General features: G+C 38.1%; 3 protein-coding genes and 1 long non-coding RNA gene across 5 annotated transcripts; 2 read left to right on the top strand and 2 right to left on the bottom strand.

Annotated features, from left to right (window-relative positions):
• Window positions 1-5,311: 5,311 nt before the first annotated feature.
• Window positions 5,312-22,232, bottom strand: nup85 (nucleoporin 85). Its single transcript, XM_082164624.1, has 19 exons — window positions 22,058-22,232; window positions 21,650-21,743; window positions 21,404-21,560; window positions 21,246-21,316; window positions 21,119-21,162; window positions 19,934-20,003; window positions 17,247-17,368; window positions 17,022-17,156; window positions 16,401-16,523; window positions 16,197-16,328; window positions 11,832-11,938; window positions 11,642-11,725; window positions 11,351-11,416; window positions 10,796-10,947; window positions 10,529-10,646; window positions 7,859-7,959; window positions 7,234-7,385; window positions 5,646-5,735; window positions 5,312-5,545 (listed from the first exon to the last, which is right to left on the bottom strand). Exons 1-19 carry the CDS (start codon window positions 22,091-22,093, stop codon window positions 5,447-5,449), a joined length of 1,953 nt encoding a protein of 650 aa, XP_082020750.1. The 5' UTR covers window positions 22,094-22,232; the 3' UTR covers window positions 5,312-5,446.
• A 1,458-nt stretch (window positions 22,233-23,690) lies between these two features.
• sumo2b (small ubiquitin like modifier 2b) lies at window positions 23,691-34,001 on the top strand. 2 transcript variants are annotated; one of them, XM_082165018.1, is made up of 4 exons: window positions 23,692-23,848; window positions 26,389-26,520; window positions 29,466-29,537; window positions 33,322-34,001. In XM_082165018.1, exons 1-4 carry the CDS (start codon window positions 23,828-23,830, stop codon window positions 33,382-33,384), a joined length of 288 nt encoding a protein of 95 aa, XP_082021144.1. In that variant the 5' UTR covers window positions 23,692-23,827; the 3' UTR covers window positions 33,385-34,001. The 2 variants fall into 2 exon arrangements, with proteins under 2 accessions (XP_082021145.1, XP_082021144.1); XM_082165019.1 differs by lacking the exons at window positions 29,466-29,537; window positions 33,322-34,001 and adding an exon at window positions 26,650-26,666 and having other exon boundaries at window positions 23,691-23,848; window positions 26,389-26,599.
• Window positions 34,002-34,665: 664 nt separating this feature from the next.
• jpt1b (Jupiter microtubule associated homolog 1b) lies at window positions 34,666-52,155 on the top strand. Its single transcript, XM_082164997.1, has 5 exons — window positions 34,666-34,851; window positions 37,358-37,497; window positions 45,004-45,104; window positions 46,892-46,922; window positions 51,684-52,155. Exons 1-5 carry the CDS (start codon window positions 34,796-34,798, stop codon window positions 51,812-51,814), a joined length of 459 nt encoding a protein of 152 aa, XP_082021123.1. The 5' UTR covers window positions 34,666-34,795; the 3' UTR covers window positions 51,815-52,155.
• On the bottom strand, window positions 48,555-51,677 carry LOC309495389. Its single transcript, XR_014204650.1, has 2 exons — window positions 51,244-51,677; window positions 48,555-50,541 (listed from the first exon to the last, which is right to left on the bottom strand). It is a non-coding gene; the product is annotated as an uncharacterized lncRNA (long non-coding RNA).
• Window positions 52,156-72,089: the final 19,934 nt, after the last annotated feature.

Consider the following 72,089-nt stretch of genomic DNA (forward strand, 5'->3'; position numbering starts at 1 on the left):
TATAAGTGTAGAATTGTTTAGACTTTATGTTCTCTTAGCCAATCAGAAGTAGCAAAGATATGTCCTTGGAAATGGTATAATTGGTGTAAGATTTTGTGTAAGGTAGAGTTGGCTTGCGACCTCCTCGTGAGACTCTGACGCTGCCAAATGAACTGCAAACTATTCTTCAGTAAATTTTCAATTATTTGATTGAACTTCACAACTCCTGGTCTTCTTTCATCATATCTGGTCCTGGGTCTTACAGCTGTTACTCCCCTAAAATCTGGTTCTGGGTCTTTAAGCTGTTACCCTCTAACAGTTTCTGTGGAGGATTTGCATGCAATCATTCCTTGGTGACACCTCTGGCAAACCAGCAAACAAGGTAGGAAGATTTTATATTTGCTAGGGCTGTCTGAATGGAAGAGATTGGGAAGGAGAGCAGAAGAGCTTCAGTCTGACGAGGAGAGTGAGGATTAATTATACTGTGAGTATAAGAAGTCGCTGTTAGCGCTGTTAAGGTTAACGCTTGGCATTGTTGGTGTAGCACCACCCTAGCAGAGTACGTCCCTGGATTGTGAGTGGCGCCGCAAACCTGCTCCATCTCTTCCATCTCAGATAGGGGATCCCAAATTTAGTGAAGCAGGCAGATAGGGATCAAGTTACTAGTTAAAAAAATTAAATAAAATAAAGGATAGAAACAGGGTTGTTTGCCAGGGATGCATCAGGACCGATCCCAAAAAGTAAAATATCAATTGTGACCCAAATTGGCATGGACCAGTATATGTGACTCGGACATTTATGAAGAATACTTTGTGGTTTCATTGTGTAGAAATCCAGGATTGCGGCTAAAACCTATTTTTCCACTGAATTAATTTTTATTCGCTGCTAAAATATTCAACTGTGACCAACAAAAATGACGACCGATAAAATAAATATCCTAATTAGACCTGACCAAAGTAATGAGGCAGAAGAGAGCGCACGCTGTAAACAGCTCTGCTCTGACGCGCTCACTTCAAAGAAATACGCAGAGCTAATTAAGAAAATGGTCAACCAGGGTTTTGATTCTGATTGGAAAATCACACAGCAACTTGACTGGCTACAAACAAAAAAAGAGGCTGACAAAGTCAAATTTTTTGCCGTTTTTGCCTGTTCATGGATTTGTAAGATGGGTGGTATACCTTTAACCCCTGAAAAGGCAATCCCTAACATGATTGATGGGTGGTACAGCCTAATTGCCCAACGTGATAGGATGGCGAAAATTATTGGAAGTGAAGTAGGGCATGATCTGTGCAGTTTGAGCAATGGGTTAGAGGCAGTTTGTGAAAAGGCAGAGAATGCTAAGAAATGTGAGATGGTTCTTCCTGCTCCCTCCGCCCCCGCCGTCTCTTCTGCTCCTTCAGGCCCTGCCTGCCGGACTGATAATCAGAGCGATGGGCCATATGGGGAGGAACGCAGACTGTTGAGTGTGGCTGTTGAACCCCCTCCTCCTTACAACACCTCAGAGATTCCTGCTATGCAAGCAAAACAACATGAGCAGAGATCAGGGGTCAGAAATCTTGACCTGACCCCCATGGAAGCATTCAAGCCCACCGGAACAGCCTCCACTGCCCCAATTAGAGGTTTGAATACTGAAATGGGTGCTGGATGTGAGGATGGTGAATGGACCAGACTCACAGCCGCTGAAAAAAATATTTTGCTTGCAGGGTTGGAACTTTTTAAGTTGTATAACCCAAACAAAAAAATATGGGACAAATTAGAGGCCGTTGCTAGACAACAAAATCTGGGTATGGCTGATATACAGTCTTTGGTAGAAGGGTTAGTTCCCACCAGTAAATTTATAGCCGTTCAGGCTGTAAACTTTCATCCCAGAGTCCCCACAGACTGGACCGAGTTCTGTGAAGCTTATTCAGACTATAAGAGAAGGGTGAAAGATCTTCTGGGTCGGGGTTCTTGTCCCTGGACCAGTGTGACACAGGTCAGGCAAAGAACTGATGAAAGCCCCTTAGAATATGTTGAACGTTTCCGCATGGCCTATGCGACTTACTGTGCTGTAAACAGCAGTTTTGAAGATCATGATTCTGCTATAGTGATAGAATCTGCCACAGGCGGGCTGAACACACAATACAAAGAGATGTTGTTGAACAGCGCTGTTGACATTAAAACTTGGCAAGATTTGCTTCGCTGGTGCTCCGTCAGCTGGAGCCGTCTGCAAACACGTGAAGATGTCACTGTGGGTGAAGCACCTGCTGTTTCAGTGGAAGTGGAAACTAATCCTCACAATAACATAACATGCTATAATTGTGGCGAGATGGGTCATACTTCCAGAAATTGTACCCAGTCAATTTCAAGATGTAGAAATTGTAATATGGAGGGCCACTTGGTGAAATTTTGTCGTAGGCTGAAAAATCAAGGAAACTGGAAAAAGGAAGGTCCCAAAAACAGAGCTTCCAAACCTAACACCTTGTCTCAGGCTGAACTTGAAAAGCTGAGACAGCTGATAGGTGAAGAATAGGGGTCAGTGGCCTCTGGTTCCTTTAATTGTGCTGACACGACCCGCCCATTCATAAACGCGTTGTTAGGAGGCCGACAATGCATTGCTTTGATTGATACAGGTACAACAGTATCACTTACCGATCTTGATCTTGAGATCACTTCTGAAACTTTGTATATAGAAGGTCTAAATGGCAAAAAGGTGTATCATAAATCTGTCTCTGTCCCTCTAACCATTTCTAATTCTGAAAAAGTGTATTGGACTGAGTTCTGGGTGGGGGAAAATACTGTAGGGACAATAATTGGTGTTGACATTTTAAAAGAATTTGAAGCTGAGGTTTTGCGTTCTAAAGATAAGCTAGTGCTTGGGTGCAATGAAACAGTTGGCTTATCTCAGACTGGCCCCCACCATGAGCAGAGATGTGCAGTGGCTGATCCTGTTAGTATAACTGAAACTCATCCTGAGTGGAAGTTTAATTTCGAAATTCCCAGAAGTATGGGCAAAGGCTAAATTCGATTGTGGGCTTGCACAGATTCAACCACTGAACATCCCAGGTCCTATGCATGAAGCCAAAGGTCCTATGCATGAAGCCAAAAGACAATACCCTTTGAAAAATGAGGCTCGAGATGGAGCTGACAATGTTGTAGATGAGTTATGTAAACGAGGAATCATAATCCCATGTTCTTCTCCCACCAACTCTCCAAGAAAGCCAGACGGGAGTTGGCGCTTGACGATTGACTCTACAGCTTTGAATGCAGTTTCTGAGAAAATGCACCCTCTGGTGGCCAATCCCGCAACTACCCAACATGAGATAGGATCTGAACATTGTCATTTCTATGTTCATGTCTATCTCTAACCAAAGACGAGCTAAATGGGAGGCCACTCTTTTGAGTAAAAATGGGAGGAGTTTGTGACTGCATCGGAGGATATATAGTGGGGAATGTTAAATGTGTGTTGAATGCTTTTGGAGCCTGTTTGGGAGTGTTTGTTCTTTGCTTGTGTGTTTGTTTTTGTTTCTCCTATATATGCAGGAGTTCTTGCAGAAAACTTAAACTTGTCGAAGAGGAAAGGAGACTAAGAAAGCTGACGAACCATCTGAAGGACAAACTGAGGAAAGAGAACATCAACGCCCTGTTGTGAGTGGAAGGTGGGAGAGCCTCAGAATGAGGACTGGAATTTTTAGTATCCAGCATGTCTGTGATGAGGCGAAGAGACAAGTGTGACCCGTCAGGGGAGCATGCGTTACCACTCCACCTTCCGTAGTGACCTCACTTGATAGACCAGACGTGGCGGTATTGGACCACACATCGGTCTAAAACGGGGGACTGAAGGGTTGGGGTCAGAATCCCTTGTCTCTTCAATATATATATATATATATATATATCCTTCTGAGTGCTTACATTATTCCTATAAAAATTTATAATCAAGAAGCTGTAATGGGAGATTTTTGATTTTCATTACTTACTTTGATTTTCATTAACATACACAGGATTGACTTCTATGTATGCTGTTGACCATGTGATATAATGATTGATGTGAAACGCCTTCGAAGCAGGAGAAGAGGGGAAGAGCTTTGAAGGCTGAAGCCCTGACCCCTAAGGTCAAAGGGCTGTCCAATTTAGGACTTGCAGGCTGCAAGTTAAGCCAAACTAAAGTTCAGTGTATAATAGGATCACTGGTGGTGTCTTATCCATCTATGGAGTTTAAAGAACCTTGGAAGATAACAATAACACAGTATAAAGACTGGCCTGCCTCTCTCTCCTGGTCGCACTTGTTCCACAGACTGTACTTGTGACTTCTGTGTGGCAACTGGGCCTTCTTGCAAGAATAAATTACTTTTTTAATGATCATTTGATTCCAGACTGTCTCTTACGCCAAAGATGATTGTTTAGTGAATTAAACTGCCACAACAAAGAATTTCTAATACAATCATTTTTTGAACCATGAATGATTCATATACTTTTAACCACATGTTGCTGTGAGTGTTTATCCAGCTTCTTTCTAGGTGCACTCTGATGTTCGAGACTAATCTTTGCTGACCTGAAAGACGACCTTGAGAGAACAGGCTCTTTGTAGTGGAAAACAGATACCAGAAGACGTGTGTGGACTATGTATCAGTTCTAGTTGGCTATGTTAACGTTCCAGGGGTCAAACTCTACGTGACTTTCCTGATTTGATTTACTGAATTGTACTTCTTTTATGTGTATTTCTCTAGTGAATAAAGTGAACATTATCTGTACATCTTCCTGAGGAGGGAATGTTTTATCAGTATGTTTTGGTATGAGAGTGAGCTCAGGCCCTCTCCAACCTTGAGGAAACTGTGATTCCCTAGTTCTTTGTGTACGTTGGATGTTTTGTGCAGGTCCTGTATAGGATTTATAAAAAAACACTTCGGTATGCAACAACAGACCCAGAGACGCCTTTCCACGATCTCCAAGGTCACCACAGGACTAAATCTAGGAATCGGACGACAACTATCTTGACTAATGGCGGCATACTCTCATATCTATCCATGTGTGCAGATGTGTTTTGGATTTTATAGACTCTTAGCCAATCAGAAGTAGCTAACCTGTAAGCAATGATGTAATTCATGTCCTTGGAAATGGTATAACTGGTGTGAGACTTTGTGTAAGGTAGAGTCTGGCCTGCGACCTCCTCGTGAGACTCTGACGCTTGGCTCTACCGATGAAACTGCAAACTATTCTTCAGTAAATTTTTCTCTATTTGATTGAACCTCACGACTCCTAGTCTTCTTTCATCATATCTGGTTCTGGGTTCTTAAAGCTGTTACCCCCTAACACCTCACAAAGTCACAAGACCTTTATATGAAGACAAAATAAATCAATATTAAAGACGTTTTTTTGCAAATACTGGAAAAGTTTTTATAAAATACATCACATTTTTTAATCCAAGTTTTCTGAATTATGTACAGGACAAAAAAACAGCTTTAAATGTTATTTCAATGATCAGATGAATTTATGTTTCAATCGTTCCCTCTTTCACGATGGCCATGGCGAGGTTACGGGCCAGAGACAGTCGCAAGAGCTCCGTCTTTGTGGACTCGATATCTTCATCCTAAAGCACAGAGGAAAAACAGCTTAGAACATCTTAATTTACAGCTAAACCTTATAATGGGCAGCTCAAGTGCTTCTGGGACGCTCTGGATGAGCAGTACCTGGTCTGTCTGCTTTGGCTCTTTGGTTCCTGAGTTCAGTTCCTCCAGACAGGACATGAGCTCATACGTTTGATCCACGGAGAAGATCACCTTTACATGCAGGAAAACAGAGCAATTCAAACGATATGCTAAACACACTATGGTCAACTTTTATGGGTAAAGCTAATATGTTTATATTTATATTTAAGCATTTGGCAGTCGCTTTTATCCATGCATTCAAGGCAATCAGTAATCAGTGGCTGGTCCCAGTATAGGTCATAAACCCCACCCTCCCAATGAAGTCTAATGGACACACTTCAAAAACAGTTTTTTCAAAGGTGTTTTCTGTCATTTTAGGTAGTTTTATCACGCTGATGTAAGTTTAAGCGTTCGTTTTTTTTTTTTTATAAGTTTGATCTTAGTTAGTTATTTGATGCTATAAAAACGGAAATGTGATGTCATGATTGACAGCTTCTCTAAACGAAGTCACTGAGGCACCAACATACTTTTTGGGGGGATTTTTGGGAGGATATTGGAGCCTCAACTTTTTATTTCTGCTTATTTCACACAGTAAATTTTGTATTAACCGATTCTGGGGGAGTGAGGGCGGGACCTTGATATCGCGGCTTTACTTCCTGATCACTAAATCTGCACAAGATGTAGCACAGCACCATATTAGGACTTTGGCAGCTTCACTTATCACCAATGGAAGAGAGTGAAGGGGCGACGTCCATTTTTTTTTACAGTCTTTGGTACAGATGGACAGAACTAGATAATGTTATTTTATGTTGGTAATGATAGTAAAAGCTCTAAATGTTTCTGCTTTAACTTAATCCTTCCCTCGCACTTTGTAACAAATCCTTACCTTGCAGATCAAAATGACCCGAAGCCCTAAAATTATACGTAATTGTTTTTTAAGTATTAGTCTTTTTTAAAGAGCTTATTTCCATTTGATATTATTTTTTCCATTTTTAATGCATTTTTTTATGCAATTTTATTTACCTTCAAATTACTACATTTTATCAATAAATACATGATTTTAAGCACATTCCTCACATTCTTTCCACTTAAATTCAAAATAACTCACAATTTCATGCATAACCCTTAATATGACTCGTCTGGATACTAGATGGCCTTATTGCTCTATATGGAGCAAATGAGCTGTTCCTCTGGGTCCTAAACTCAGTTTCTCTTCAGTATGCTTTCAGATACACATGTAGACATTAGAAAATATTTTTTTTGTAAAGTTTTAGGATTTTTAGTTAGAATTTTGAGCATTATTACGTTTTTCTGTTTACTGAAGCATTCCTCACATTCCCTTCATTCCTAAGGGGGTCAAATTGACCCGCGAGGCAAGGATCTGTTACTTTTTTTTTTTTATTCAACCACAAAACTCCTCGAATCCAATCAAATTTTTTTTTTGTGTATTCGTTGTTCAAGTGTGACAAAAGTCCTAGAGTCTTGGAACCCTTTGATGAACACTCAATTAAAAAAAAGTTTTGGATCAAAATGACCCGAGGGAATGAAGTTCTGTAGCCAAACTTTCATTGTTCCTAGCACCTTCTCTCCTAAGGTTACGGGTTAGTGTAAAGCATGAGGTGTGAGTGACCTCCTTCTGCTCCAGCAGTGGCAGTGCGTCGGTCAGCAGGGTCATCCACAGGCTGCGCGGGGCGATCTTAGCCGTCATGAGGGACAGCAGGAGTCTGGCCGCCTCTGAGAAGCGGTTCTCACCGTAAAGCCGGTGAAACTCACGGTACTTTCCTAAAAACACACACACACACACACATATGGTCATACATCTCATGGACTACAGACCTTCTTAAAGACAACATGAAATGGCCTTAGTTATCGTTTTTAAGTCTGTGATGTGACATCGTTCAGAGTGAAACAAGATATCTGACAAGAAAAACATGGACTTATAACAGAATGAGTCAGAACTGAATGTGCATTTGCTGAAAACAATAACTTATAAATTGCTTTAATTATTGGTCAGTATTAATACATGAAGAGAAAGTTATTAGATGAAAGACAAGCTATGTGCAAATATAATGTGCACTGATGAATCCTTCACAGTTAGTGAAGGACAGCCGCAGTGAAAGCTGTGATAAATAGTCATAAAAAAACAAAAAAAACAGTGGACTGAAATATGAATTGTTCATGAAAAATTCATGAAACTGAATTATAGCAGCTTTTCAGATAAATCACGTAAATGTCGTCGGTTTGTCATGTTGTACCTAGAAACGTCAGTCTGTCACTGAGCAGCATGGCAGGACCCAGATTATCCAACAAATCCAGATCTGTGAAAGAGCCTTTATTACTGTAATCCTGAAGAAACCTGCGCAAAACACACGGAAAGAAGCGTTAGGGGAAAAAAGAGCTATTTAATAATTATATATGTGATATACACTCACCTAAAGGATTATTAGGAACACCATACTAATACTGTGTTTGACCCCCTTTCGCCTTCAGAACTGCCTTAATTCTACGTGGCATTGATTCAACAAGGTGCTAAAAGCATTCTTTAGAAATGTTGGCCCATATTGATAGGATAGCATCTTGCAGTTGATGGAGATTTGTGAGATGCACATCCAGGGCACGAAGCTCCCGTTCCACCACATCCCAAAGATGCTCTATTGGGTTGAGATCTGGTGACTGTGGGGGCCATTTTAGTACAGTGAACTCATTGTCATGTTCAAGAAACCAATTTGAAATGATTCGAGCTTTGTGACATGGTGCATTATCCTGCTGGAAGTAGCCATCAGAGGATGGGTACATGGTGGTCATAAAGGGATGGACATGGTCAGAAACAATGCTCTGGTAGGCCGAGGCATTTAAACGATGCCCAATTGGCACTAAGGGGCCTAAAGTGTGCCAAGAAAACATCCCCCACACCATTACACCACCACCACCAGCCTGCACAGTGGTAACAAGGCATGATGGATCCATGTTCTCATTCTGTTAACGGCAAATTCTGACTCTACCATCTGAATGTCTCAACAGAAATCGAGACTCATCAGACCAGGCAACATTTTTCCAGTCTTCAACTGTCCAATTTTGGTGAGCTTGTGCAAATTGTAGCCTCTTTTTCCTATTTGTAGTGGAGATGAGTGGTACCCGGTGGGGTCTTCTGCTGTTGTAGCCCATCCACCTCAAGGTTGTGCGTGTTGTGGCTTCACAAATGCTTTGCTGCATACCTCGGTTGTAACGAGTGGTTATTTCAGTCAAAGTTGCTCTTCTATCAGCTTGAATCAGTCGGCCCATTCTCCTCTGACCTCTAGCATCAACAAGGCATTTTCGCCCACAGGACTGCCGCATACTGGATGTTTTTCCCTTTTCACACCATTCTTTGTAAACCCTAGAAATGGTTGTGCGTGAAAATCCCAGTAACTGAGCAGATTGTGAAATACTCAGACCGGCCCGTCTGGCACCAACAACCATGCCACGCTCAAAATTGCTTAAATCACCTTTCTTTCCCATTCTGACATTCAGTTTGGAGTTCAGGAGATTGTCTTGACCAGGACCACACCCCTAAATGCATTGAAGCAACTGCCATGTGATTGGTTGATTAGATAATTGCATTAATGAGAAATTGAACAGGTGTTCCTAATAATCCTTTAGGTGAGTGTGTGTGTGTGTGTGTGTGTATATATATATATATATATATATATATATATTTTTTTTTTTTTCTTATATATTATATGTAGCATTAAGACAATTAAGTCTATTTTAGAACATTACAGTAATGGTCATCTGAAATTGTAAAACAATTATAATTATAGGTTAATAAGACAACATGATAACTTATGTATATTGGCAGGGGTATGAAGGGTGGATGGACTGATAGATAGGGACCGATGGATGGATGGATAAGAAAGATAAGAGATGGATAGATGGATGATGGATGGATAAGAAAGATAAGATGGATTATAGATGGATGGATAAGATAGATAAGAATGATAGATGGATGGATAAGACAGATAAGATGGATTATGGATGGACAGACAGACAGACAGACAGACAGACAGACAGATAGATAGATAAGATAGGATAGGATGGACAGACAGACAGACAGACGGACAGACGGACGGACAGACAGACGGACAGACAGACGGATAAGCCTGGTTCACACGGCAGGATAATTAGGCAGATTTTAGCCCCGATTCACCCCTTCCGACAATCTTAAGGATGCTCCGATTATCGTAAAATAATCTGATCAGATATTCCTGCCATGTGTGGTGTGTTAAGGCTGCTCTCGTCTGCTCGGAAGGACGTCGGGACCGCTCCGATCTCAAATCGGGGATATCCAACATGTTGGATTTATTTGGCCCGATTTCTTCTCGTGTGTGGTGTCCCCCGAGCACGCAGCCTGTGGACTGTGGAGTGTAGCCAATCAGAAAGCGAGGTGACGAGGCGCGAGGAAACACCGGGAAATATAATCAAAACAGCCGGCGGCATAGCGCACCAGAAAGTCCGGTGGACGTCAGAGATCATCGCCTTTTATTTTGATAACGTTTTTTTTCGGTTAAAAACAAACTACAAACTATTGCCACTGCATCCTCTTCGTCCACCATGATTGTTTACTCTGAAGTCACGTTTGATCTCGAGGTATTAGGCGCGATTTCCCGTCTGACCTGAGAATGCTCGGGAGTCAAATCGGTTCGTGTGTGATGTGTTGATTTTGCCGTGTGGCCGCGCACCACACACTGTACGACCAAAACTGTTAGACCCGTGATTTTTTATCCCCGTGTGTGGGGTCTCTCAGGTTTGGAAAATCGTCCGACAATTTTAAAATCGTCCCGTGTGAACCAGGCTATAGACAGACAGAGACAGACAGACAGACGGATAGATAGATGGATGGACAGACAGAGACAGACAGACAGACGGACAGACAGATAGATAGTAACCTCTCAGAGATGAGTGTGGCGAAGGCAGCGTCTTTTGCTCTGATGCTCCAGGATAGAGCAGATCCCAGTCTGTTGTTCCTCAGAGCTCGTTTAGCCATGATCTTACAGATACTGCGCACTGCAACACACACACATACACACAACCTAATGAATGTAATGTAATAGACTCTTTCTGGAAAAGAGCAGCCCGTTTAGGCATTTAGAGGATCACAGTTTTTGGTGACTGATCAGTCGACCTCAGTGTTTGAGTGTGTTGCGTTCGCTCACCCTGTTCACTCATCTGTCGGTCCTCACAGATACGGAGGACTTTAATGGCTTTGCGTTCGGTGTCGAGTGGGACTCTCTCGATCTGCAGCTCCAGATACACACGACCGAACTCAGGACAGTGATCGAAATAATCCACCGCCAGCTGCCACAGACTAACACACACACATACACACACACATATGAGAAATGCATAATTTCTGAACATCAAATCATCATATTAGAATGATTTCTGAAAGATCATGTGACACTGAAGACTGGAGTAATGATGCTGAAAATACAGCTTTGATCACAGGAATAAATTACACTTTAATATATATTCACATGAAAACAGCTATTTCAAATTGTAATAATATTTCATAATATTACTGTATTATCACTACAGTGATAAATAAATGCAGCCTTGGTGAACAGAAAATAATTCTTAAACTCTATAAAGCTGCTTTGAAACAATATGTACTGTGAAAAGCGCTATATAAATAAACTTGAATTGAATTTTAGGGTGAGTGGGACTCATTTCGTCCTCTATCTGCAGAGATTAATAATGTGTTTAATCACCTGTGATGAGTGAAGAGACCCGAGGCGTACTCCAACACCAGAAACTCACGCAGATTAGAGCCAAAACTACAAACACACAGAACCAGAGCAACGTTACGCACATCACATCCATCAAAACCTTCTCAAAGAGACGCATGAATCTGTACCTTTACTTTAAAGCCACCATAACAGAGGTCATTTACATACAGAAGGAGTGAGGGTATAAAATCATCATATAAACACTAAAATATGACTTGATCAAAAACCTGATCATAAGTGTAACGAAAGCATGGTGTGATGTGAGATACGCACTCGAGGTTATGTGACTGCAGCAGTTTGCAGTGATCCAGCAAGTCCGTCAGATGAGCCACAAACCACCAGTTGTTGAGCGCGATGCTGTGGAAACATCACGTGTGTGTGAGAGGGTCTGTTCAGATGAATGTGTGTGTGTGTGTGTGTGTGTGTGTGTGTGTGTGTGTGTACTGAGAGAGCGCTGACGCACCTGCAGTCTTTGATCACCTGATGCAGGTCGAACTCAAACGCCGACAGCAGGATGATGTCCAGAGGCTCGGGAGTCGCACGCGGGCCCAGAAACATGTTCATGCTCGACTGAAAAAAACACACACACACACACACCGTCAGCTGGGGTTTATACACTCACACTGTATCATTTATTCCTCGTTTATATGAGAGTAAAACACAGTGAGCTGCTGCCCATTGTCAAGAGAAATGGAGTATTCTCTTCTAAACAATTAGACAAAAATATAAGAAATATAAGAAAATATATAATAAAAAGCATTACAGAAGTTTTCATAAGGTGCCAAAAACATATACTAGGTCTGTCACTTCGTGTTCATTGAATCGATTGTAAAATCGATTTTCCATGTCCAAAGACGTTTCCATTTTAAACGCCAAATATGGGCAAATCCACGGACAACTAACAGGCATTAGGACGAACGTAAAGACGGCGCTTGAGATGCGCACAAGTCAGCAAATATTCCTGATGATTTATTGACGTGAAGTTTCGTGCATAATGACAAAAAAACAAACAATAAGCCGAGTGGACTGCCATAACATCAATGAAAAACATCACTGCAGTCTTTAACATGGCTGTGTTTACGATTAGAAATGTCAAACAAATTTCGCCTACGTAGGCGATTGTAGCCCGAATCTGTATCTGTATGCATGAGACTGTCTGAATACCGGCAGAATTCACAGTTTTGTTGTAAAAAGAGACACATTATGCAGAAGTATAATTTGCTGTTATGTGTGTTTGTCAGAGTCTGCAGTTGCTGTGTGACGCGCGTTCGCTGCGGGCGTATCGTGACGAGCTGGACGCGCTTCCGAGAAAAGACCGTTAAAATCGATTCCCTATTTTAGTTTTCGAAACTTGTGTTGGTTGGTCCGATCGATTGTGCCATCGATTTTTGAACGTAAAGTGACAGCCCTAACATATACTGTTCAGACATGCATGATGAATTCTCAGTGGTTTATATGATATCTGGCAGCTTTACTCGTGGTGTGTGTGTGTGTGTGTTGCATGCAGGGTTATTATAACTAAAATAAATAAAAACACAGAAATGAGAATGTGTAGTGATGAGAATGTGTAGTGCTTAACTGTTGTGAAAATTAATTTTTAGATAAAAAAAAAAAAATGTAATGCAAAATATAATTTCTTAATTTTCTTTTATGGTGAAGCATGACCTGGACATGATTTATTATAGTTATATTATATAGATGGGTTATTATAGTTAACTAAAACCATTACAAACTTTGTTACTTAAAATAAAATAAGCTTTAGCTGAAAGCAACATTTCTAATTTTAATTTTGTTTAACCGAAACTCAAATAACTATATAGAAAAATTAAAAAAGAACTACTAAAAATGACAAAAACAACAGAATTACTAAAACTAATTAACATAAAAAATAAAATATTACATTATAAATAGCCATATAACTATAATAGTATAGGCCTGTCATGATCATGAATTTTGTACTAACGATTAATTGTCATATAAATAATGGCAATTAATGATTTAATTCTGTTTTAAGAATTTTCTGAAGGCCCATTTAATTTACTTTAATGCTGTAAAAATGTATAATATTTATATAACTATTTATATATTAATAATATAATATAATATAACATCATATAATATAATATAATCTTGGCCCATATGATTTTCTTTAATGCTGTGAAAATAAATATTTATATAATATTATAAAATATAATATAATCTTATACAATATAGTAATATAACATAATAACCTTAATATAATATAAACTTAATTTCATATGAAGGAAGACCTTTGATATTTGTGTGCTTTCTAATTGAGATAAATATACTCTACCGGTCGAAAGTTTTAGATCTGTAAGATTTTTTATGTTTTTTAAATAAGTCTCTTCTGCTCACCAAGGCTGCATTTATTTGATAAAAAAATTTTTTTAATTAAAAACAGTAATATTGTGAAATATTATTCCAATGTAAATCAGCTGTTTTCTATGTCAATACTCCAGTCTTCAGTGTCACATGATCCTTCAGAAATCATTCTAATATGATGATTTGATGCTCAAGAAACATTTATGATTATTATCATTGTTGAAAACAGTTTTTTACATTTTTATTTCATGATGCTATGATGAATAGAAAGTTCAAAAGAACAGCATTTATCTGAAATCTAAAGCTTTTGTAACTTTAAAGCAGCACTCAGTAGCTTCGGGATTTCTTCGCTGTATTCTCGCTTTTTGCTCGCAGGTTTCTCTCTAGAGCTCCCCCCACAGCTTCAGAATAGATATTTGACAACACTGTTGTAAAAACTCGTTGTTGATTCTCAGACACCAGAGGCTATAGATCAACGACATCAAAGCAGATGGGACATTCTTTAAAACGTCGTCTTCATTCGGGTTCGGACAGCGTGAGGGAGCTCAAAAATGACAGCATTTTAGCAGATTTCTTTTGGCCGTAAAGCAATTGTTTACATCGCGAGACCTGATATCACGCAATACTTCCTGACGCGGCGGCCGGCGTCCCGCCGGCTCAAAGTTGCAAGTGCGGATTTTCCGCTCACGGGCACCAGGGGGGTGCGAAACGACCACCATTCAACCCGAAATAAGTATTATAACCATTCCAATGACTCCGAAGCTGTTCAGTTAAGGTAAAAAAAGTTACTTCGTTCACCTTTAAACACTACCGTTCAAAAGTTTGGGGTCAGTAAGAATTTTATTTTTATTTTTGGGGGAAAGAAATAAAAGAAATCAATATTCATCAAGGATGAGTTAAACTGATCAAAAGTTACAGAAAAGACATTTATAATGCTAGAAAATACTCCATTTTAAATAAATGCTTTCTATTCATCAAAGAATCGTGAAAAAAAAAAATTACACAACTGTTTTCAACATTGATAATAATAATGAATGTTTTTTGAGCATCAAATCATCATATTAGAGTGATTTCTGAAGGATCATGTGACACTGAAGACTGGAGTAATGATGCTGAAAATTCAGATCTGATCACAGGAATAAATTACATTTAAAAATATATTCACATTGAAAACAGCTGTTTTAAATTGTCATAATATGCAAGAATATTACTGGATTTTCTTTGTATTTTTACTCAAATAAATGCAGCCTTGGTGAGCAGAAGATACTTCTTTTAAAAACATTAAAAATCTTACCGATCCAAAACTTTTGACCGGTAGAGTGTGTGTGTGTATGTGTATATATATATATATATATATATATATATATATTAGGGCTGGGGGAATTAACGCGTTAATCTTTGCGATTAATTTGAGATGTTTAACACGCGCAAAAAAAAGAAAAGAAAAAAAAACGCAATTAACGCAGCACCTTTTTTTTGCCTCGTTTTAATGATTTCCTGTTGCGGCTGCTATTGAAAAGCCCGAAAATATGCCGTCCCGCCCCTCCGTGTTCGGCGATCAGGCTTCATTCTCGCGCAGCTTTCATGAGCGGGTCTTTTCCGCTCCGTGTGTGCGCTGCGCTCTCCGTTCCGTGTGTGTGTGTGTGTGTGTGTGTGTGTGTGTGTGTGTGTGTGTGTCGGCGCGCTGCGCTCTCTGCTCAATGTTTCTGCTCCGTGTTTGCGCGTCCTTAACGGCCCAAACGCTCCAATCATGTACCGATCACGCACTGGAAAAGCAAAGTCCGCTCAAATAACGTGAAATGTCTCTGTAGTAGACTTCTGTTTGCAATAGCCCTACTGAGCTGGTATAGTCATGCTGGGCAACAATAGTAAAATGACCTGCTCTGATCACATGCTCTGGTAATAATAGCTTTGTAGGACTATATTTTATTTTGATAATTAGTAAAAAAAAAAATATAATTTAAAAAAAAATTGTTAAATTGATTATGTTGATAGATTATTAAAAAATAATAATATATTGATATATTGATGTTTAATATAATTTTAATATAGGGCTATTTTCTGTTCCTTTTTTTTTTTCTGTGTTGTTTAATTTAATTAGGTGATTCTAAGTTTAAATATTGATGATTAAAAGCTTGCGGGAAATGCAATTAATTACAGCAAATTGTGCAATTAATTAGTTTTGTTTAGTTTTTTTGCGATTCCCAGCCCTAATATATACTTGTATATATATGTTTTTTTCCATTCTTTACTACATGCAAGATTCTGACTCTCCCTCCACACTAGAGGAGGAGACACGGCATCATACATGTGATGGCATTTCTTTAAGCACTTAAATTTCCCTTATTCAGAGGGTAAAATGTAGCTGAAATCTAAACTGCACAATTATTGCGGGTATCTCAAATAATTGTGATTACACTGAATAACCACAATCATACGCTCACTCGATAACCGCGTCGGCCTTATGATAGTAAAGGAACACTACCTGTGCGTAGTAGTGCAGGTCGGGCGGTTTGATGGTGGGGTGTGTGAAGAGCAGCCGCGTCACCAGAAAGTGATACCAGGTGCTCAGCAGCTCCTTCTGCTCCAGCAGAGCGTCTTCATCGCCCACCAGGATCTGACAGAGACACACACAATCAGGGTGATGATGATACCTGATCACGGGTCACCAGAGGTCACGACCCCTCACCTTGCAGATGGTCTCCAGGTGACGGTTGCTAGCGAAGGTGTTGTCCTGGAGACTGCGGTCACACTCCTCGTGCCAGTTTCTCCATTTCATATCAAACTCGGTCAGTGTTTGAGTTCCTGTGGGCTAAACACACAAACACACACACAACGTGATTATTTTATGGTGACACTGTTTTATAAGAAATGAGCCCTTAAGGTGGTTGTTACAGTGATTTTACTATAGTTAACCCTCTAGTATTCTTGGTTGGTCGATCAAATGACCAATTTTTTTTTTTTTTCAATGAGAAAATTTTACTATATTTTAGTTCATTACTATTTTTAATTTAATATTTTGTATTTTTAGGGGATTTTATAGTAATAGATTTTATTGTAGTTATAATCCATTTATTAACTTTTGAGCATAGACCTGAAAATGAAATTTCCTAACTCTTGAATATTTTAGAGCACAGACCTAAAGTTTGTTCTCTTTTTAAAGACGGCACTTGACATATTACTGCTGAAGTGAAAATAATTTTTTTCAAGTTCAACTGCATATTCAAAATGGCCTGTTTGAATATTTGGTATGTAAATTATGTTCATTTCTTTAATCAGGAGCGTGTTGTGTGCTGATGTGTGTACGTACGTTAAACACGGGCATGTTCTGCAGAAGGAGGTCCATGCGTCTGAACACAGAGCTGCTTTCGGCCCGCAGAGACGCCTGTTTGGACAGAACCTGCCGGGCTTCATCCATCCGGCCCTGCAGCACTAAACTGATCACCTGCACACACACACACACACACACACACACGTGAGGACCCCAGCGGTGATGTGTTGGGCATCTGGAGGTCAGAGGTCATGCGCTTCATACCACGTCCCAGTAGGCCTGATGTCGAGTGGGGCTCTCGCTCTGCAACACTTCTCTTGCTCTGGAGTCCACGTCTGACTTGTGGAGACGCACCCAGTCCAGCAGGTGCAGCAGCAGAGATCCGGCTACACAACACAACACAACACACAAATCATTACCAGCAGAGATCCAGCTACACAATACAACACAACACAACACAACCATCATGACCAGCAGATGGAGACAGAGCGCATTTAGGCCACGCCAACCGTTTCCATTGAGTTTGCATTTTGAGAAGCTGCATCCTTTCTGATTTATAGCAGCTTTTAGACATTTTGTATGTTATGTGACAAGGTGTACAGCAAACAAGCTAAAAATCCCATAAGTTTTAATAAGCTGTCGACCCCAAAAAAAGTGTGACAATTGAGACAGACGTGTCATATTACTCTGAGAACGACCCCTACTGGAGGGGAACATAATCGGCGACAGGACAGCTTAGCTTACAGAATATAAAATAAAACTGACATTTGGATATTTGACTTACCAGTGATAAAATGTTTACTGCACACGATTGTATATTCTTAGTGCACACTGAGTGTCAGGATCCCACAATTTACCCATTCTTCCAGCTGATGCTTCACATCTTATTGCCTTTTTTGTGTCCTTAAACGCTTGTTTTTTTGGGGTCGACAGCTTATAAAAACTTAGTTCTGGGTTTTTTAGCTTGTTTGCTTTACACCAGGGGTCATCAAGTAAGTTTGGCATCGGGACAAAAAAAAAATTGCACCACTAGATGGCGGGCCAGAACATAGTCAAAGGATACTTTATGAATTAATTGCCTGTGACGAACTGTTAGTGTCTTTTGTAACTGGTAGTGAGTTGTTACTCTTGGTTCAATCCTGAAGCTGGACAGTCATTAACAAAAAGCCACACTTGTGTGGCGGTGTCCAGGTTTTACACTGGATACATTAATAAAGCAGTGGTGAGTGACTAGGGATGAGTCACGATTTTCAAATATTCGATTAGTTGATTTAATTATAGAATTTCGAATAGGTTGTGCGATTATTGTCTAAAAAATCCCCATGTTTTCAGTGCTGACACGTTCATGTAACCCGAGGGTGACGCTGCCAGTAACGCACCTAAAAGCTGTCACAAAGAACCGGCAAAAGTAATGATTATTAATGTTTCAAATATAGCAAGGAGACATTTTAATTGTTTATTAATAAATGTGTGTGTCAGTGTCGGCTGCAATAGTGACCGCAGTAGTGAACGCTCCTATAGAGAGAAATGCACACTTCATACGGATTACATAAGCAGAGAGTAGACTGTTTCTTTTCGTTTTGAATCGTTTTGTTTGAAAGTAGACATTTCAAGCTTTCTATAAATATATATGTCTGATGTCTGTGAGTTTCAGTTTCAGTTCATTTATGAGACGAGCTCCAATTCACGAGCAATGCTAGTGATCGTGCCCACTCCTCCACGTGCTGATTATATTGTCTGCTATATTCTTATTTATTAAATCCAGGCAATTGGTTGATGAAACACTGATTAAAATTAAGATACAATTTATACAAAATGAAATTTACTTTAAAGAAAGGCTTTCTACAAAACTTAATGAAGGTCAAAATCATGTCTGACCCACTCCATGTCTCCCCACATATTGCGGCATCTTGTAACACATCCCGCCTTGCTAAAACACACATATGTGGGAGATGCGGAATGAATAAAAATAACTCTTATGGATAAAAATGGATAAAAAAATAAAAGAGGACTTGAATAAACCCATTATTTTTGAGTCATGCTCTTAACAAACTATTTTTATTTCCTTTTTCCATTTTGTGAATGATAAATGTGCATAATTTTAATTTGCTTGTTACACAATGGAGCCTAACTTATTGTAATAATTATTTGATGTAGCCTACTTTTACACTCAGAATTATTCCTTGGCATCCTCACGTGCTAAACTGTTACATTTTAGTTGTTTATTTTAACAACTTTTAATTGTTTGCGTGCTAGAGGTACGCTATTACGTCGTGTGCAGAGTGATGTTAACATTTAAGCTGGTGAGAGACAACGGCACTATCAAAGAGTCTGAAGATGAAAGTTGACAGCGAAAATAGGCCATACAAAGAAGAATGGAAAGACACCTTTGTGTTCATCCTACCTAGTTTTGTGAATGCAAACCAGTGTCTTATCTGCAACGAGGTTGTCGCTGTTTGCAAAGAATATAAAATTAGACATTTCATGACGGCTATTTTAGAGGTGTGTCCAGCGATCCACAGACTCTTTGAATGTCTTTCAGAAGTTTTCTAATTAAAAGCTCTCAATTAATCTCAAAATAAAACATTGCTGCAAAAACATTCTCGTACTTTTATTTTGAAGGCAAAATCACTAAAGACAGAGTGATTGTGAGTAACTGTTGCTGTCATGACAGATCTATTTCCAGATATTATTGCTGGCGGGACAGTTTTGGCCTGTTGCCGACCCCTGCTGTTCACCTTGTCACATGAGAGCGTTTAGACATTGTGTAGTGTTATAAGTCATAAATGACAAGGATGCAGCTTCTCGCAATGCAAAGTCAATGGAGACGGTTGGATTGTCCCCCCCCCCAAACACACACACACCCGCCCCCCCACCCCCCCAGTGGGCGTCGTTTTCAGATTATGACAGGTGTCGCTCTGTCTCAATCTGAGCAGCGCAGGCGTCTGTACCTGGAGATGCGTCGATGAACAGCACCTCACACAGGTTCCAGATCAGCTCGATGGCCAAGAGAATAGACACCTACAGAGATCAGATCAACAATAACAGGACATGTTTGAAAATCTGATTTGTTCCACCACGGTTTGATTAGATCATAATAAATGTGTCAGCATTATGTCAGCAGAAAGACTGTTTCAGAGATGGTACATTTTTTAAATTAAAAATAAAGACATTCTTACTTTTAGAAACACTTGTTTAATTCTTAATCAATTTATAATTATAAAAATATTCAGAATGAGTACATATAAAGTTATTGTTGCAATCTAATGACGAATGTATTTGTATAAATTAAAGCACATAAAATAATTCGAAAATTTGTCTTGTTTAAGTAATATTAATATACTATTATAGTATTTATTGATATTTTGTAATCTAATAATTAATTTATCTTTATAAAATAAAACAAAATAAATAGAAATTAATGATATTTTAGCAATATTAATACATTATTATAGTATTTATTAATATTTTTGTAAGATTAATTTATCTTAATAAAATAAAGCGTATAACAATTAGAAATTAGTGTTATTTTAGTAATATTAATAAACTATTATAGTATTCATATTTTTGTAATTAATGATTAATTCATCTTGACAAATTAATGCATATAAAATAAATATAGATCTGTGTTACTTTAGCAATAATAATATACTATTATAGTATTATGAATATTATTTGTAATCTAATGAATACTTTATCTTTAAAAATAAGGAATAATTTATATTATATATTTACATATATAAAATTATATTACTATACTATTATAGTATTTATTGATATTTCAAAATAATTTTTATATTTTCAGTTTTCATTTTGTTTAACTTAAGTTATAACCATTTCTTTTATATTTGTCTTTGTCCTTTTTTTTATATTTCCATTAATTTTTTATTAATTTCTATTTAAATTTTAGTATTATAGTCCTTTTATTTCAGTTAGTTACCAATGCAACATTTCTAATTTTCGAAAATTAACGAAAATGTTTTTTTGTTTTTTAAAATAGTTTCAGTTAGAATGAATCTACTATCGAAACACTGGTTCTGCACATCATTTATCAGACAACTAAACATTAAAATAAAACAATCTGCACTGGCCATGAGTTACTGTATTAGTCAATTCATATTTGATGTGATCAGTACCTGATCTCCATACTGTGACGCTATAGACCCCTCTTGTGCTGAAACTGGGAAGAGAAACAGAGCGTGATCAGCTGATCAAATGCATCATCCTCCTCATGCGTGATGCGTGTGTCATGTGACCGCTTACCTGCGTTCTGCTGAAGTTCCTCCATACAGGCTCTGATCACAGACCTGTAGTTCTTACTGATGCTCACGAACCTGCGGGAAACAATGACAGATCACAACCACAAACACACACCAGGACACGCTCTGTCTGCGTGCGACGTTTGAGGTCTGAGGACTCACTGCGTCTTCTTGTTTTTGCTCGGGACGTCCTCTTTGATTTTCTGCAGCCCCACGAAGATGAGATGCGACTCGTTGAAGAGCTTACGCAGGATGGGAGAGCAGATATCTTCATCTTTCCTCACGATGTGGACGAACGGAGAGCCCGCAGACTTCGGACCTGAGCAGGAATACACACCATTGACAGTTTTTAATGATGCCTCTTTCACACACACTCTTTCCAGGATCCAGTGTGGATGTTATTAATACCTTGTAGTTTATAGTTTGTCTCATAGACTAACAGATCTCCAGGACCCCATTCAAAACCCAAGTGTCTCTGATGAAATCCAGCGCCGGGAATCAACTGCAAGAAAAACAAATGGAGTATATGAACAAGCGGCTCTACCATGGTAATCATTCAGTAATATATAAGAATAAGCCAGTTTATACAATACATATATACCATGGTAGCCTGCTTATGATAAGTTAATTCCATAGTGTATATAATTATATACCAACTTATTGAAATACTATGGAGTACCACGGTATATTATAATTTAGTAACACTACATTCAGGTACCATGGTAACACCACAGAACATGTGTATTCTTCACATATGCATACTACCGTTTCTTAATAATCATATGGACTGAAGAACCAGCATAAACCAGCACGTACCGTGGGACTGGGCTCCACGTCCACCTCCTCCATCATCCGGAGATATTAAATCCTCCTGCTTAACAGTGAAAAATATGATTTTAAACAGTTTTATGATCTGAACAACATTCAATACGTTCAGCGCTCAGAATCGAGCGCCATGAGCCTGAAGGACCCCTGGAGCCTGCGCGCGGTTAGTACAACGCACTGAACGCCTGAGTAAAACACTAATCGACAATTAAATATAAATTATGCTCTGTTTATATTTGTTTCAAATTATATGGTTGTTGTTATTATAAGGAAACATTGTTTCAGAATTATCAGTAGTGTTTAATAACAATTCATAGCAATCACACATGTTTGTCATATTTTCATAAAGATGAAGAATAAAGGAGAAAAATAAGATTAGCGTTTTTTGAATATTTACAAATCGCATGTGTTTTTGTTCTCTAAAGGATTTTCAGTGGTCCGATGACAATTCTAGCTATTTTAATTGGACATATCTGATAAGAATTATAGGGATGCACCGATATGAACATTTTGGCCGATAGTGATAACTGATGATTCCTTATATTTGAAAGCCGATAACTGTTTAAAATCAAAATTTTATATAATTTTTGATAGCCTGATTACAAAAACAAAAGTCTCATCATTAAAAGCCATGCCACAAACACACAATGTTCTCATTAAAATTTTATGCAGCCTATTTGACAGATTTGCATGTTGCACTGAACTGTATTTAAGTTTTTCATATTTCAATCATATTTCAAGCATTCAAAACCATCATGTTTAACAGTGCGCATCTGAAGTGTCTCAGTAGAAGGAAATAAGCCATTATTTATCGGCTTTAATATAAAGGAGACATTTTCTTATCGGAAAGTTTCTTTCCGCATTTCTTATACCGAGATAGTGGCCGATATATTGTGCATCCCTAGAATATATAGTGCTTTTTTATTTTTTTTTTATGTTTTAATTTAAGTTATTATAAATAGTGTTCTAGCTTAAAATGTTGCTTTTATACTGTATATAGGGCCAGGGTTTGTAATGACTTGCTTTTAATGGTATTCCTTTTAAACTATGGTGTAATTATGGATTTTTTTTTTGTTGTTGTGATTTTAAAGCTTGAACTTATTTCTTTACACATTGTAATGTTTCTTTGAAATAAACTGTTTTATATATGGCCCTAATATATATATTTTTCTGTCAATGGTATAAAATGATCATAAGAGAGGTTTTATTCAGAATGTAGTGTAAATTATTTCATTTGTTTGTTATAGGCCTTTTCCTCACAGTCATTTTGAATTATTAATAAATAATGGCTGCGGTACGTTCAGCTTGATCTGTGAATTACATAAAGAACAAAATGGCTTCCCTTCCCACTCCAGTGACAGGAGCAGTTGGTCATTTTCCCCTCAGAAACAACACAATACTCGATGTACGCCATTATAATAGATTCCCTGTCTTGTATCTGATTATATGTGATATTTACTATTAAAAAATCATCGATTTGTGTCATTTATATTCATATTTTGTTCAACGTTTTTTTTTTCAAGATAAGACGTGCACGAATGCGCGTGCATGTGTCCCCGGCTCCATGGTCTCGCGCATTACATCACCGTCGCGCGTAACACGATACATGTGACCTGCTCTAGCCAATCGTGACAGAGCGCGGAGAACGGACGCGCCGCTCGTGACCGCGCACGCAAGGCCTGTTTTTAATCGGGGGCGCGGACGTGCGCGTCCCCGCGGATTCTTTGTGTGGCGGCGTAGAGAAGCGCAAATACAATAACCATGGCCGACGAGAAACCCAAGGTGAGTGACGTTTACAAATGAAGGGATAATTTTATTTAGTCACAGTTTAAGTCGTGCGAGGGATTGTGAAAACATGGGAGAACACAGATGGTTTCATATTTAATGTGAAATATCGCGCTTAGTGGATAAATCCTGTAACTGCCGCCTCAGAAACACCGGAAGAAGACGTGTGAACGCGCGTGGCGAGCTCACACCGCGCGCGACACACACAGGCGCGTTCAAATGAAAATAACGCGGAGAAATGGTCTAATATCAGACATATATTGCTAATATATGCGTGTTTTATGTGTGCGCCGTGTATTTGCTGACTGAGACCTGATGGAAAGTAGTTTTCTGTTGGTTTGATCTGATGATGTGATTCAAATGTGAGCATCCATCACGTGAAGCACAGCAACTCAAGCACAACACTGCCAATAAAGCCACAAATAACACCACTAAGATGAACATGCATGAGTCTGTTATTATTGCAATACATCCAAATGTAAAAGACTAAAACTGAACTGAGCGTGTCACATGAATGAGGATTTATCACGTTCATTTGAGTTTAATTATAAAACCCACACCAAATCGTGTACAATTCAAATAGTTAAAAGGAAGTCCCCCTGTGGTGAAAGTCCCCCCTGTAAAGTCCCCCTGTGGTGAAAATCAAGTTTTTAATGTTGTTTATATGTTGTGTTTATACTGTGCTATAAGACAAACCAAGTGCAAATAAATTCATTAGTCAACACCATTGCTGAGTATTTTCTCCTTAAAACTGCAGTGAACCAAAGACAGTCTCAAGAACGGTTTGAAATCGCTGGTGTTTCTGAAGTCACAAACTACCTTGTAACCAATCAAATCAACGTGTGATCGTCAAGGAGTGGATCTCTGAGCTTGTGCGAGTGAGTGGAGGCGTGGCTAATCGTTACATTCAAGCTAATTTAAGGCATGACAAAACAAATGTCAAGGAAAAAACTTTTAAATATGTCGCCAGTGACAAGGAACGCTAGATGCCATCCTGGTAGACATTCAAACGCTCTCCCTCTCGGTTAGCATCGGCAAGCAATAGCCACAGAGACACCATCCGTTTTGCCCCACCTCTCGCCTCCGATCGTCTTCGTTTTTCGCTTTGAAGTTTTCATCCTCGCTAATTTTCGCTCTGGCTCAAATTGAAAAGAAAAATTGTTCAACAGATGATATTTTTGTAACACAGAGGGATCAAGATAGCAGTGCCGAGATCGGTGCCACCATTTGACGTCACTCACTAGGACTACCCAGAATGCATTGCAATGTCAACTTTTTTTCCTCAAATTTTATAACAGCTTAAAGGAGCTATGTGTAGGTTTTTACTTAAAAAAAATCTTTAAGATAGAGTTTTCATTTTTACATGTATGACCCAACCATGATGTAATAAAAAGAATGACACCTTGACTGACTAATGGTTGCCTCTATCAGCCTGTAGGCTCAATTGTGTGTGGAGTCGTCGGGCCCGAATCAGTGCGAAAATTCACAAAATGTGACGTCATGCGCGTTCTCGTCTACTTGGGCTTACATCCGTACGGCACGGCAGCCATTATTAGTAAGCAGCGGCAATCGGTATTGTTTTCAAATGGTGTTTTCTTACCTCAAACATTATGCTGGTGAATCTCGATGAACCTTCAGTGGTTGTTGCGGCAACCCTGGTTGATGTGGTCGTACGAGCGTGTGCGCACCGAGAACGAGCATGAGACTGCCTGCAGTTCCTCTAACGGCCACTGGTGTCAGTAACTGTTAGAAATTTCAGAACCTACGCAATGCTCCTTTAAGGGCTTAAAACATTTTACGCATTTTGGTCGTTGGTTTACATGACAACGGCATTTTGGGTCCCTGAAAACGCCAACTTTTGAAATTGGGTTTCAAAGTGCAAGTTTTTGAAAACGTTCTTGTGTAATCTCTGAAGAGGAAGACTTCATGCACATGCGTATTACGTGTTCAGTCTATAGTGTTTCATCGCCATCTACTGGCCTGGCCGCAGAATACAGCGTTTTAAGTCGTGTTCGTAGATCCGTGTGAATGGGGATCGTTTTGCTAATGGTGTCGTCTGTACGCCGAAAACTCAAAGGAAAAACTTCTCAGTTTTAAGCGTATCGTTGTCGTGTAAACGTACCCTAAGACATATTTCATGAATTGTATATTATATCTGTATACTTTGGGAAAACAGTAATCTAGTAAGGCATACAAGTCTTAATACCCGGGGTTCCTTTAAAAAGGATGAAACTAGTTTCCATATTCGCCACAATGGTCACATGATAGCCTGTTGCTTTCCCTTTCCATGTTATTGTCATGTGACTCACATTCATTCTGTTTTAATCATCAAACGGTTCCTTTCATACTATAGATTACAGATAAGCCATTGTCTAGAATCTTACTTACAGTATTTTCTGTGTATTGGTCGACCAACATGTCCGATATATTATGCATAGTTACATTTAATAGTTACAAATGAGATGCACCTAAAACATGCAAGGAAGAGTGATGTAAGATATCTCATATTCATGTACGTTGTGTTTTTGTGTTCTCAGGAGGGGGTGAAGACAGAGAACAACGACCACATCAACCTGAAGGTGGCGGGACAGGACGGGTCCGTGGTCCAGTTCAAAATCAAGAGACACACACCCCTCAGCAAGCTCATGAAGGCCTACTGTGAGAGACAGGTGAGATCATCACGACACACACACTCTCACACACAGTGCTTCTCAGCTACAAGGATCGACAACTTACCGTCCCGACAGTATTTTGAAGTCCTGGCGGCACATATTAGAGTTCATGTGCAAAATATAGACAAGGTTTCCACAAGCCCATCATAGTTTCTTCACTGAAGACATACAGTAGAATTTTCCTTGTTTGTCAACACAACAACAATAACACAACACAAAATATTATTAGAAATTAAGTATTGTTTATATTGGTTATAAACATATTTATAATGGCATTTATAATGGTTTATATTGGCAGAATTTTTATTTATTTATTATTAATTAAACTGCATATATTATTACACAAAAAATTGTTTGTTTACAAAATATACAAAACAACATACCCCAAAAAAGAGAGAAATGCCCTAATTATACACTAATTAAGAGTATCATTAAAAAAAAGTTATTAGCCATGAGCCAAGACAATCAGCTACGAGGAGAATCACAACATTAAAAACATTTATTTGAAGGAAAAAAGTCTTTGAAAATCTGACAAAAACACAAAAGTACAGGACTGTGAACTTACGGCTTTAGTGAGGGAAAGAACTACAATCCCATGATGCATTGCAAACAGCATAATCGGAATTAAAAACAATGGAGAAGCTACTCATCACAAATGTTGATTTTATATATAGACTATATAATGTTGAGTTTATATATAGACTTTTTAAAATAAGTTTAAGTAATGAGGGCTGACGGCTTCAGCAGGAGCACGATTAACAGCCTCGCAGCTCACAGTAGGGCTGGCTTTAAAGGTTGGTTTATAAGTTGTCATTAAAAAAAATCAATTTCCCTGTGGAGAAAGTGAATGGAGTTTTTACTACCGGAACCGTCTCTTGCGCTCTATTCTGTGCTCTCGTTTTATTGCACCTCGGACCTTTTCACCCTCACAAAACAATGCAACCGCATGACAACATATTTCAAAGATATACTCAATAATGAAAGGCCACCTAGGATACTGTAATGTGGTAACAAGGGGTTTTTAAGGCATGCTTTTAATATTTTAAGCATGATCTTAGCATTTTTATGTTCGACGTTCGATGGTCGCCTTTCCTTATGGAAACCATTTAAAGTCCCCCCGTGGTCAATCATTTTATCCCTTAAAACTAAACCAAAATGACATATGTAATCGTTTTTTTCCTATAAAAAATAATATCTTGAATGTAACTCTACACCCTTGCCTCATTTAGTATGCGCAGTTCTATGAATATGCAAATGAGCCCCGCCTCCACTCACTCACAGAGGCTCAGAGATCCACTGGTTGACGATCACACGTTGATCTGATTGGTTACAAGGTAGTTTGTGACGTCAGAAACACCAGCGATTTCAAACTGTGTTTTTGAGACTGTCTTTGATTCACTGCAGTTTTAAGGAGAAAAGACTTATGAATTTGCACATGGTTTGTCTGAAAGCATATTAATAACGCCACATAGACATATAAACAACATTAAAAACTTGATTTTCACCACTGGGAGACTTTAAAATTACTATACATAAACAATGAGAGAACACTATGATTAAAAGCTTAGATATGAGATCATTTATTCAGAAACAGATGCAGTCGTAAACTAAACATTATGTACTTTTTACAAATTGCACGAATAAGGATAATTAATATTGTTAGACAATATCCAAGAGCATTGTTCAGACGAATCCTGAGTCTGGTTTATTCCACCCGTCTGTCATTAAAACAACAATGAAAGACCTTGAGGATGGATTGAAGCAGGACATATGAATACGAGTCTGATATAACGGCACTAAAGCTCCTCAGCCTGATCAATAACTTCCTCCACGGCCTCTCCGTCTGCTGGCTCTATCACTCCCTCGCGTCCGGTTAACGGTCCTGCGCATCCGCTCCGAGGCTCAGAGAAACAGCAAGGACTCGAATGTTCACGTATGTTCACGAAGAAACTAAGACACACAGGACCAGACTGGCGTCCTCACATCCGTGCACACACACACAGGGTTTATCAACGCTGTAAACACACGGGGTTAAGATGCTCCTCGTGATCTTCAGGTCGGGAACATGTTCTCCTGGCAGAGGCGCAGGGCTTAATCTCATTGTGGCGCTGTGAGTTTGGCCGGCAGAAGTAGGACAGCGTTCAGTGGAAGGAAGCGGAGGAAACCCGTGTCGACAGCAGAAAACACATATCAGGGCCTGAGGTTTCAGCTGATCTCTGTCTGACTCTTCTTGGGTTGAGGTTTAAAAGATGATGTGGATGTGGATGTGGATGTGGATGTGGATGTGGATGTGGATGTGGATGTGGATGCGCCCTCAGATGTTAACCCTGCTTTCTTTTCAGAGGGATTTGCCAGTCGATTCAACCGATTCGTTAAAAAGAACAAGCCTAATTGAGTCATTCATTCATTCAGGATATATTCAGTTTTCAGCTGGTTATTATCACTAACTAACACTATTAAAACACGATTTTTGTTCATTGAAATAAAGTTAAGAAAAATTAAAAAAAGAAAATATGAATATTACATTAAAAAATGTAACGTAAAGTCTAATTTAGTAATTCATTAGGGTTTATTTGGTTTTCAGCAGGTTATTATCGCTAATTAATACTATTAACACATTATTGTTAATTGAAATAAAGTTGAAATAAATTAAATTAAAATAAAATATATTTGCCAGAGAATTTCATCAGAATTTTAAATTAAAATAACTAAATAAAATGTATCATTAATAACGAATAAAAAAATAAATAAACATTAATATTTAAAATAAACCAAAACTAATAAAAATGTCAAAAGCTCATTACAAAATTACTAAAATATAACAAACATTTGAATGAAAACTGAAGCTAATTCAACATATTAATGAAATCTAGTGTATAACTAGCACAGATGTTGAGTGTTGGTGAAGTGTGTTGGACTGATGTGCTCGTGTGTTTCTGCAGGGACTGACGATGAGGCAGATTCGGTTCCGGTTTGACGGACAGCCTATCAATGAAACAGACACGCCCGCACAGGTATGACATCACTCTGTGTGTGTGTGTGTGTGTGTGTGTGTGTGTGTGTGTCTGTGTGTTATAAGGACCAAATGTCCCCACTAGAATAGTAATACCAGTCATTTTTCCCCTGTTGAGACATTTTCTTGGTTCCCATGAGGAAAAAAGGTTATAAATCTATAGTAAATTATGTTTTCTTAATGATGGGTAGGGTTATGGTTAGAGGAAAGAATATATCATTAGCTCAGTATAAAAACCATTATGCCTATGGAATGTCCCCATAATGATAATAATATTTGTTTGTGTGTGTGTGTGTGGTTGTGTGCAGAGGTGTTTAAAGGCCAATCCACAGCCCACAGACGGCAACAAACAAGTTGGCTGTTGGATTTATAATTTAATGAAAAATATCTGTCATGTTCACACTGCCCCGACAGACACTGATTGAACATGTTCAGTCGAGTGAAAACAAACCCCGACCAACGCCAACAGACACACACACACACACTGATCCGACAAAACCCAGCAAACATGTTTGTCTGTGCGCTGTGAATTGGCCTTAAGACCAGAAGGAATCAAACTGAACTCTATTCATCGCAAAGTAAAAGGCGAAGCTCACAAAGCCTGAATGTCCAGCTCATATTCAGTCGATACTTAATAAAACAAAGCCTAATTGCATTATTAATCATATTAAGAAAATGAAGCCTAATTACACTGTGACACTATTTTCATGATAACTATGTAGATTTCTTTCCAACTCTGTTACATCAATTACTGGAATGATAATATATATATATTAGGGCTGTCAATCGATTAAAAAATTTAATCGCGATTAATCGCATGATTGTCATGAGTTAACTCGCGATTAATCACATTTAATCGCACTTTTTTTTATTTGTTCTAAATGTACCTTAAATTAATACTTTTCAAGTTTGTAATACTCTAATCAATGTGGGCATGGATAAATATAGATGCTTTATGCAAATGTATGTTTATTATTGAAACCATAGTCAATATAGAGCATAAGGACGAGACATGTTTCAAAGGTCATAGATGTTTTTCAAAGAACTTGTTCATGTCTATTAGACATAATAGAAAGAACAAAAAAAATGCCAGGTTACCATTACTATTCTTTCTTTGTACTGAGCAATTTACTAACACAAACATGTTTAGATTTTTGCATGACAGGGCAGCTCTTCTGAAAATGCTAAATGTACATTTATTATTTATTATTACATTGTAGTTTGTCTCTCTCTGTGCCCATTTTGATGAAGCTAAATTCTCAATAAAACTGTTTTCATTGGTATATTTGACTGTTTCTGTTGTCAAACAACGGAATGAATTTTAAATGGTGACTGAAACGCGACCCATTAAGACATAACCAGCTGTCCCTTCCAAGACGTTAAGTTAATCTGCACAACAATTCTGATAATCGAGCCGTCGTCTGGTGAAATCAAATTCACATAAGATAAAGACAATATCTGTGCTCTGATTTCGGCTATACTTGTAAAATTAGTGAAGCAACATAATATCTGTGCTTAACTGAATTAAAGCGCTGCTCCTCCGCGCGAGACGCAGAGAGAGAGAGAGAGAGAGAGAGAGAGAGAGAGAGAGAGAGAGAGAGAGAGAGAGAGAGAGAGAGAGAGAGAGAGAGAGAGCGCGAGAGTGCGCGCGCCGGCTGAGAGAGCAGTACTGGCGGTACCGGTAGATTCTCAGAAACTAAACAAGGTTTGGGCGCTTTGTTGAAGGGAAAAAAATCGCTAAAGGCGTCTGCAATGTCGCTAAGTTGGCAACACTGTGTATCTCCATTTCTCCAACTAGAGGTTGGGCCACGGGTCAAACAGAAAATACGCGCTGCGTTAATCGCACGTTAAAAATAAGTATTTGAACACCTGAGAAAATCAATGTTAATATTTGGTTCAGTAGCCTTTGTTTGCAATTACAGAGGTCAAACGTTTCCTGTAGTTTTTCACCAGGTTTGCACACACTGCAGGAGGGATTTTGGCCCACTCCTCCACACAGATCTTCTCTAGATCAGTCAGGTTTCTGGGCTGTCGCTGAGAAACACGGAGTTTGAGCTCCCTCCAAAGATTATCTATTGGGTTTAGGTCTGGAGACTGGCTAGGCCACGCCAGAACCTTGATATGCTTCTTACAGAGCCACTCCTTGGTTATCCTGGCTGTGTGCTTCGGGTCATTGTCATGTTGGAAGACCCAGCCTCGACCCATCTTCAATGCTCTAACTGAGGGAAGGAGGTTGTTCCCCAAAATCTCGCAATACATGGCCCCGGTCATCCTCTCCTTAATACAGTGCAGTCGCCCTGTCCCATGTGCAGAAAAACACCCCCAAAGCATGATGCTACCACCCCCATGCTTCACAGTAGGGATGGTGTTCTTGGGATGGTACTCATCATTCTTCTTCCTCCAAACATATTTAGTGGAATTATGACCAAAAAGTTCTATTTTGGTCTCATCTGACCACATGACTTTCTCCCATGACTCCTCTGGATCATCCAAATGGTCATTGGCAAACTTAAGACGGGCCTTGACATGTGCTGGTTTAAGCAGGGGAACCTTCCGTGCCATGCATGATTTCAAACCATGACGTCTTAGTGTATTACCAACAGTAACCTTGGAAACGGTGGACCCAGCTCTTTTCAGGTCATTGACCAGCTCCTCCCGTGTAGTTCTGGGCTGATTTCTCACCTTTCTTAGGATCATTGAGACCCCACGAGGTGAGATCTTGCATGGAGCCCCAGTCCGAGGGAGATTGACAGTCATGTTTAGCTTCTTCCATTTCCTAATGATTGCTCCAACAGTGGACCTTTTTTCACCAAGATGCTTGGCAATTTCCCCGTAGCCCTTCCCAGCCTTGTGGAGGTGTACAATTTTGTCTCTAGTGTCTATGGACAGCTCTTTGGTCTTGGCCATGTTAGTAGTTGGATTCTTACTGATTGTATGGGGTGGAGAGGTGTCTTTATACAGCTAACGACCTCAAACAGGTGCATCTAATTTAGGATAATAAATGGAGTGGAGGTGGACATTTTAAAGGCAGACTAACAGGTCATAGAAGGGTCAGAATTCTAGCTGATAGACAGGTGTTCAAATACTTATTTGCAGCTGTATCATACAAATAAATAGTTAAAAAATCATATATTGTGATTTCTGGATTTTTTTTTTTAGATTATGTCTCTCACAGTGGACATGCACCTACGATGACAATTTCAGAGCCCTCCATGATTTCCAAGTGGGAGAACTTGCAAAATAGCAGGGTGTTCAAATACTTATTTTCCTCACTATATATATATATATATATATACATACACACATATTACATATTAATACATTGGTCATGTTTCTTGTAGTGCCTTTATATTAATTTAAAAAATCATTTGATTACAGTTTTTTTTATTATTTCAGTACAAAATTAAAATCCAGTGAGTATTATTATTGATAAATGAGAAAAATTATCCAATCATATCATACACCACTTTTTATCATCCAATCAAATCCTGATGGAAATGTCCTGCGCTTATTTTCCCAGCCGATTTTTCCATGTTGATTAGAAGTTAATGCATGCTTTAGACAGAGCTGGTATCATGTGCTCTTAGATGAAGGTTCAGGCAATAAAACAAGATTCAGTCAGAAATATCACAGAGGTCATCTCGCCCTCTGAATAAATCCGGGTTGACAGCATCATTGTAGATTTGCATCATGGGATAGAAGCGAACTGTGTCGATTCCACGGTCAACAGGAAGTCTTGTTTATTAATAATACTGAATAATAACCCTCATGTTCTTCTTCCACAGTTGGAAATGGAGGATGAAGACACAATCGACGTTTTCCAGCAACAGACAGGAGGACACATCTAAATCAGATCTCTCTCTCTCTCTCTCTCTCTCTCTCTCTCTCTCTCTCTCTCTCTCTCTCTCTCTCTCTCTCTCTCTCTCCTCATGGTTTTCTGTAACTGCTGTTGTATAGTGTTTTCAGTTCATCACGTTTTCTTTTGGTTTTGTACATAAAGGGTTCCTGCTACAGTAATTATTGCATTGGGTTTGTTAATATCTGTGAAATCTGACACGTTAAGCCCAAGTTGAACTATCATGAAGACTGTCATCTGTGTATAGACCAACTAATACATGTTTCCTCTTTCGAATCATTGACCCGAGGACACGAGCCGCGCGCCTGAGTTCAGATGTGAGCGCGCCGGCTTTTTCCAAGTTATTTTGATTGTGTGTTTAAAGAAAACATACAGAAATGTTGAAGCTTAAGCCTGCAGTTCAAATTGATTTCCTGGTTTCCATTCAGACGATTTGGTTTTAAAACTTCTTTTTTTTTTTTTATGGTAGTGATCTTGTATAGTGCTTTAACGCTTGTGTTAAACATGTTTTGACTCGTACGTACGAGGGGATTCATGTTTCGGACAAGTCCAGCATCTGTCTGTATTGTCTAATCTCTTGTGAAAATAAAATATTCTCTTTTTATCAAACTGCCGGTGTGTGTGTGTGTGTGTGTGTGTGTGTGTGTGTGTGTGTGTGTTTAGTCATTGCACTCGCTGAATGACATGCATGTTTAAATTGTTTGTTTCAAATAATACTGACGTCATTTTTGCAATTGTTCAAAATGACGTATAAATGACTTAACATAATTAGATATAATTTCACACAATTACAATGCATTGAAGGTTGAAGAATTTAAGATATGATTCATAATTATATTATAATTTTTCAATTTTAGAAATTGCGATTAATCGTGCTGCCCTATTTGGTAACAAATTGAAGAGCTTACATAAATGCTATGTATTTTAGGTTAAGAAAAATATTGTTACATTATTATTGAATGTGACTATTGAAGTTTTATTGTTATGGTTATTTAAATTTTCTATATTAAAAAATTATAGTAAAAAAATGGCGTTTATTAAGGATTAACTTTAAAGTTTGAATGTAATTTATACATTTTTATAATGTAAATATGTGCACATCACGTTTTAGTAAATAGCCTATGGGTGATTCTGCAGTAAACCACATCACATGAACCCAGGAAGGCTGCTGTCTGATTGACGGCCGCTGTTCCAATCGAACGCCAGGGACCGCTGAGCTCTGTCCAATCAGATCGCGCGTCGCCCCGGTGGGCGGGGTTTCGTGGGCTGGTCTAAAGGGCCGCTCCGTTGCGCTCGGATTTCAGCTGGTCCGGGCGGAGTCCATGCGGGATAAACGACTTACACGAATTCAGTCCAGCTGAAGGGTTTCTACCGCGGTTTAGCGAGCACAATACCCGCGCAACATGACTACGACGACCACTTTCACAGGCATGGAGCCCGGTGCCAAAAACAGCTCCAGGTAAATGGATTTAAACGGGTTTGTTGCGTTCGCCAGGCAGACAAAAGAAGAGCTCTAGGTGATGATGATGATGATGATGATGATGGTGGGCTGATGGATGGATTCATCCTCCAATACGCGAGTGCAAATGAAGCTAATCAACCTTAATATGTGGATTTTAATGGATTTAGCTTGATCCACATTTCCATTTGATCTGAATTCACCCAGACTGTCTGCCACCACCACCATCATCATCATCCTCTTCCTCCTGCCCATGAAGACCCATATCCACCCATATTCTGATGTGAGATCCAGTCCTGGCACATTATACCCAGGTTTGACGTGTATTTGGTCTGATGTCTGGTGTTTTGCTGGCCAAACTTCACCCATTATACAGGAATTGGGTTGGCAGGCTGCCACTGCATCTCAAACTGGGAGATTTGCTTTAAAGTTTTGTTTGCATTGTGCATTGCTTTATGATTTCATGAATGGATGCTTTCTCTGCTGCTTATTTCTTTCTTTTTTTCTATTATTTTTTTTTTTCTATCTGTTTAATCTCAGTCATCTGACTATTGAGTGTATCCTCGAGCTCTGGCCCAAAAATACACGCTCCATTGTCCTTAAAAGGTTTCTGATACTAGGCTTGGAACAGATGCATTGAATGTCTTCCAACCAGTGGAAGATTTGCAAGTCCGGCCAAAGGACTGTGTGATCCAGACTAACTCATTTTTATTCTTTTTTAGGTGTGTTTGTGTGTCCAGAAATGATATCACTGTAACTTTCAAGCGAGCGAGGGAGGGATGGAGATGCATTCTGGCATTTGCATGTCAAAAAATGTTGCAGTGGCTTTTGTTGCACTGAAGCGAGGTTGCTTTTAAATGAGGATTCTGGCATTGTCTAGTTTCTAGACATCCTTGGTGCAACATGTTGCCACCCTGACTGCTCATTTCCCTGTAAAATCCAAGTGATTTTCCCCATTTTTCCTCTCTAAATCCTGTGTGTCTGGGGTTTCCCTCAGCAGGATGGCCAGAAATGTAGGTCAAGCCGAGAGCAGGCGTGTTTATTGGTCAGTCGGTCTGATTTAGTGATGTTTTCAGCATGTATCTTGGGCTTGAGGAAGGATTTTTAATGGCATGTGTGTGTCCTGTGCCGGTTGGGTGGGGTCTCGAGCGACGCGGCCTTCTTCTCCTTCTCCTGCTAAAGTCCCCTGATCTGATCCCAAAGCTTTAGTCTGGTTAAGGCATTAGCTGTTTAACCAGTGCCTCCAGACGGCGCTGGATGGTTTTCTAATCTCCGCACCGTCGATTCCTTTGACAAAGGGAGCAGAAAGTTGCGTGTGGACGAGGCGAGAGCCTGACAGCTGCCGTCGGGTGTCAGCTGGTCTCCAGGAGGAGGTTTTCTTAAGCATTGATTAGGGCTTCCCTCAGAAACATCAATCACAGGGCCACTGCTTTTCATCCGGGCTTCGCTGACACCCGCCCTCGTGTCTTTTTAATGATTCAACATATGTGCTGAATGAAAACCATCCAACGATGGAATCTGCACTTGTTGTGAGCAGATGAGCTGGACTAGTCAGCTGTGTGTGTGTGTGTGTGTGTGTGTCCAGTTTAGGGGTGGGCAGTATGATTTAAAAAATCCATTGTGTGAGTTGCTTTCTATCAGTGTAACCAGTTTACATCACAAAATATTCATTTATGCTCCCTAAGTGGTGCATATTTTTAATAACCATCTGGTAATTCTTGTGGAGCTCAAACCGCAAGGTCATGCGTTCAATTACCAGGAAATGGATGAACCGATCAAATGTACATCTTCTATTAAAAGCATATGCCATGTGCAAATATATTTTGCATAATCCAACGAACTAAATGCTCATGTGATTTTTGACTTCATTGACTATAAAGCATGTTTTATTGAACTGTCCTGCTTTAAATTATATTAGGCAACAGTTTTATATATATAAAAAATAAAGAATTTATGGTCATTTTAAAGACGTCTGTCAAGGTTTTAGATTTGGTAACAAATTAAAGAGCTTAGCCTATATAATTGCTATTTGAATGTAGCCTAATTGACTATTGAAGTTTTATTGTTATGATTATTTTAATATTCTTGGCTGTTTCTGAGTTTGTCATTAAAAATATCCTTGTGCTTCTGATATTTCGTTAAATAATGTAATGTAAGTGTGATGTTAGACTAATGAAAACTCTGTTTCTATTGAAAAAAAAATGCAATATTAACCACCAACTTGCATTATTGCTCGTCAAACATAAACGACTGACACGCCCCTGCATTGAATTTTCGCGTGTTGCTTCATTGTTCTCGCATGTAAACAACACAAACTGGACAATTCTACTGGTATCATGCTATTCAACTCTCCACTGTTGACATATTTTGCACAGTAAGTCATAATGTCCAGTGCTTCTTCTAATAGTGTGTTTCCTTTATGCCCCATTGAGTGTCCTGAGGCCGAGTGTGTATGTGAGATTGATTAGTTGACTTGCGTGTCGTTCTTCTGACCGATGTCTCGTAGGGTGTTGCGTCCCCCTGGCGGAGCCTCTAATATCTCCTTCGGCACCGATGAGGAGAAGCCTGCGCGCAAAAACAAGATGGCCTCCAGTATCTTTGCTGAACCTGACGACCCTCACGCCCACCGGAGGAACAACCCGCCAGGTACCACACACACACACACACACACACACACACACACACACACACACACATCTGGTTCAGATTCTGCTTCTGGTCAGATCTGGGCTTGGCTAGCTTTTAAAGCTTGCGTTATCTGAAACCAGCATGGCATTAATGCCGGCCTTGTATGTTTTTAATTCATGTCTGTATATCTGATATTACATGAACGTCTAATTGACCGTCCAAAAGTTTGGGGTCTGTAAAATTTCTGTACAGTTTTTGAACCGTTCTCTCCTACTCACCAAGACTGCATTTTATTAGATCAGAAATACAGTAGAAACTGTAATATTGTGAAATATTCTATTGTAATCTATTTTAGAATGTTATTTATTCCTGTGATCAAAGGAATAAGAAAGCAATGTTTTTTGATTTTGTTGTATTTTGCAGTTTGTGTGTTAGTCCGTTTGTATAAATGTGTCCCTGTTGTTTCATTTGTAGGTCAGGTCAGTTTGGCTCTCACACACATTCAGTTATTGGAGTCTAGTTGTGTTCTGTTGACCTCTTTTACAGGCCTGAACATTTGATCTGATTATTTGGACTTTTGTTTTCTTTTTTCTTTTTATGATTTGATTCATTAAAATATTTGGGGAAAACTATTTTTCATGGCCCTCATTTCTCAACTGCCTGGTCGCTCACATGACCACAAGTGTGTCAGCATACTGTTAGCATGATGTCATTTCCTGGACTGATATCCTGACTGTCCAGTGATTCAGGAAGTGACTCACGATGTAGAGAATGTTAGTGTGTGACATCATGATTAAGCATCCATTACAGGACGGTCTGCTTTACACAGAGAAGTGCGTATTAATAAATATACCTGCATTCAAAAACTCAGATGGAAAATTTCAATTTCAGTGGGAATGTTTCCCAATATATGTCTTGGAGTAGCATGTCATTAGTTTAGCAACATGTCCAACTCTTGAGTTGTTTCCCCCATGTGCTTCACATGCTGCTCCAGATCCGTCACTTATGTGGGATGTTGCCTTAGAAGGGAGTCGCCTATGTAGACAGCGAGGCGGCTCTGGGCTGTTTGGATGTTGGGAGTTTGACAGCATCTTTATTGTCTGAAGAGGAACGTGTATTTGCATGCAGGAGCGTTTTGAATGCAGTCGTACGATTAGCCCTGCACAAGCTCATATACGGATAAACGCTCGTATCGGGATAATCTGAGCTTTTGATTCAGCGCTAATGCTTCAGCCGGGCAGGTGCCGTTCCTATATCTGTTTATTCTCTCTGAAGGCCTTTGTTGGCTCTCTCTCCTGTGGGGTTTTGGATCCCGCTGCAGCGTTTGCTGCGTCTGGTTATTTTACAGCTGTAACTCGGGGAGGAAAACTGAAAATTCTGTAGCAAGCAACTAGATATTCATAAGCTGATTATTGGTGCCCCAAAAAACCTCTCTGAATAGCTTTTAAAGATTTAAGACCTGTGAACTTCATGTCTTAAAGGGCTAGATCACCCAACAATGTGAATTCTGTTCTAAACCCACACGACTTTTGTTCATCTTTGAAACAAAAATGATGTTTTTAATGAAATCTGAGAGATCTGTCTTTCCACTGAACGTCTATTTTCTGACAGTTCAGAACATTCATAAAGAGATCATAACTTATTTTAATAGAATTTCCCTTTTCAAATGAAATCAGACAATGTTTTTATTCAGAAAATATATTAATGACATTTTTAAAAAGGTTTCTCCTGGAATTTGAATTTCTATCACTTATTAAATGGAATATTTTTTTTGTATTTCTATCATTTTACTAAATTGAAAGATTCTATGTAATTTTTATGATTACTGTTGTTATTGGTATATATTTAGTACATTCTTGTATATTGATTTAAGACAAAATTGTTAAATTATTGTAAACAATTGATTGAAGTGATCTTGTAATCCGAATAATTTTTTTAAAATTGAAATACTGCTGATTGCAATGAATAAAGCCATTGCTGCTGATATGGTGTTAAATCATAAAAACTAATGCATATGAATCTAGCAGTTTAATACAAGTCTTCTGAAGAGACCGGATGGCTATATATGATGAACAGATTTAATTAATGCTTTTATTCTCAATAATTTTGGTCATTGAACAGAAGCTCAAACATGCTTGACTTCATTAACAATATCGTTTTTAGTTTTTTTGAAGATGAAAGTCTTGTGTTTGGAACGACACGAGTGAGTAATTGGTGATTTTGAATTTTTGGTTGAACAAACTCTTTATGGTCTTGAAACTTGACTTGTAAATGGCTTTGTTTCCCGGTCGAACTTTTGCAGACTGATTTTAGTTGTGTAAAGCATCTGGTCAGATACATTTTTTGGGGGAAACGTGGCTTTTAAAAAAAAAAAAATATATATATATTTGATTGATTTTACACAAACAACAAACAAACAAGCCCAGGTATTACCAACATACAAAACAAAACAGGGGGAAATTATTCACACACACAAATTGCACATCACATGTTACATCACATAACCTACATTATTGTTTACAACAAAACACATACATAAAAAAATAAATTAAAAAAAAGGAAATTTCAAAAGAATTTGACTTATTGGTGAAGACAAAATGTGGTCTCCCATCCTGCAGCAAACCAGCAAGATCACCAGGAAGGTAGTCAAGAAAAGGTTGCCAAGCATTATAAAACAAATTGGTATTGCCCCTTAATATGGCACTGAGGCATTCCAGAGGAAAAACCTTAAATATTTCTCTGTACCACTGTGTGACCGAGGGAGGTTTTTCCTCAATCCACTGGAACAAAACACAACGCCTTGCTAGAAGTAAGAGTTTACCCATTACGTGGCTTTTTTATGATGTGCACCGTGTATCACTCGGTCCGTGTCGGATGTGTGGATTTTCTCTCATAGTCTTGCTCTGATTGAATGAGCTTCTCTCCTGTCTGACAGGAAGTGTGTTGTGTTGGCCAGAGGTGCCGGACAGGAAGTGTTGGGTTGGCCAGAGGTGCCTGACAGGACATTGTTGTTATTGTCCATTGTATTTTGGAATGGTTTCGATTTTTATTTGTTTTTTTGTTTCAGCTAATGGATTGTAACAGGCGGTTCCAGAAGTAAAAATCACATTCACATTTTTGTCCATTAAGGCAAGACACTACAGGTGAATGGGGTCAACATTTAAGTAATTGATATCAGCATAGTACCTTCTCAGTTGATTCATCACAGTACATTAAAGGGATACTTCACCGATTAGCATTAAGCTTTGTATCAGTAGAAACCCGGTAGTATTTTCGAATGACCGTGCTTCCCTCCCTCATGTCCCCCTGAGACGAGAGATTTCTGTATCGTGTGTCTGGGAAAAAAACCTCAGATGACGCAAAAATCGTCATTTTGCGTCATCGGAGGCTTTTTTGTCCAGAGGCGAGAGACTACAGCCAGTAGGAGGAGCTCGTTCCGCATGTGTCCAACCCGCCCATAGGGGGAGCTCACGATAAAACGGCGTCTTTTCAGTTTCGAGTCGACTAGTTGCCTATTTGTATCAATTCTTCCGACATTGCCCTCTGTAACCGGTAGGCGTGGCTTGGGAGTGGCCTCGTAAGGCAGCGAAGCAAGTGCATTCTGGGAGTTGTCTTTCATCCACATGAGCCAAAAATACATTTTCTGGCTTTTCTCAGTCTAGAAGGCACCAACTTCTAAAATAATTTCACATTTTTACAACATAAATGACCCCAGTTTAAATGCACATTCATCTTTCCAGCGGTGAAATATCCCTTCAAGACATTTGATTTGTGTTACACACGATTTCTGAAATGTGACATTTAAATATGCACTGATTTTCCTATTTGATTCCAGAAGATTTATCTGAACATTAGATGAAGCCAGATTCAAAGTTCTTGTTTGATTTTGTTGACACATTATAGTTAAAAGGTTTTTTACAGAAGGGATTTTTGATATCGCTTCATAAATCAGAAAATACTGTCAACAGCCAGAAAAACACATATTTTTCATCGTTTTTAGGAATAACATGTTATATATACACATTGTGAATGGTATATGAATAAACCCCTCAGTAAAAACCTTCAGAATATAGATAGGAATAAAACTGTAAAGTTTGGTGTATATAAGTGATGCTGAAGTGGAGAAAAAAACTTTGAAGATGTGTATTATTGAAATCTACAGACGCAAATAGATAAAGTGCAATAAAATAAACACTTAAATCTGTCTTCTGGATGTTTTCTGGCCACTAGTCTGAAAGTAGTGGTTATGGAAGTGGTTATTTTTTTTAATAATAATGTATAAAACGTTCCAGACAGACTGAGCATGAGAACTGTCACTCAGATCATAAATAATGCAAAATTGTCTTATCTGTCGTTAAACAGCATTTATTTTTTAAATGTAAACTCTAGAAATAAATCCATCCAAATCGACTTTTTAAATGGCAAACATGTTGAAGATTAGGAGAGAGTCTGTCGGTTCAGTAAACAAGCAGTTCTTCCCTATTCTCCATTGACATCCAGTCAAACATGGCCTCGTCTCCCTGCCAGTGCTTGTGTGTAGCACTAGTCTTTGTCTTTTTTTCTTTTCTTTTTTTTTCTTGCTAACCTTGGAAGGCTTGTCTCAGTAGTACTCCTGTTGAAAACTTCACTTCCCATAATCCTACAGGATGGCTGTTACCATGGAAACAGGAATCACTGCAAAATGGCTCGGCAGTGACCGGACACTCCCATGAAACGCTGTGAATGATGTAATCGAGTCCGTTTCCCTACAGCCTCAAACAACTTGTGAATATTTTGAAAAACTTAAGATATATTTTTATGCTTGTAACTAAATTAGCAGTGTTATTTTGTATTGTTTATTTGGTTACATTATTCACAGTGCTCCATGGGTTGAGTAGTTGACTGACTGAAAGCTTTCTTACAGCTTTTTTATTTTATATTTAATTTATTTTTCGTTTTTCTCTTTTTTACTTTTTTACTTTAATCAAAATGTGTGAGATTGTGATTTATGTCAGAGCTGGTTTGGTTGCTGTCTCAGAAACTCTAACTGTCTCCATAGACAGAAACACTTCCTGTGTGTGTGTGTGTGACTGTTGAACTCGTTTAAAGTTCATAATCACTCCATTGACACACAATAGGATGCTGCAGTTGTGAGACTCTAATAGACACAGTCAAACAAAAAGTTCTTTGTTTGCATTTCAACACATGAGAAGCGAACTGTGATTCTCCTAGATGTGTTTAGCACTTTGACCTCAGGGTCGCGTCACACTCAAAACACTCATGAAAGCCTCGAGGTGTGTGTGTGGATGGATGGAGATTTCTACCACAGTTTTTGCTCATCTAAAATTATTTATATAGATTTATATTTTTCTTTTTCATTTCAAAGTTTAGTAATTTGTGTTTGTAATTTTTATACATTTTTGGGGTTTTATTTTAAATGTCAATATAGGTTACGTTTTTAGTTTATTTTAGTACTTCTAGACTTAAGGCAACATTTATTTATTTCAGTTCATGTTAATTTTTTTTGAAAGTAATGAAAATGTGTTTTTTTTTTTTTATTATTAATGGTTTTAGTTGAGGATGATAATCACCCTGATGTCATCTCTGGTAATAAACATGTCTGTTAATAGCAGCTCATTCACGTCACTGGATGCTCTTTTCACACCCACACAGGGGCGGACTTTACCATTAGGCAAAGGTCGGCAATTGCCTTGGGCCCCGAGCTACCTAGGGGCCCCCAAAATGCCCTATTAATTTATGCTTTTTTAAAATAAATTTTTTATTTATATATTCCTAAAACTCCATTTATGAAAAATGGCATCAAATCATTAGTGTCGCAGACAGGAGGGGGCCCCCCGCCTCACTACATTGGACTATTCCATTATCTCACTTACTGTGCATCTGCGAAAGTGTAAGGCTGTGCCAAAAAACTGACGGAGAAAAATAAGTGATTGACAAACAGAGTGTACAGAGTAGTAGACAGAGTAAAAATGAAGCGAAGCTAGCTACCCAAGCGGTGCTGAAAAAAGGAGGAAGCGGGAGGAAAGCAAAAAAGTCCGTAAAGGTGCGCGGCGCGAAAGATAAACAACACGCAGTAACAGGAGGACTGGGAAATACACAAACAGAGCAAGACGAGTCTAAACGCGAAAATTTTAAGTTTCGAAGTTACCCAAGCGGCTCAAATAAAAGTGAAAAGACTCTGATAAGTATTTGGGAACGCTGCCAAAGATGACACACTTTTTTACGGCTACTGTTGGGGATAACTTACAGATCAGGAACAACAACGTCCAACGCACAGAAAAATCGTGAAGCAAAGAGGACACGGAGATCGACAGACAAAACTGAGAAGTTTACTTATGAATCATGATATTTAAAAAAAATATCAGCTCTCAGATTCTGTCAATTCTATTACGAAATTCAAACAATAAATACCGTTTTGCCGTTTTAATGTGACGTGACAGATTCCTATAGCGGCACGTGAACTGATAATCTCTAGCTAATAGTAAATAAACACGAATTAACAGTGTTGAAAGATACAGTATAACTTACCGAAATGTATATTCCTCATTCATAATATCGATTAATAAGTGTTTTTCAACCGCGGAAAGAGGTAAAACAGCTGGAGAACAATCGTCACATAACATTTACCTCAGGAAAGCCATTTAATTGGCTAGAAAAAAAGAGCTATAGAGAGTATTTGGCTAAATATGTGTACTATATTACTTATTTTAACCTTAAATTATACCAGCCAATAGGGCTTTTTTTTTTTTGAGAAAAAGTAACACCTATCTTGTGAAACATTACCTAATATTTACCCAAATGAGTCAATATTGAATCAAATCACAAGAATTGAATTGAAATGGTGACATTTGTCACAAAAAAAAAAAAAACATAGCTCACCGGAAATTGTACCATGTAAACATTGTAACATGTTTCTGTTTAGGAGTAAAGAAGTGTATGCAGGGTTTAAAGGAAACGTTTTTTTCTCCTCTCTAACTTTTACTCTCTAGCTTTACCTGCCTATCCACCATTCAGTCGGTACATATTTCTTTCGTTCTCTTTTAAAGATTGGATGGGGAGGGGCCCATAGCCTACCTACCTTCGCCTTGGGCCCCCGATTTGCTAAATCCGCCACTGCACCCACATTAAACAAACCAGATGCAAATGTGTGTCTTGTTTATGTCAGCAGCGGATTCAAGAAAACACGGTGTCATGTCATTGTGATGCCATTTAAAACGCTTTGTTTTATGACCCTTGCTACATCAAGCGCTGACCCAAAAGGGCCAAAACCCTACCAGAATTGTCTAAATCAACTTAATGAGCATTTACCATGAATTGCATTGGACAAGCGATTTGGAAAATGTTTAATCTGAGATGAGCGAATAGGAAGATTGTCAGTGAGAAACGCTGCACCTGATATTATTGTAGTTTGAGATGTTGGACGGTAGAGTTTGTTTGGATGCACAGACAAAGGTCATGTCGTGTTGTTGATGATCTGATATATTGATGATCTGATAACCTGTGTGTGTGTGTGTGTGTTCACAGGTGGAGAAGCGACGGGCGTCCTGTGCGGTGAACCCTCGGCTCCTCTGAGACGGTGCCAGCCCGCCATCGTTTATGATAACGGCACTCCCGCCAACAGTCTGGTGAGTTCAAGCGCTAGATTTATGAGTGTGATGTGGATGTAGGTCACCTGAACCTGAACCTGAACCTGTTTGAGGTGTGTTTATATAGTCATTAAGCAGGAGCAAAACAACCGACTGCACATTAATGACAGGGTGTGTTTCTGGAACTCATGTTGACTATGATCTCCACTTTCCTTTCTTCATGCATGTTCCTGCTCTTACTGTGAACAATTCATCAGGACACTTTATTCTGGAGGAAAAAAAAGTCACGATGCAAAAAAAATAAAAACAATATATATAATTCTACAAATAATAATTTTTGAATTGATTTATTTAAAGAATTTATTTAGATTTGTCTTTTAAATAAGTGTGCAATGATTAATCATGTACGATAAGACCAGACACGTTCACGACAGACAGAAAATACATATATATTCTGCAACCCTTTATCTAAATAAATAAAAATTATACAAATAAATCTTTATTGTAAGTGTATTTATTTTGAAGATGGATTGTTTTCTGCAATCCTTCATCTAAAAAAAAAAAATTAATAAAAATAATTCATAATTGTATTGTACATTCTGCAACCCTTTATCTAAATAAACGAATGAAAATAAACAAAATTAATAAAATTATTATTCTAAATGAAATTATATTTAAGAAATACTTTTTGCAACATTTCATCAAAATAAAATAAAGCAATCAAGTACTATAACGCCAACGACATTTGTGACGGGCAGAAAATACATTATCATACTTTATTATAAATGTTTTATCAATTTTATTAAAATAAATGAATAAAAAAAATCAAGTATGCAATGATTAATCAAGTGCTATAAGGCCAGAGACATCGAGACAAACAGAAAATACATGTTTATGATATAGATTTATTTTCATTTATTTCTTTTGTTGAATTCTTTTCTCCAATGTATATATTATTTTTGTACTAGTTGAGACTTAAGACAGACAGGAAATTAATTATCAGTCGTTCATTCATTTAAAATTTACATTTTATTCTCCTTTTTTGTAAAAGGTCTATCAAATGAGCAAATGAGTTTCTGTGCAGTCGACTGTGACTTCGTTCAGAGGGGTTTAAATTATGATCATAACTGTATTTGGTATCACAGTAGTGCTGTAAACTGACTGTATGTGTGTCTAAAATAACACTGTTAGCTGGGTGGGGTACAAATTAACAGCCGCAGGGTCCACACACACACACACACACACACACACACACACACACACACACACACACACACACACACACACACACACACACACACACACACACACACACACACACACACACACAGCTGTTCTCTGGGTCAGTAAAACCGCAGCTCTTTATGTGGATGAACTTCATTCATTTGTCCTTCACTGGAGGAATTTATTACTCATTTTATCCTTTTTTTTTTCTTTTTTTTTAACAAACTGTTGTTTCTATTTTCTGTCTTGTGTGTCTCTGCTCTTTTAGCACATAATTAATTATTGCACACTTTTATTAACATGATCTTTCATCAAAACTCATTGTAACTTAATCTGCCTCTGAAATGTTTTTCAGTTGATGTAATAAATGCAGACAGAAATGATAGAATAATAACTTCCTGATCTATAAAATCAAGTCCTGCTCTTCTTTATTTTCCTACTGTATATTCAGTGTCACTTAGAAATGTCACATTAAAAACGTCATAAATGGCGTTTCATGTTGTCAGGACAGGAGAGACTGTATTAAATACTGAAGCTTGATAAATACTGTCCATGTTTGTTTTATGAAGGCATCTGATCTCAAATCTGCTCTTGTTTTGCAGGATCAAAATGAATACGAGCAAGACAACAATGGTGAGAATCATTTGTAAATCTCAGTGTTTCATTGTGATCTCTCTCTCTGCATGTGTGTCTCCGGTGAAGCGTGACTCACGGTTGCTGAGGTTCTGCATTAGTTCTGGAATGTTCCTCTCCTCCGTTAAACACACACACACACACACACACACACACACACACACACACACACACACACACACACACACACACACACACACACACACACACACACACACACACACACACACACACACACACACACACACACACACACACACACACACACACACACACACACACACACACACACACACACACACACACACACACACACACACACACACACACACACACACACACGTTCCATGACTCCACGTCTGCTGGCCTCCTCTTCAGTCTGGTCTTCTCATTAAGGACAGCTGGAGTAACACTGGTTCTGGATCTCAGATGACGGACGCTCTCGCGGGACAGAATGAGGGAATTACAGTAGAAACCCAAAACGTCTAGAGTTCAGGACAGAATCACGTTTTCAAGGTCACATGCTGATTTGATGTGCTTTCATCATGTGTTGGCACGAGTGTTTTTCTTCTTTCTTTTTTTAAAGCAAATGGTCAGTGAAAAGAAGTGCTTAACCTTCAGAAAATGATGATCAACAAACTCAAGAGGTCAAACTAAAAATGAGCTTTTATTTTACATTAAAGGGATACTCCACCGAAAAATGAAAATTCTGTCATCATATATTCACCCTCATGTTGTTTCAAACCTGTTTGAATTTCTTTCTTTTGCTGAACAGAAAGGAAGATATTTAGAAGAATGTCAGTAACCAGACAGTTTTAGATACCATTGACTTCCATAGTAGGAAAAAAATATACTATGGAAGTCAATGAGACCAGAAACTGTCTGGTTACTGACATTCTTCTAAATATCTTCCTTTCTGTTCAGCAGAAGAAAGAAATTCATACAGGTTTGAAACAACATGAGGGTGAGTATATGATGACAGAATTTTCATTTTTCGGTGGAGTATCCCTTTAATTTAGAGGACATCTAAATACAGTTTTAAACTTTCATTTGTTTTTTCCCCCTCTTTTAAATGTTCTACAGATAGATTTAAAATTTGTGTAAAATATTATTTTTATTAAATGTTAAAAGTTTATAAATGTAATAACTTATATTATTATTAAACGTAGTAACTTTTTGAATTTAATATATTTTGTTTAATATTTTATATAGTCATTTTTATTTGTAATCTTATTTTACAATATGACGTCTACTACTACTAATAATAATAATAATATACATAATAATATTATGATGTAATAAAATTATGTAAATAAGATTAAAAATAAATATTATATAAAATGTTAATAAACTAAACAAACTAAATTCAAAAAGTTAATACATTTAATAATGAAATAAGTTATTACATTTATAAACTGAACATTTAATAATAATTATAATTATAATATTTATATAATATAAATTACTACATTTATAAACTTTGAACATTTTAATTACATTTTAAAGGTTTTTAAAACTAGGAAATAGATGAAACATGCTAGCAGTAATAGCAAGGTCGCAGATTTTATATAAATGACACTCACTCTGTAGTGACTAATGTTGGTTTATAGTTTACTAATTAATACAAATTTGTTTAAATTGATTTTTTTATTTCAATGAATATTAATAATTCAGTAGATATTTGTCTAAAACTAGGAACTTTTTTCATGCTGGGTTAATGGCCATATACTGTAGCTCTCACTACAAACACAGGCTTTGTGCCTCTAATGTGTTTGTGTGTCCTGTGATGGTAAGAGAATCAGTATTCACGGCATGTTAGTGGTTGATCTGGGTTCATATAACGAGTGTTTGTTTACCAGTCCTGCTCTAGTCTTCATGTTCAGCCGTTAGTCAATGCTCATCGTGAAAATATGATCCTCTTCTGGGGTCTTTTACGTCTGCTGGGTTTGGCTTTTTACCAGCTAACACGTTTGCATACTATCTGACTTCAGCTCCTCTAACTAATGTTTGGATTCTGATAAAACATTTGCTCAGTCATTTTCATTCGATAATGCTCTATAAAAACTAAACTTTAACCTGCAAGATTCTCTTCAGCCGGTTGTGTTTCTACAGTCAGTTTTCTTTCAGGTCAGTTTATGCAAATGTCCACTATATATTGCAGTTTGTACTTGTTGCATTATGAATTGAGCTAACACATTTCTGGACACAATATATGGATTTATAAATGCATTTGCAGTCATAAAGTTGTGTAGAGTGTATTTCAGGCCTTACCGGTGGATGCTTTCCCTCTGATGGTATGAATCATTTTGTGAGATGTTTCCGAGTCTCACTTTACTGAATGCTTAAACACTTAGATGAACTTCCTGTTTACGTTTCCATCACCATAAAATGCAAATATACCGATCTTTAAACCCATTACAGACTCGGTCCTGATGAGTTGAGTGAGTTTGTGAATGTTGATCCAGTCGTTGATGGTACTGATCCAGTTTTGCTTTGACATCCATAGATGGATATCAATAAAAAATACAAATACAGTCTTTCTGGAGCAGTGCTTCTCAACTGGCTTTGCTTCTGGACCCAGACTTCACCCAAACCATTTTAGTTCTGAGGTGTCAAGACTAAATGCTTACTCAAAATCAAACATTGAAATGCATGACATGGTTTTTTATATTATTTATTTTTTTAGTGTTCCTTTTAATGTTAGTGGAGTTTTTTTTTTACACGCTCACACACGCAAATATATATGTGGAAAAACTATTTTCAACCTTCATTCTGAGCCACTGTGAAATTTAAGGCTTGTCAGTAAACGGCCACTGTTATAATTGGTTAATGTCAATGCATAGGAAACCGTACTAACGCCCACTCGCTATTGAACGAGTAAGTGTTTTGAAAACATTATCCAGTTAAAACTGTCATGTATGGACAGATCATTATGAAATCATTTACTTGTGGTTTGTGATTCAGCTGCTGTAAGATCCAATCCAGTCACTGTTTCATCTTTCAACAAAAGTTTATTTGCAAACTCTCCATTACACTGTGACTCGTTTACAAATCAAAATGCCCCGAACAAACATAGTCCTCCGACCTGATCCGGGACGCCATTAAAATGAATCATCCACTTGTTTCCGATGCTGGGATCCTTCTTGAAGTCTCTACAGAGACACAAACAAACTGTTTAAACTGGTTCTTTCACTCTTCCATTGGTCCTGTTGTCGACAGACTCAAGTGTCAGAAACTGAACGCACATCTGTAAACTGAATCGGTGTAGACAGCGTCAGTGATTATAATGGATTTATTTGCTTTTGACGCAACGCTCACATCCAGTGTAGGCAAATCTCCACCTTGGAATTATTATAAGATTCTCTCTGCATTCTGAGCAGTTTTGAGATATTGAGCTTCAAAGTGTTTGCATTTCGTACTACTTTGTAGATTGACCCTTTTTGTTTTCTAAAAAAATAATTGTCACAGAATAAGAATATGTAAATGACTGACAAAATTTTGCACAAGTGTCAGATAGAACCTTATAATTCCATTTAGCGACTAAACGCCAGTGGACTAAACGCTATGGTGTGATGTTTAACTATTGGTCTGGAGGCAGTCATATGCAAATGTGTTTGCCCTGGTGATGTCACAGATCCCACAATATCAAAACGAGCCATTTTTGGAGCTTGGTCCTATAAATGTTCTGCTTATAATGAGGATGTTTTAAGCTATTAAACTTACAGGGTTTTTTAATAGTACAAAGACATTTTATATGTGAATTTATTTCTTATGTCGCAATCTCTTTAACTCTTTCCCCACCATTGACAGATTTTTCCTGCTTTCTGTATTTTCACTGTTATATGGAAGGGGGCGCTATTACACATCTTCTGAAAGAGTACTGAATCTCCTGAGCAAAACACATGTGAAGAAGCAGAAATGAGCGATCTCATATGTAAGCAGATGTATATGTAAAATAATGCGATCATCAACATTAAACGGCATATAAATCAAATATGCCTAATGTTACTGAATGAAATGTCGACCCAGGACGAGCTATAGGATTATGAAGCTTTGGGGATGTTGATGAACTCGATCTAATACATTTGTATCAGGTTCAAAACGATGATCAAATCATAGAGTAGACGTAGTCTCTGAAGAAAACACAATTTTCTCGGCTTTTTTGCTCAAATGTTGCTTTTTTAAATTTTTTATATAACTTACCCACATTCAAGTGTTGATAAAAGACTGCATTTAGATAGAATAAAACAGATTTTTGTTTTAAAGCAGAGGCTCTGTTTTTTTCTTTTGATGTATTGCATGTTCAGATATGCCGTGAAACTTGTGAAAATTATAAATTTCTGCCGCTGGCTGGCAACGTTTTTCAAAAACTCTGGCGGGGAAAGAGTTAATGAGAAATGGCCAAACCCATTGATATGCAGAGTTATTAAACTGAATAGGACACTTGCTTTAAATGCAGATTATGGGGGAACATGGTTTATGAATTATTGGCAGCATGAAACGTTCTAATGTCATATGCATATTTTCCTTGTTTTCCTTTGTGTAGTTTTATTAACTGTTTCTGAAGACGAGGGAAGGTCACACAAACATGTCCATGTTGCATCTTCATAATTTACCAAGCGACATGACTTTTCAGGCAAATATTATAGTTTGAGTTTAAGCCAGCATGTGGTGAGTTGTGAAACCCTGTCACAAACAGCAGAGGGAGTAGTAGAGCTCCACTCGAGTCCTAACCGTTGTCCATCTGTGTTTGTTCTCCAGACGAGGTGGTGCCGGAGCAGAAAGAGGAGTCCAGCCAGCCTTCTGCCCCGTCTGCTGCCGCCCCGTCTGCTGCCAACCCGTCCGGCCGGAGGAACCCACCCGGGGGCAAATCCAGCCTGATCCTGGGCTGAAACGGCCTGAAACTGAACTATCTTCGCTCTTTCTGTCTGTTTTCTTTTTTAAAAAAGGAATTCCCCTTCCTCTTCACTCTACTTGTGAGCCATGGAAATTTTTTGTCCTCCACCGTCTTTTCATTTTTTCTATTGCAAAAACAAAAAAAGAAAAGGATCGTTGACAGAAGCACTTTATGTAAGAGGTCCGTTTCAGCCGCTCCTGCAGGAATAATGGCATGAGAGATTCAGATCGACTTTTAATCTGCCCTGGTGTAAATCATTTAAGGAAAAAGGACAACAAAAAAAAAGATTTGTTGCGCAAAATTTCTAAGTACAAATAAAGATTGATATGAATTTCACTGTGTTTGTGTTTGCTTGGAGTGTTATTGTCAAAACAAAACGGCTACTTGCTTGTTTAGTAAAATGTCAGTATGAGGTTACATTTATTTACCTTTTGATATATTACAATCAATTTAGCTTTGTAAATGTGCATTTTGCAACCTTAAAAAAAGGTACATGTCTGCTGAAGTTTTGGTATGCGTTTTAAACCAACATAATTTAGCATTGTTCAATGTGGAAATGCATGACTGAGTCTTAAGTCCACACTAGGGATGTGACGATTACCGGTTTAACTATAAACTACGATAAAATGCACTGACGGTTAGTATTATCGTTTAAAATTGAATCATCATTAAAACTGTTTGATTATCGAGATTTTAAAAACTCACTGTAAATCCTGTCCAGCCAGCAACAGGCTGACGCAGGCGCAGTGCGCAATGTTGTTGGTTTTTTTTTTTTTATTCGAGAAGGGAAGGGCGGAAGGCAGATTAATGTTTTAAATCTTACATGATCACAAAAATATTAAACTCGGTAAACAAATCAACTCTGATTTCATTTTCAATACAATCGAAAACGGAGACGCAAGACGGCAAGTTGTATTTGAATGAAACGAGAGAGCGCGTGCACGTCCGTTGTGATAATGGATATCAAGTTTTAGTCTTGATATTCAAAATAGTCAAGGCAGGGGAAGAGCTGGAAGAAGTGATGAAGTGAAGGGTTTGTAAAAAATAAATAAAAATCTTAATGTAGTTCTCGATTCTCAGTTTGACTTCCTCAATTCTGAATTAACAAATGTTACTAAACCAAAACAAAATGGAAAATTTACTCCTACTCATCATCCTTTGGTGTTAAAAAACCTTGAGATGGAGAATGCTCCCTTGTTTCTAACTGAAGACACAACATAAGAACCAGTAACAGAAAGATAATACAAAAGTGTATATATATATATATACATATACACTCACCTAAAGGATTATTAGGAACACCTGTTCAATTTCTCATTAATGCAAATATCTAATCAACCAATCACATGGCAGTTGCTTCAATGCATTTAGGGGTGTGGTCCTGGTCAAGACAATCTCCTGAACTCCAAACTGAATGTCAGAATGGGAAAGAAAGGTGATTTAAGCAATTTTGAGCGTGGCATGGTTGTTGGTGCCAGACGGGCCGGTCTGAGTATTTCACAATCTGCTCAGTTACTGGGATTTTCACGCACAACCATTTCTAGGGTTTACAAAGAATGGTGTGAAAAGGGAAAAACATCCAGTATGCGGCAGTCCTGTGGGCGAAAATGCCTTGTTGATGCTAGAGGTCAGAGGAGAATGGGCCGACTGATTCAAGCTGATAGAAGAGCAACTTTGACTGAAATAACCACTCGTTACAACCGAGGTATGCAGCAAAGCATTTGTGAAGCCACAACACGCACAACCTTGAGGCGGATGGGCTACAACAGCAGAAGACCCCACCGGGTACCACTCATCTCCACTACAAATAGGAAAAAGAGGCTACAATTTGCACAAGCTCACCAAAATTGGACAGTTGAAGACTGGAAAAATTTTGCCTGGTCTGATGAGTCTCGATTTCTGTTGAGACATTCAGATGGTAGAGTCAGAATTTGGCATAAACAGAATGAGAACATGGATCCATCATGCCTTGTTACCACTGTGCAGGCTGGTGGTGGTGGTGTAATGGTGTGGGGGATGTTTTCTTGGCACACTTTAGGCCCCCTTAGTGCCAATTGGGCATCGTTTAAATGCCACGGCCTACCTGAGCATTGTTTCTGACCATGTCCATCCCTTTATGACCACCATGTACCCATCCTCTGATGGCTACTTCCAGCAGGATAATGCACCATGTCACAAAGCTCGAATCATTTCAAATTGGTTTCTTGAACATGACAATGAGTTCACTGTACTAAAATGGCCCCCACAGACACCAGATCTCAACCCAATAGAGCATCTTTGGGATGTGGTGGAACGGGAGCTTCGTGCCCTGGATGTGCATCCCACAAATCTCCATCAACTGCAAGATGCTATCCTATCAATATGGGCCAACATTTCTATAGAATGCTTTCAGCACCTTGTTGAATCAATGCCACGTAGAATTAAGGCAGTTCTGAAGGCGAAAGGGGGTCAAACACAGTATTAGTATGGTGTTCCTAATAATCCTTTAGGTGAGTGTATATACATACATAGTTGTAATCAAAATTATTCAACACCATTGCAAATCAGGTTTATTGGCTAGATGTACAGACTGTACATCAGCTGTTTGCAATGAACAAGTCAAACAAAAGGAATTGAAATATCTTAACACACCAAATGATTCAAGTGGTTTCCCCCAATGCAACTTTTAATGACTTCTGCAGTTTCAAGATTATTCAATCCCCTCGAAAGAATCCCTCACAACAGCACAAATCTGCAAAACGGGTGTTGTCTCAAGCACACCTGATGCAACTAATCAAGGGCTTCATTAGTTGCACCAGGTGTGCTTGAGCTAGAACACATTAAATATCTGAACCGGCTAGGTTTGTTGCATGTCACGTTTGGCTGCATGTTAGAAATATGGCAAAAGAATGGTCCAAACAGTTAAGAGAAGATATCATTGCCCAGGGCTGGCCTGAGGCATAAGCGAACTAAGCGGCTGCTTGGGGCGCCCAATCTAGTGTTTTTTGTTTTGTTTTTATACATATCAAAATAACTTAAACAAGTGACATGAATGAATAATTCAAGACAAGAAAATTCTGATTTCATGATCAATATACCTGCCTACAACTGCTGCTGTGTCTGCCAGCGTTTGAGTCATGCGCATTAACTAGACACCTCACGTCGCGTGCACAGACAATTTGTGCGCATAGTCACGGTAATGTTAAGCCATGTCACAAAAAAGGACTTATCCCTCTGGTGCTGAAAAGAGAAAGAAGAAAAGGACAGAGGAGGAGAAAAAAAGATCAAGATAAAGGTATGTTTGCATGATTATTTACAGTATGTTTTGTGCAGCACAAATTGTGCTCACTTGAGGTAGCAGCTAGTCATGATCTTATATAAGCCATCACCAGAGCTAAATCCCCACCATCAACAGTGAAATGTCTCCCATTAATATACATTTATCTAGGTATATTTCACGTATCAATAGATATCGGTTTAAGTTGGAGAAAACAGCCGAAGGGGAACTTGACCTTAAAGGTGTAAGGGATGACAGCTAGCGTTGCTGTACGTGATGAAGTGAACGTTCCAGCGTCGGTAACGTTCCAGCTTCATAGTCAAAGATGGAGCATTTGTGCTCTGCTCTAAGATCTTTGGTGAGAGATTGTATTGGTCTTTATGAGAAAATATACCATGCTGGGTGAGGAGACGTCTTCTGTGATGAAAATGGTCGCAGAATTTGGCGAGTGATGTAGCGGTGCTACCCTCATATTAAGGCTGCAGTAGATCACCATGTTAAGTGTTCACCATACTGCAATTATGCCTCATTTGCCAATAGAAAATGAATTGTTAGGTGTGGAATTGCTTGTTGATGAGAGTAAGTAATGATGGCAAAATTAACTCATTCTGCTCGATCAACTATGTACTTATGCAATGTTATTTTTTTATTGTTTTTCAGGAACACTGTTGAAGTACTTTGGAGCACAACCAACTCTACCTGCCCCTGATGTTTCATCAAGTGTCAGTGCCTCCACAGCTGATGATACAGCAGGTGAGGTTTTTCTTGATGGCAAATGGTTACATAGCCTGTTAATATGACATGACACATTTAACATAGCTTTTTTTTTTATCTTTTTTTTTTTTTATCATTGCAGGTTCATCCACTGCAGAGTTACAGGCGCCTGAAAGCGAGGAACAGTTACAAGCACTTGAATGTGAGGAACAGTTACCAGCACATTCACTGATACATCGGTTTCAACCTCAGCCGGCATGACAGGTCAGTTAATCTAACAGTTTTTGTTTTGTGTTGGCTTTACTGTAAAATATCCTGTGTTATGTTATAATTCAATTTTTTTTTATCTAATGTCCCTACAGGTTCTTCTACATCTGCACCCACTGCTATAGATTTCCCATCCACTCCCTCAACAAGCTCCAGCTATCAAGATAGATCAACAGCTCCTCCAATTGACCCAGTTCAATGGTCAGCGCTCCTGTCCGATAAGTGGACGAAGCTTTCACTACCACTGTACATACAGACAATTAGTTAATGGGGAAAAAAATCAAGCTAAGCTGGCTAATTTATTCAAAGAGAAATGATGCAGTTTACTGCTTCTGTTGCAAATTATCCTCGAGAAAGTCCACAAAACTGTCAACAGAGGGACAGCGTGATTGGGTAAATGTAGGTGCTTTGCTGAAACAGCATGAGAATAGTCCAGATCATTGCAATAATATGGTGAAGTGGAAAGACTTTGCCCTCCGTCTTTCTAAGCCTATTGATGTAACAGAAATGGTCCTTTTGGAGGCAGAAAAAAATCGTTGGAGAGATGTTCTCATCCGTTTGATTAGTATCATTCAGTCTTTGGCAGAGAGGAATTTTGCACTTTGTATCAGGCCAACAATGGGAACTTCCTTAAAGAGGTGGAACTGATGGCAAAATTTGACCTGGTGTTAAAAGACCACATCAGACGAATTGAGAGTGGAATACAGCATAACACGTACCTGGGTAAGACTATCCAGAATGAGCTGATAGAGTGTGTCAGTGACAAAATAATGTAAGGTAATGGTGGAAGAAATCAAGGACTGCAAATATTATTAAATTATTTTAGTCTGTACACCTGGTGTTAGTCACCGTGAACAAATGTCTGTTGTGGTGCGCATAGTCACTCTGGGCAAAAAACACCAGAAATAAAAGGGCACTTTTTAGGATTTCTGATAGCTCCAGAATCCACTGGCCTGGGTTTGTCCAATCTAATCCTTAACAGGCTTAAAGAACTGAACATCCCTTTTCAGGATTGTCGGGGGCAGTCCTATGACAATGGGGCTAATATGAAGGGAAAAAACAAAGGTGTGCAGGCTAGGCTATTGGTGAAAAATCCAAGAGCTTTTTATGTGCCTCTCAGTTAGGCTTGGGTATCGAGTATCGAGTATCGATTGGAACCGGGACTAGCTTTGCGATTTTCCCGGAATCGTTCAAAAGTTTAAATTTCGATTCCTAGTTTCGATTCACAGTCCGCCGACCGGAAGAAGAAACCGCTGTCTAAGTCATTTCTAGCCCTATTCTGAACTGAAGTAACTACATAATCGATTTCAAACTGCCAAATGTTAACTCGCTGACACTTTGGTTAAACATTTGTAACGTACACACGGCATGGTAAATGCGTGTACTAGCACAGGTGTAAGCGTATATTGATTGTTATGCTAAACTGCGAACCGACACATTTTATGAGACGCTGTGTGAATTGCCTTATCAATTCACACAGCGTCTCATAAAATGTATTCAGAGCAAACAACCCTGACGTTAAACCTTAAAAACGCACATATGATGTTTTCTTATTCTTCGGTATCTTGCAAGTTGCAACTATAATATTCTCTCGTCCTCTGCTCGTCCGTTTGAAAACTGCGCGCGATGCCGGCAAACGTAAAAAAAAATATATATTCATGAAAACACATTTACGAGCTGCCAACTTTCACGCATTTACCGTGAGACACACGCAATTGACACTTCTCACACGTTCTCACACCACACATCCATTTTCTCACGCACAATAAAAATCGTGAAGCAAAGAGGACACGGAGACCGACAGACTAGACAGAGCAGTTACTTTATAATATACAAAAAAATCTCAGCTCTCAGATTCTGTCAATTTTATTACGAAATTCAAACAATAAATACCGTTTTGGCGCTTGTAAATGTGACGTGACAGATCCCTAGCGCAAGTGAACCGATCATCTCGACTAGCAGCTAATAGTAAAAAAACACGAACACTGTTGAAAGATACAGTAGCCTAGGCTACAACTTACCTAACTGTATATTCCTCATATATAATATCGATCAATCAGTGTTTTTTATCAGCGTGAAGAGGTCAATAACATAGCTGGAGAACAATTATGTCATATTTACCTCAGGAAAGCCATTTAATGAACATATAGGCTATAGCACACAGTTGGCAAGAAAAAAAGAGCTATAGAGAGTATTTTGCTAAATATGTGTACTATATTACATATTTATTATATTTGTACTTATATCATTAAATAAAGTTGTTATTATAATAAAAATAAAAAAACGCATTATATTTAATTTGAGTTATTTTTAACCTTAAATAATACTGCCAGCTGATAGGGCTCTCTGTATGTTTACAGCATTAGGTGAGTTGTTTTTTTCTTGAGAAAAATTAACGCCTATCTTAAGTACCTAATATTTATCCAAATGAGTCAATATTAAATCAAATCACAATAACTGAATTGAAATGAAATAATAAAAAAGCGTAGCTTACCAGAAATTGTATCATGTAAACATTGTAACATGTTGTCACTAAACCTAATAAAATTCAGTTTAGTTACTAAAATGTTAGTGACAATCACATACAATACAATACACTTATTGTGATGCAATTTTTTTTTAATATTTCAATTGATGGAGAAGGTCAGACTATTTCCTTCAGAAAGACCGTTGGTTAGCTAGCTCATTTAAAATGTCATAAAAAAGTTGTTTAAAATAGATTTGATATTTATATTGTAGTTGAAAACAGCCCTGTGAGAAATTCATAGTAAATTTCATAAAAAGTAAAAAGTTCATAGAATTAAAATTGGTCTAAACTTTTTTGATCCTGCCTCTTAAAAGAATCGGAATCGAGAATCGTTAGGAACCGGAATCGAAACAAGGAATCGGAATCGGAATCGGAATCGGAATCGTTCAAATTCAAACCATACCCAACCCTACTCTCAGTGCTCATACCCTAAATCTGACAGTCTCAGATGCAGCTAAAGCATCAATGGATGCTGCTTGTTTTTTTGGAAATGTGGAGGTGGTGTACAATTTGTTCGCTGGGTCCACTCAAAGGTGGGCCATCTTACAGAAGTTTGTTGACCTCACCCTCAAGTCCTGGAGTGAGATGCGCTGGGAAAGCCGGATTAAAAGCATTGAAGCTTTGCGCTACCAGGCAGAGAAGGTGAGGGGAAGCCCTGCAAGAAGTTAGAAATAAAGCGACTGACCCTGTAGTGGCTGTTGAAGCCAACTCCCTTGCGGAAGAAATAGGTTCATTTAGATTTCAGATTTGTGTTGTCTGGTTTGACATTTTGTCTAAAATTAACATCACTTGGTGAGACTTCCAGGGGTCAGAAAGTAGAAGTCCTGCCATATGTTTATTCCACCCATGAACTCAGTCAGCTGATTTCACTAATTAGTTCTCTCTCTTGTCTGAATTAGCAAATCCAGGTTATTGGAACAAAATACTGAGGAGGACTTTTACTTTCTGAACCTGGACTTTACACCTCTGAATCTATGTGTCTATTATAAAATACAGTATAATGTATAAACCTATAGCCTACACTGTTAACCCTTGCTGTAAAAACAAAGGCCACATTCTGACAGTATCCACTGTAAAAATAACTAAAAAAATTGCTGTAAAAAAACGAAAAAAATCTCAACAATGGTGACAACAATCATAAGTTTCATGCTGCAATGCGTGTTGGGTACCAGCATAGTACAAAAAAAAAAAAAAATCATCCATGACTCCCAGCATGCATTTCAGCATGAATAAATTATGCAGCTGAATTGTCTGGTTATTTTCTTTAATTTGTACTTTTTGCTTTTATTTTTTCTGTTGGTTTTGTCATGACTTTTAGTAGCGTGTTTTGTGATGTTCAGAATTGATGTTATCTTTTTTATTGGTAGTCACAATTTTTGAGATTCATTGGCTGATTCTTGATGTCTGTGTGTGTCTGATGCCATAGCTCAACATACTTTAGTGTGTGATGAGTTTAAAGAATCCTTCATAATTGATTAGGCAGCACTGCTTGACTCTCTTGCTGTAGTTTCACAGTGTAGTAATATCAAATTAGCTGTATTCAAACACATATTTGATAAGGAATTAGACACGGGATGTGATCCAAACATTATGTAATGACATCATAATCAGCAAAATCTGATTTCATTTTTGTTGGCTTTGTTTCTGCCACGACAAATGTGTCTTAAAAGCACACAGTTACAGCAATCAAAGAAATGCTAATGTTTAAGTCAAGAGCCCAACTAAAGCAAACACTGATCTCCATAATGGTAACATCAAATGAAACAAAAGAACATCTAAACCTCTGTTAATTCTCAATAGGAATTTCTTTAGACGTATGAAAAAATAAATAGACAATCTGGTCAGTAATAAGTGAAGCTGGTAATGCTGTTTTTTGGAGTTGTTTAATCCTCCTCTGCTGAGATCTTCACAGATTTAATGTCTTCTGTGTCTGAAGTCAGTTGTAGTTTTTTCTCTTTTTTTCTCTTCTTGTTGTTCCTCTGTCCTTCAGTGATTCTGCTTGTTAACATCAGGTGTTCATCACTAATGCTAAATCATCAGTTAATTAATTACTGAATTATATCATTAACTTCAACACTGGTTCAGTGTTACTCCCACACAATAGCTGTGTCCCAATGTGAAGACTGCATCCTTCGAAGGCTGCGGACTTCAAACGATGCAGCCTATGCGTCCTCCGAACGACACACCATGTAGCCTTCGTAGGATTTCCTAATTGTGCAGCCAGGTGTTCCCGATTAACGCTCCAGGCGCCAAGCAACGGTGCGAGAGTATGCTGCCATCCTGACAATTCATTTGATATAATTAAGTAAACAGCTATGGAGCCAGAATTGGCTATTGTCATTTTTATGTTTTATATTTTACTGGAGGACCAGGTCATGTAGGCCTACTTTCGGCTTAGCCGAAGATTCAAATGTTCATTTATATCTTACCTTGATGCGATTTTGTAGGCTAGTGTATTCTTTTTATTATGCACATAAATGGACCATGGTAAATATATTTACACAGGTTTTCAACCCTATTTGAATATAAAACTCAGTTGAATATAAAAAGTCCAGTGCAAATGTTACTCCCACTCGTCATCGGCAGCTGTCAGTCACTGTTGCTAGGCGACAAGAACAATCCTCCGCCGCTAGACCGGTCCGAGCGCTTCAGATGCACCCTTTGAAATGGGACGGTGCTGTAGTTAGCAACAATTGGTTAATATTGTGACAATAGGCCTACATTTTGTTAGTTTAATTTTCAAAATAACCAGTGGTGGTATGTAAGGAACTACATCGTTAATACTCGAAGTGATTTTCCCACACAGGACAGCAACACTACAAAATTATTTTACAATATGATGCATTGTTTTACAATAAACTACACAAAAGTATATAGTTTAAATGTATCAACCTTGAAAATATTCAGAAGTAAAATGCAACATATGCAGTAATATAAAAGCAGAACCATCATAAAAACCCTGCCAAGGTTTTTTTTCCTCCAGAATTCCTTTACTTTTCCTCTTGATACCTTAAGTACATTAGAGTATGCAAGATAAGTTTGCTTAACTAAGGTTTGAAATATATGACTAGTAGTTTTTCCCCAAAGCGGTATTAGTGGTTATTTAAAGTACTTCAGTGTAATAAAGTATCTCAATATTTATTCCATGAGTCAGCCCTGCAAACCTGTTGGTAGACGTGTATAGTGTAAATATGCAGTCAAACACTCTGGAGAGCATCCCAGATGATGTCCCACCAGCAGGAGGCCTTACCAGGGTCTCTATTGTGGAGCCCATCCCGGTCCAGCAGCAAACCAGGGTCTCCCACTCAGCTGAATAAAAGTCTACATCATTTTTTCTTATTTTATGTACTGTAATTTAAATGTTTATGTTGATTTTGATATGTTGTAAATATGTTGTAAATAGTTGGGGGAAAAAAGTTATAGAAGAATTTGTTTCATGTAGAAATTATGACTGTCATTACAAAAATAAACAATGTCCCGAGCAATGAATTCTCTTTTATTTACACATTTAAAGTTGCATAATTTTAATTTTAAAAAATATAAGTGAAAAAAAGTTAAACAAGAATATATATATATATATATAAATATATATATATATATATATATATATACATACATACATATTTCTCAATGATTCTTTCAAGAGAAGAAAACAGCCTGTCCATTCTCTCTTGTGCTCTCCTCGCCTCTGCAGTCCCATGTCTTCTCTAATCAAGTCCAAAAACTCGTCCTCTCTGTCTTGCCTTCATCGTGGTGCTGGTGCTGATGCTGCTGGTCCTGGTGCTGATGCTGATGCTGATGCTGCTGCCTCTGGCTCCTCCTCTTCTTGGTCACACACTGCTGAACTCTGCCCTGGTGTGTCCTCAGGGATTGAGGCAATGAGGGTGCAATGCCTCTGTCCCAACATCTCATCCATGAGGACAAACCAGGGCCAAGTTTCAGCAGTGGGTTTCCCACTCACACCCTCTCCTGTCCCAGGACACGTGCAATCCTAAGGCAGAGCAAATTAACCATGGCTTGTTAATAACAACAGCACAATACATTTCAGCAAAGATGTGATCTCAACTTTCTTACTTTGTATTTTTAAAATCATATTTATGAATACTCAAATTTGGTTAAAACCTTTGTAGACATAGCTTGCATGACAGCACTACGAAAACACATACAAGTGAAACCCCATTGCCTTATCTACTGCTTTTCTTATTGTTGTGGGCTTTATAGGGTGAGTGATATTTCTTATTTACACAAGTTAGACAGACTAATGCATATATTACAATAAAATTTAATTTAATTTATTTCGTTTATTTTTTTTTTTAATTGCAGTTTAATAAATTGAGCTGTCTGCTCCTTGCTCCCTGAAACAATTATTAAACTAATATTAGCACAAGTTTTGCCTCAGACCACCTGACAAATGAAGCCACGCAATGGTGATGGAGTTAAGATGAAGTTCATAAGAAAGAAAAACTTGTGGCTTTTAACTGTGGTTTCACGAGCTATTTGAGTAAATGAAAACATAATACTTACATTTAAATGTGAATTTGCCGTCCACCAGCGAACTCTCGGCTCTCGAACTCTCGGAAATGCTGTCGTCACCGACGCGCGATGACTTATGGGGTAGGATAGTCCGCTAAGTGTCCATTTATGTATCCTTCCTTTCACGGGGAAACGAAGGGTGCATTTGGCGTCGCTTTAGCCTTCGTCGCGCCGCGATGACGCAACCGGCCTTCGAATACGGACTTCGGAGGATGCAGAATTGAATTGGGACAGCCTTCATCGCGCCGCGGTGACGCAATCGGCCTTCAAATGCGACCTCCGAAGTGTGCAGCCTTTGAATTGGGACATCCTTCGTCGCTCCGCTGTGACGTTTCGACGCGCCGCTGTGACGCAATCGGCCTTCAAATACGGCCTTCGGAGGATGCAGACTTCATATTGGGACACAGCTTATGTAGTGTGGACACACAAGTGTTCATTTAAAACTGACAGAGGTGTAAAGTCTAGGTTCAGAAAGTAAGGGCGCTTTCACACTGGCAGTTTAGTGCGGACCGGGGCACGGTTCGCATGAAAAATCGCTAATGTGAACGCTGTCATCGGACTCGGGTGCGGCGCACTAGAGTACCGAACCCGAGACTACCTGGAGGAGGTGGTCTGAGCTCGGTTGCTCCCGAACCGTGGCGCGGTTCGCGTTAATGTGCAAGCAACACGGACTCGGGTGCGCGCTTGTTCAGGAAGTATAGTATCCCGCGCATGCGTATCACTGTCGATATCATTGTTTGATTGCGTTTGCGATGACGTAAGATCACTGCAAACGCACCTGGGTTCGATACAACTAATTGAGTGTGAAACCAGACCAACGCTGCGGGGGGCGCCGGGAACTAGCGCACTCGGGTTCGGACCGCAGCAAACGAACCCAGTGGAAAAACGCCCTTAAAGTCTTCCTCAGTATTGTGTTCCAATCACCTGGATTTGCTAATTCAGACAGGAGAGAGAACTAATTAGTGAAATCAGCTGACTGAGTTTATGGGTGGAATAAACTATGGCAGGACTTCTACTTTCTGACCCCTGGACTATACACCTCTGCTATTAAATATATAAATGAATGTAGCTCTGTGGTTCTATGGCTTTAGATCAGTGGTTCCCAAACCTGTCCTGGAGTACCCCCAACACTGCACGTTTTCTTTGTCTCCTTTATCAAACACACCTGATTCAACTCATCAGCTCATTATCACATGGGTTATATAGTGCCTCTAATGTCTGTGTGTCCTGTGATTGTAAGATAATCAGTATTCATGGCATGTTAGTGGTTGATCTGGGTACATATAACGAGTGTTTGTTTACCAGTCCTGCTCTAGTCTTCATGTTCAGGCGTTAGTCAATGCTGATCGTGAAAATATGATCCTCTTCTGGGGTCTTCACGTCTGCTGGGTTTGGCTTTTTACCAGCTAACACGTTTGCATACTATCTGACTTCCGCTCCTCTGAGCAAATGTTTTATCAGAATCCAAACATTAGTGTTAGAGCCGTTTTCATTCGATAATGCTGTATAAAAACTAAACTTTAACCTGCAAGATTCTCTTCAGCCCGTTGTTTCTACAGTCCTAAATATACCCCAGCTAACAAACTTTTGTTATAAGAACGTTCTCCAAATATTCAGTGTTGGTTCTGGGAACGTAAAAAATTTCCAGTTTTCTTGACGTTAGAGGAACGTGTTTTAAAAGGTACAACGTTCTTTCAGCTTCATTTTGATTTCTAACATTCCAAGAACATAAAAATATCCAGTTTCTTTAATGTTACTAGAATGTTATTTAAAGGTTAGTGTGATGCTCCTGAAACATTCTTTCAATCTTCTTTCGAAAGAGCAATAAGAACACAAACTACAACTTTATTCAGACACCGCTTTAGATGAACTGAAGATAAAAGACATTAACTCTATCAAGATCTGATTAAACAACTCCACAAACAGCATTACCAGCTTCACTTATTACTAACCAGACTGACTTTATTTCTGTCACACGTCTACAGAAGTTCTTATTGAGAATTAACAGAGTTTTAGATGTTGATGTTGAAAATGTTTTGTTTGAGGTCACCATCATGGAGATCAGTGTTTGCTTTAGTTGGGCTCTTGACCCTTAACTATCTTGAGTTTGTGCTTTATCAGCAATTGCAAGTATTCATGAAGAACATTTCTGCATTAATAAAGCAGATCAACATGTCTGTTATAATAGCAAACAAATGACTGCTCTTTCTGCAATTGATTACTTAATGAATTGAAACATTATTGAAAAACATGATTTGTAACATTATTGTTTCAGTTGCTGAATGTTGATTTCTACGAGCTTAAATTTAAAACACTGAATTTGTTATAGTTTTGTTGCTTTGAGTCATTTATACACTCACAGACATCAACAATCGGTATAGGAAACACAACAATGGTGACATTCTTCATACCAGCATACAAAACACATTCATGGCTCCCAGCATGCATTGCAGCATGAACAAATTATCCATTTGAATTTTTTATTTTTTTTATGGTCACCATTGTTGAGGTTTGTATGACGAGTACTCATGTCTAAGTGTGTCATTTTTAACATTAAAGGCAATACATATTATACATCTAAAACAACACTAAAATATTAACTGTACTGTTGCTTACTTGAGGTACAATGGCAATATGAGGTGACATTTATTTGACATTTATTACTTTGCTACTGGTTATTAAAGGTACATGCGTGCTGAAGTTTTGGTATGCGTTTAAACCAACATAATTTAGCTCATTTTCTTTCATTTTCCAGACTCATTGTTTAATGTGGAAATACATGACTGAGTCTTAAGTCCGCGCCGTTAAGTCTCAAATGTTGACTCTTCTGCACATTAAAACCTGCCACAATGCATGCAGGAACATATTTCAGTTACTCTGTGCACACTTTCTTCCCCTCATTCTTCTCAGTGCCTGATGCCATAGGTTTGTGTAATCGGCTATCTCTTTCACAATTTTGGTCTTGATATTCAAAATACTCAAAAGGCAGGGTAAGAGCAGGTAGCAGGAGAAGAAGTGTTGAGTGATGAAGTGAAGAAATTAACAGACTTACTTAAACTGAGAATAGAGAAATGCATTACGATTTTTTTTATTTTTTTTTTACTTCCTCTAAATTCTGAATAAACAAATGTTACTATACCAAAACAAAATGGAAAAAGTACTGCTACTCAACATCATCCTTTGGTGTTAAAAAAAACTTGAGATGGAGAACGCTCCCTTGATTCTAACTGAAGACACAACATAAGAACTAGTAACAGAAAAATAATACAACATATATATACTTACATTTATATATATATCACACAGCTGTAATCAAAATTATTCAACCCCCATTGCAAATCAGGTTTATTGGCTAAAGGTAAACATTTTCAGCTGTTTGCAATGAACAAATCAAACAAAAGTAATTGAGATAGCTCAACACAAATGTTTTAAGTGGTTTCCCCTAATTCAATGCAATTCCCCACAATTCAAAATGCAACTTAATGACTTCTGCAGTTTCAAGATTATTAAACCCCCCTTGAAAGAAGTCAACAGAACAGCACAAATCTGCAAAGCAGGTGTTGTCTCAAGCACACCTGATGCAACTAATCAAGAGCTTCATTAGTTGCACCAGGTGTGTTTGAGCTAGAACACATTACATATCTGAACTGGCTAGGTTTGTTGAGTGTCACGTTTGGCTGTATGTTAGAAATATGGCAAAAGAATGGTCCAAACAGTTAAGAAAAGATATCATTGCCCTTCACAAACAAGGAACAGGACACAAAAAGATAGGAAACAGGGGTTACACTGCCTGAACGGGGCAGAAAAAGGAAGCTATCAACGGCTGCAACCAGATTTTTGAGAAGGCAGGTTCAGGAAAACCCTTGAGTGACTGCAAAAGACCTGCAGCAAGACTTGGTGTCAACAGGCACTGAGGTTTCAGCTGGCACAATAATGAGCTTACTAAATGCATGCAGTTTCCATGCCATATCTCCATGACGTACACCACTACTGATCCAAAAGCACAAGAAAAGTCGGCTCCAATTTGCTCAAAATCGTATAAATAAGCCACAGAAATGTAAGCCCCAGGCTTTTCAGCCCTATGGATCAGTGGTATGTCTGGAGGAAGAAGAATGAAGCATAAGCTGAAAAGATCACTCTGTCTACAGTTCAGTTAAGCATGGTGGAGGCTTGGTGATGCTCTGCGGCTGCTTTATATCCTCTGGCACTGGAAACCTGAAGTGTGTGGAAGGCAAGATGGATCCATTGAATTATCAAGAAATCCTAGGAGAAAACATCATGCAGTCAGTGCTGAAGCTTAATAATTTCACTCACCTAGCCTACCACTTGAAGCAAAAATCCACCCTTTCTGTCCTTTAAATGTCTATGTTAAAAGAACACGTTCAGCCGTTTAGTGAAGCTGATTGCTGTAGCCTGTGGGGTCTTGCTTCATTTTTATTTTGTAGCTGTTGTTCGAATGGTTCGAATTTGTTTGCGATCAAATATTTAATAACTCTACTCTCCATACGTAGTTGGTACATCAGCAGTAGCAGTTCAAACTAATATCAAGTAATTTATGTATTTTCGATGATTGGTTGATATACCAAGGGAGGCTAGCCTTCTCTGCCATGTTATTTTATCAACACCCATAATCGCTGAAGGTGAAATACTCAATGATGATTAGCTAATTTATTTTACCAACGGAGGTACAAGTCTCCGGCTATGGATTTGCAGATTCGGCACATTCGAGGAAGAGTGCGGTGGTTAACCTTACAGTGGTGAAATTACAAGCAATAAATACACATTCTGAGACATGAAACAAATAACTGGGAATTTTATTAACATTAAATTGTCCTTCTCCCATCTTCACCTCAAAATTTTGCGTAGGCTGTGCCTCTCTTGCCTCCCCTGATGAGTCGCCACTGACTATTAATACCTGAGATATAAGAGCTGTCTGTGTGTTCACTTCATTTTTAATGCTCAATCATGCTTTGGCTTCATTTGGGACAAAAATAAACTAATATCTGCCCATATTGTGTCTGAAATCATTAGGTTTCATTAATCATTGAACTGTTGAATAAAATCAATATGAAAGTGTCAGTGTTGCTGCAGTGCTGGATATCAGTCATGTGATCAGCTGCGGCCTTGAGTCTATGGTCCAATCACAGCCGTACTGATATTTAGATTTACAGCACTCATACTCATGTGATATGAGTTAAATATTGGAAACTGGAAACGATAAAAACGGAATGGTCCAGACCTACAGGTGTAAAGTTTACTGACTATTGAACGGTAAGATTCTCAGAGGGTAACGACTATAAAAGAATGGAAAGAGTGTGTCAGTGAAGGTGGTTGTGAATGTGTGTCGATGTGTGTTAGTTACAGGATCAGAAAATGACACCGTTCCTCTGTCATAGTCCAGATCAACTCTCACACACTTCTGTTTAACAGGAAAACATACTGGTTTAGTCAGTCCATACTTCACACTCCAGACATCAGAGTTAAAGAAATCCAATCCCTTTGTTTTAATTCCCAAATTGTTTTAACCCCAAACACTGGGTTCAGCCCAGTGGCGTCACTAGGTTTTCTGGGCCCACTGTACAGTTTATTGCACTGGACACCGTTCCGGGAGGCCCTCCAATGCCTCGGAACACCTGTCAGATAAGACACCCCCCAGCTAACAGATTTTTGTTATAAGAACCTTCTTTATTTCAGTCATAAATCTACAAAAGTTATTATTATTGAAAATTAACAGAGGTTTAGATGCTGATGTTTAGCTTGAAGTCACCATCATAGTGATCAGCGTTTGCTTTAGTTGGGCTCTTGACCCTTGTTTTTTTATTTTTAAGTTGCTTCTTTTTTAGCAATTGCATGTGTTTTCAGAAAACATGTATGCATTGATAAAGCAGATCAACACCCCTGTTTTAACAGTCAAATGACTGCCTTAAGGGGTTTTAAACAACTACTTTTGTAGTATTGCTTACTTTAAGAATTTAATCATTTTTTGAGAAGTAATGAAGTCAAATATTTTGACAAACATCATTTGTAACACTGAGGTGATTTTGTGTAAGATTGTCCAAAACTATTTGAAATTTACTTAAAGTTTTTATTTGAAAACCACTTTGATATAGTTGTTTGACTGTTAAAACAGACATGTTGATCTGTTTTGTCAATGCAGAAATGTTTTCTGAAAAGAAGCGAAGCAACTTAAAAAGGCAAACCATGCCTTGATGGTGACATCAAACTAAACATTTTCAACCAAACATCAACATCTAAATCTCAGTTAATTCTCAGTAAGTGCTTCTGTAGAATTCTGACAGAAATATAGTCAATTTGGTTAATAATAAGTGAAGCTGGTATAACGACTGAGACAGACATAATTATTTCATAGGACAAGGTCATAGGAAAAACCCATTGCCTTTAAAACAGACTTTCCTGCATTAATTTGTAGATGAACTGATCTATAAATGAACATGCATCCCAGGACATTGTATGATTATTACTGTCTTGTGTGTATTGTCTTTTGTATGGTATTCTTGTTTTATGCATATTTTATGATAGAACCAACCATTAAAGGTATAGCGGAGGATGTTTTACTTCCTGGTGGGTAACCTATACTATTGGTCCTCCTAATTGTCAATCATTCTGGTGAATCAATCAAACTTTTCAAAAAGTGGAGAGGGCGGGTCTTATCTAAAATTTGGAAAGATCCTCCGCTATACCTTTAATGTAATCTCACCCATACCAAGTTTGGGGTCTACGAATTTGTATTTTGAAGATTTAAATGATTGTGTAGGCCTATATGATATGTCAATAACTGTGCAACATATTAGTATTACAAGAATATTTAATTGTTTCTTCATCAGCAACCAATCCAGTTACACATGCAAACCATGGGCGCCAACAGGCCTTGACCACAGCAGGCTTGTGCAAAATTCTGAAGTTCAGAATTGGCCTCCATTCAGTTCATGAATTGGAATTTTAATTGAATTGACTCCGCCCCACAGGAAGTTGAATTTGAATTTGAATTGGAATGACAGGAAGTGGAATTAAATTCAAGGCAATTCAAAGAAATTCAACACAGTCACACAACAGAAAGAATGTGTTGAATCTGTCGTGGAAATTCTTTCTAGACTTTAAACAATAATTGGAAGACAGCTGGAAATTTCAAAAGTTAAAAAGATCTTTATTTCTTGCAAGAAAGGCCGTTCACACATCAGTCAGAGTCTGATATGAGAAGCGCCCTGACTTCTCCTTTTTGCCCAGCTTATATACAGAAAACCTATCACACTTATTCTAACACCCCTTTATGCGCACACACTTACACACATATGTCATTAAAAACAATTGAGTATATATTTTCCAATGCAACACCTTTGCTCTTAGTGCAAGCGAGCTTATCTGTATTTAGAAAGAACAAACTGTCCTTTCTGTAAATGTCATTTTGACCTCGTTCTTCAGCAGTAAGGAAGAAGATGATATGCAACTTGCAGTTTCTTTAACACCATGTATGGTTTTAAGCTGGCTAGAGTAAATATTTCCACACCATGTACACTGAAAAAAACAATATGAAAAATTTACTCAATTTTTCTTTGGCAAGTTTTTGCACGAATATTTTTAAAGTAAATTTCACACGCATATTTTTTAAGTAAAGTTCACATACGGAATTAAGTAAACTCTACTTAACTAAGTTAAGTGAAAGTAACAAAGAAAATAAGTAATTTTAACTTGGCTAGTAAAAGTTTGAGTAATATTTATTTAGTTAAAGTTTCCTTTGCAATACATTTCACTCAATCAATATTATATTAAAATAAGTATATGCTCTACTTAAAAATACTTAAGTAATTAATACAATAGATATTGTGTAAGACTGCATTTCTACAAATCAGATATTAAGCATCATGTGAACGCAGACACCTCAATACTTGGTAGACAATACACAATGACGGTAACATTTGATGGATCGTTTTTGTGTTTGAATGTGTCATTTTGAGTACAAAATGATCTCCAAATGTCACAAAATGGCACGTTACTAATCCTAACAAAAGCAATGAGGAAACAGTGTAAATACAGTTTGAAAACAGTGAAAAATCAACCTCATTAATTATTCAAGGCCCAGTGCATGATGGGAACACCAGTATCATAAAAGTTGAGTAATTTTACTTAATTTTATAACGTTGATATTTACGCTTTCATTTCTACACGCTTGAATTGAGTACTAATATAGAATTTACTTATTTTTTTTAAACTCTTGCCTGAACTAACTTTTTCATGTAAATTACATTGTTTTTTTCTGTAGTATTTACTTTACCACAAAATCATTTTTATCAGTGTATGGTATTATGCTGGCTGGAATAAAAAATTCTATTACAAATCTCACATACATTCAGTGTTAGCAAGGTTACTTTGGAAATGTAATTGCTTACTGTTATAAGTTACCCATTATAAATGTGATTTGGATTACTTTATTTGGATTACTTCATCAATGCAAAGCAATTTCCTTTTAATTTGATTAGTAACTAATTGAATTACACATTTTACCTCAGTAATACAACTAAATACAATTACATTAATTTAGTAATTTAATAACATAAGTTCATTACACGTAAATAGCCACTCCTCAACCCTGCATAAATGTTGTTCTAGAATATAGATAATGATCAAATTCTTGAAATAAATTACCCCCCTCAATGTTGTTTAATTAGTTTTGTTCCAATGTTATTTTCATTTAATCAAATAACACAAAGTCGTTGTAAATGCAGTTATCATTTATTCCAATGCAAAACTCACTGAGCAACACTGTTGCATCTAATTCTCAATAGCTCCTCAAATGTTTTATCATTGAGTCTGCACCGTTCTGGTCTGAATATCTTTCCTGCAACACTAAAGATTCTCTCAACAGGTGCAGAGGAAGCAAGATATTTACATGCAAGTTGAGCTAGGGCAGGAAAACGGCTTTGGTTTTCTCTCCAATAGACCAAAGGATCAGTATCC

Source organism: Leuciscus leuciscus, assembly GCF_965113295.1.
Source record: "Leuciscus leuciscus genome assembly, chromosome: 1".
NCBI lineage: Eukaryota > Metazoa > Chordata > Actinopteri > Cypriniformes > Leuciscidae > Leuciscus > Leuciscus leuciscus.

What these genes read in the sequence shown, in the direction of transcription:
- nup85 (XM_082164624.1), bottom strand. Translation starts at nt 22,093, where the DNA reads ATGATGGAGGAGGTGGACGTGGAGCCCAGTCCCACG. An exon ending in ATCAGGCCTACTGGGACGTG is followed by an intron (nt 17,157 to 17,246) that starts GTATGAAGCGCA and finishes GTGTGTGTGCAG; the next exon opens with GTGATCAGTTTAGTGCTGCA. An exon ending in ACCTGGAGACCATCTGCAAG is followed by an intron (nt 16,329 to 16,400) that starts GTGAGGGGTCGT and finishes TGTCTCTGTCAG; the next exon opens with ATCCTGGTGGGCGATGAAGA.
- sumo2b (XM_082165018.1), top strand. Translation starts at nt 23,828, where the DNA reads ATGGCCGACGAGAAACCCAAG. An exon ending in AGGCCTACTGTGAGAGACAG is followed by an intron (nt 26,521 to 29,465) that starts GTGAGATCATCA and finishes GTGTTTCTGCAG; the next exon opens with GGACTGACGATGAGGCAGAT. An exon ending in AAACAGACACGCCCGCACAG is followed by an intron (nt 29,538 to 33,321) that starts GTATGACATCAC and finishes CTTCTTCCACAG; the next exon opens with TTGGAAATGGAGGATGAAGA.
- jpt1b (XM_082164997.1), top strand. Translation starts at nt 34,796, where the DNA reads ATGACTACGACGACCACTTTCACAGGCATGGAGCCCGGTGCCAAAAAC. An exon ending in GGTGCCAAAAACAGCTCCAG is followed by an intron (nt 34,852 to 37,357) that starts GTAAATGGATTT and finishes GATGTCTCGTAG; the next exon opens with GGTGTTGCGTCCCCCTGGCG. An exon ending in GCACTCCCGCCAACAGTCTG is followed by an intron (nt 45,105 to 46,891) that starts GTGAGTTCAAGC and finishes CTTGTTTTGCAG; the next exon opens with GATCAAAATGAATACGAGCA.